This window comes from Aricia agestis, chromosome 8 (assembly GCF_905147365.1).
Source record: "Aricia agestis chromosome 8, ilAriAges1.1, whole genome shotgun sequence".
NCBI classification, from domain to species: Eukaryota; Metazoa; Arthropoda; class Insecta; order Lepidoptera; family Lycaenidae; genus Aricia; species Aricia agestis.
Window position 1 is genome coordinate 3,810,919 of NC_056413.1, and position 60,948 is coordinate 3,871,866.

A 60,948-nucleotide genomic window follows, 5' to 3' on the forward strand; every position below is an offset into this window, starting at 1 on the left:
TGTTGTTTTTAGATCAGTACAAAGACTGGTACACCATACCATTGCTGTTCATGAGTAACTTGGCCACGGTGGTATGGAACTTGCAAGATTTGCTGGTGATTTTGATCAGCATGGGCCTGTCCTCGAGGTATACCAGACTGAATGCGTGTGTGAAAAAGGTTTTAGAAATGACCAATGAGAAGAATTTGACAACAGTAAGTTTTATGTTTCTAAAACAGTTGTTTTTTTAATTCACAGATTTTTATATAATACACCAAAAAAGATGAACGAAGGTGGATTGTGTGATGGTTAGCGATTGCCGTCGCCCTTCTGGCGAAAGCAAAGCATACTTAATATACTTATACTTGAAGCTTATTTGATATTATTCTCATTTAAATAGCAATTTTAAATGAGTGATACAAAATGTAACTGTGGGCTGTAAATATGTCAATTCAATGTGTACATTCCTGTGTACTGAATAAAGATCAATGTTGAATGGTTTGTTTAAAAATGCATTGTACGCATCGCGAGTCGCGACGATACAATGCAAATGCAGCTCTGCTCCACAGAACATAAAAACCCTGAAGCTGCACACATGGCGTCTCATCAGAACATCATTCGTACAGCAGGCGACGCTGGTGAGGCGCGTCAACGGTGACCTTGGAGTGTTGCTGCTCGCCTCCACCGCATCCAACTTCTACTTCATTTGCCTGCAGCTGTTTTTGGGATTTGCGTAAGTATGCGATGGAAGAACAAGTAAAACCCACGCTGAACAAACATTCCTTCTGACGCAGATAAATAGGCTTTTTATCAGCCTTTTAAATCTCACTGCTATTTTTTTTTTTTGGGAAATCCGTTATGGATTCTTGCGCATTTAGATTATGCGCAGGGTTGTAGCTTACTAGAAGCCGCCCGCAACTCTGTAACGTCAAAATTCGTTTCTCGAACCGTACATTTACGGATAAAAGTATCCTATGTCCTTTCCTGGGACTTAAAGTATCTCCCTACCTCAGCAAAATCAGTTTAGCGATTCAGGCATGAAGATATAACAGACAGACAGATAGACAGACACACTTTCGCATTTACAATGTTAGTAGGGAACTCTCTCGGGAATAAGATGAGGATAGCTCCCAGGTTTACTATAACACTGGGCTGCCTTCACCGCATAGCAATAACAGCAGCAAACAGCTTCCTGAAGAGACGCGCCCAACTAGTTAAAATAACTTTTAATTTATTTATTTCCCCAGTGTTCGGTTCTTGCAAACAAACTCGAAAAAACGTAACTGTATGCGGGCTATTTCAGAATGTATCATTTGTGTCTGTTTCAGTCACGGTCTATCAGAGCTTCTGCTGAACCGAATATACTATATGATGTCCTTCTCCTGGCTTTGCTTCCGCGCATCATTGGCGATATTGACAGCGGCAGGCGTCAACAGACTGTCAAACGCAGTTCTGCCGGACCTCTACCAGTGTCCTCCAGAGTTTTATAATGTAGAGGTAAGTAAACCTAATAAAAAATCGGTTCATCCTTGGGAGCTATGACTTGGATACACATACAAGCATACACAGACATATCCAAAATCATCTGTTGTGATAAACTCAAGGAATAGAATTTACATACATATTTATAGATTATTATAAAGCCTCTGTTTTAATTTTCATTGAGTCCCCCTAAAAAGTTTTTAGAGAAAAAATTTGTTAGTAAATACTACCCTGCTTGGTCAGTTAATCTTCTTTTGTAGGAGACACATACTTTTACAATCCTACTAAATAATTACAATTCTTTTACCTGTGTTGGTCCAAAAAAACACTCACGGTTTTACTACAAAAGATTTAAACACCCGTTGAACAGTTGATTGGAGAAAAATTTAGTACAAGATGGTCTCAAAACAACCGTTCAATAGATGTTTTAATCTTGGTAACTGGTAAGACCGACAATATCTAGATTTAACTTACTGCATTTTAACCCAAGCTTAACGTTTTTATCGAGCTACTCAAGCTGCAAGTATTATATTCATAACTTCGTAAGTTAAGTCATAAAGTTGCCAACAAGAAATAAATGTGAACCATATTTTAACCGTCACTTCTTTGTAACTCAGTTAACTGTGATAGAGTCTTTGCAACTGCATAAATGTATAATTTTTATTCAGAATTTTTAAATGGGATTTGCCTTTCATAAAACTGAATTACATAAAGTCTTACAGGAATGCTCCCTCACCGGGAGCATTCGCTTGTAACGTAACGTTACAGAGTCGAGTATTGCAATACGCACCTTGTAATGATACAAACCGAGCATTACAATGCGCACCATCAAAATATTACAAACTGTATCATTACAAATTATGATACAGTTTGTAATATCTTGATACAACTTCATCAACTAGCTATGTGGAATGCTCTAAGTCGAATATTACATTACACGCGAATGCTCGTCAGTCAGATAGATAGTTTGTAATGTAATGCTCAAAAACGAATCTATAATGTTACATTACTAGAGTGAATGCACTTTTGTGCTCCCTCACCGCGAGCATTCGCGGCTAAAGAGTCATATAAAATATCCCATATGGCATTAAATTTCACTTCTGCTTTATGATACATTATAGTAATAATAATCATATTTAATGAAATACTAGCATTTTCAATATTCCATAATATGATATTCTATTATAAAAAAAAGGTAGATATCGCACTAGCGCGTACAGTCTGATACGGCGAAATGAAGGTAAGTCCCTTCTTTTGAATTAGTTGCATGTTGGCAGCGAGTGAGCGACGAGGTGTTAAGTTAGAATATCATTGTGTCACGTTTTTGACTTAAAATGCCAAGCTGCGTTTTTAGGAAATGGAAAAATTATAGTTATAAGTTAAAAAAGGATGAAAAAGTTACGTACCACAAGTAAGTACATGAAAACATCTAGTAATTAATTTTTATTTGGATATTTTCCAACATTATCGACAAATAATTTAATGCAAAAGATTAAACTAAAAAGGATAGAAAATACGGACGACAACTGCAGCGTAATAAGGACAGATAATCGTGTGACATTTTAATCGCGCATGCGTGCCGATGTGCAACTCAAAGTATATAGCAATCCTTTTCTATATCATTCGTAACATATTATCTGTCGCATTCATTGTTGTAATTTATAGATATACAAGAGGTAGGTATTTATATGTCGTACAGGAACAAATTCTGAGGACCGCTATGTATGATCATACGCCATCTTTAATAAAACATTGATTCCATACATATTCCATACATTTTGATCGGTGATTATATAAAGAAGCGATAAAGGAAACGTATTGGCTAGGGGTTCTGTGTCTGTACAATAGTTTAAAATAAATACCAGATACTGTGCGAGCATTTTGCAAATAGCTCCTACTTTACTAAGGTCAATGGCCGCTGGTGCTTCTCCTCCCCTCTTTTGACTGTAGCGGCTTGCTTTGGTCCAAAGATTTTTATTTTGTTTACAGATAGAGAGGCTTCAAAAGCAGTTGAGTGAGGAATGTGTTGCCTTGAATGGACTGGAACTATTTTACATCAGAAGAGGAATCCTGTTACAGGTAGAATGTCGCCTTTTGTCACTTTAGGGTTGATTCAGACCGCAACGCGACTCGTAGAATATGGATTTGACAGATTCGCAAGACGTCTCACGCAATTTAAATCTGTCAAATCCATACAAATTAATGCCGCCACGACGTGACGCGTAAATGCATTTTGAAATTTATACTGAATTGACAGATTTGAATTACGTGAGACGTCTTGCGGATCTGTCAAATCCATACAGAAATACATCTACGTGTCGCGTTGCGGTCTGAATTGACCCTTATATTTCGCAGTTATTTTAATAATAAATAATAATAATAATAGTTTATTGTCTCAGTAAATACATAATAAGGAAATGATGCAAGACAAAAGATAAATACAGAGTGTTACAATAATAAGGTGCACAACCCCTACACTAAGAGTCTTGTGCGCCAAAATTTATTTATCGAGAAGGAACCGTACATTTTCCAGGATAAAAATTATTCTATGTCCTTTCCCGGGACTCAAAGTAACTTCATCAAAATTTCAGCAAAAGTGGTTCAGCGGTTTGGGCGTGAAGAGGTAAAAGACAGACACATTTTCGTATTTATAATATTAGTATGGATAATTACCGACTTCTGACTCCACCGCTGCCGAAGTCAGTTTAATAGGGAGTAAAGCAAAAGTCGCAGAAGGAAACTTTGTATCCCTTTTGACGAAAAATGGGGAAACGTAGGTGAATGAAATTTTGCACAGTTATAGTTTATATGGTGAAGGAGTGGATCGAGCTAATATTATTTTGAAATTATTCTTTTATCATACATTTTTTAACAAATAAAACATTACACACACTACAACACACACACTAGGAAAAATGACAGGGTTTTGAGTGACAAGCCTATACATACGAATTATACTCTTTTATATTTTATGGTCTGTTGACAACATTGACAACAAGGTGACAAATTAAAATGGATTAAAGTTTTTTTTATTGAATCTTTGATACTATTAGACAATACTTACACGGCCAGTCTGAGATCAGTTGAGTCCCAGAGGCAAGAGTTGAAAAAAATATGATAAAGTCAATATTTTTTTTACAAAATATAGGTAGTAGTCCTAATGTCGCTGAAACTAAGGGCGAATTTCGACCATTGGGCGATCTCTAGTATATATTAGTATGTAGTACCAAATAGCACTTACAGTAAATAATCTGACCAAAATCCGACATGTTGCACATGTCATATCAAAATATTGACAGAAACGATTTCAAACGTCGAACTAAACTGTGTACTATCTTTGCTGGTGCAATCTAGCGTCAAAACATTGCTGTATTACATCCTTTTGTTTTTTTTTTGTTTCAGATAGCAGGAACTGTGTTCACTTACGCCTTGGTCTTGATTCAATACGACACTGAGCAGAATACTACCAACGTTCCGGAAAATGTTACTACTCTGGCATAAAACATAAATTAATATATATAAAAATCTTTATTTTACATCCAGGATCCGACTTTTTAATTTTTTTAAAACTCAGTTTTTTCTACCGAGCAAAGCTCATTCATGAAGATATTGTTCAATTGATAGACAAAACATACATATTATTATATACTTTTCAATTATAATTATTCTACAAATTAACCTTATATTAAACTAACATCCCCTTAAAATGTGCTGTTACGTCCATTCAACTAAATCAGGGCCCGCCCCACACTTTTCCACCACTGTATCTCCTGTGTCGCCACTCGCCAGGATCGACAGCGGTATTCAACTACGAAAACCCTTTTAATATGATGTCAAGAAGCCTAATGGACATGCCAAAGCTGTCTTGGGGCCCGCAAAGAAATTAGTCCTGGAATAGGTTACAAAATTAGCTTGACAGTCAATGACAAGATTTCGCATAAGTTATCGAAACGAATAATACCATCACGAAACTAAAGCGTGCAGTCTATTTTGCAGCACAATGCTTGAATTATTTTATAGGGCAATTTCTGAATATACTAAAATTATAAAATGTCGCAGTAACAATTAAGTTTGGCTATTTACAAGGTACAACATATTATGAAGTCTACGCGACATTTCGAAATTTTAGCTATCCATTACTTAGCTAATGGTAGGTGCGTTCAAAGTAATTACCGTCCAACGCGCAAGGTACAACGCTGGTTGAAAATGTTAGTAAAGTTCAGGTGCATGTTAAATTAGTAAGTATATGTTCATAAATACTGACGTAAAATACACAAACGTATTAAATTGTATACTACCAGACTTGATTACCTTCACTTGGACATGGATAATGACTACTTAATGCCGGTTATCAAATTGAGTTGCTCAAATTTACATGTACAAGCCCCTAGCCAAAACTTTTTCTGTATCGCTTCTTTATAAAATCGCCGATCAAAATGTATGGAATTGACTAATTCAGAGGCGTTCAGAGTTCCAATACGTTTGCAATCAGTTGATACGTTACACAAAAGAACGGAACTTACGTAACAACTAATATTATTTAATCAGAACTGCATATCAAGATTTATCTTAAGCTTGATCATAGTGGTAAGAGCGGTTTATTATAGGCCTAGTCAATTCAGACCGCGACGCGACGCGTAGATTCATATATTTTATAATATATTTGTATGGTTAATGGAATCAGGCGTTACTTTGCGGAAATCCATAGTTTAAATTTAGTTTGTTATTATTTTTAGCAATATTCCGCGAAAACGCGGAATATTGCTAAAAATAATAACAAACTAATTTTTTTTTTATATTTGTATGGATTTGACAGATTTGCGAGACGTCTCACGTTCACGAAATCTGTCAAATCCATACAAATTTAAAAATGTATCTACGCGTCGCGTTGCGGTCTGAATTGACCTTTACAATGCAGCACCAAACTCGTCGTTGTCGTCCATATACACTTCACTTACAAAAATACCAAAATGACATTAACCCAAAGTTTATTGCGTTAAGTTAATAGGCTTAATTAAAAACCACTTGAAATATAAATTAAAGGGTTGTGCAGGAATTTCTAAGAAGGCCTACAATGTATTTTTAATTAAATAAAATTAAGAAGATTATCTTTTATAAGAATGCTAAGCATTTAAATTTTCACATAGATAAGGTACATCATTATTGTTATAAAAGAGGCTCTAGATTTTATTACGCAATATTTTACGTAAACATAATAATATTTTTAGCAATATGTAAAAATTGTTTAAATTAAGGAGGAACGTTAACTGAAAGCTTTAGCTTATTCAAAATTCAAGTGACCTAACTCAAACATTTAATTTTTTTGGCCACATTTTTCAAAACGTTATCACTGCAATCCTCAACAAGGGTTTGGTATTCGCTTAGCGCGTATACCGTACATTTTTCCGGTACTCAAAATCTCAGACCTAATTTCAGAAAAATCGGTTCTGCGGTTTTGGCGTAAAGATTTGATAGATATCCACACTTTCGTATTTATAATATTAGTATAATTGTAATAACAACTGAACAGATATATAAAATTCTCGTGTCACAATGTTAGGACGCGTAGTCCTCCGAAACGGCTTTACTGATTTTAACCAAATTTTATATGCATATTCAGTGGGTCTGAAAATCGGCTACTGGGTACTTTTTATATTGATAAGTGCATTTGTTGAATAAATAATAGTAAATTATTACAACTCGAGACCGGCGACCATTGTTGACGACGGGATAGCGATGGACGTTGCCATGGTGACATACTTATTTAGTCACTTCAATAAAATAATACGGGCGAAATACTTTATATGGCAAAGAAACGTTTGCCGGGACAGCTAGTATGGATAATACAACCGGCAATATACATTTATTACTTTTTCAGTACCGCCTTTAAGCTGATCAGTTACCCTTTTGCGTCTCTCTGGAGAGAGCCAAATCTCTACATCTAGTTGAGCCGGTAACGATATTGGGAGATTTACTTAAAACACTCGAATGAAATCCTATGAAGAAAGAACCAGACTCGAATCATGTAATTGAAAAGTAAACTAGAAAATAAAATATGTAATTACGTTTTGAACTAGGTATGTTTTTAATTAAGAAATCTTCTAGCGCTATTTTTACAGTGGACTCTATTCAAGGGTGAAGGGACACATGCACGTCACCATGCCTGCCAGCATACGCCAACGAGATATCTCACTCTACATGTTTTCTCGATGTTTGATGGTTTGTCTCTTCATCTCTATTGACCCTAGCATGACAAACATTTTTCTCGCGTAGATCTATCATCGAACTAACACATTTTTATAGAGTTTTCTCGAGATAATGTCGAGATTTTGACATTATGAGACGAGTAGTTTTTAATTATCTCGAGAGTGAGATATCTCGTTGGCGTATGCTAGGCAGGCAAGAGTTGCTAGATTTTCTTGTGCCATGTCGGGACTTTGGAACTTTTTCAGTCAAAAGCGGGACAAAATAAAAAGGTATAAAATCAAAAGTTTTTTTGATTTTTTGTATTTTTATTGGCGTTAAAATAACATTTACGTGACAATAGATACCTAAAGTAGCCATAGAAAATCCACCCCTCTACCTCCCACACTCTTATCTTCATTACGCACCTTTCCTTCTCAGCACGCTGCACGTACGTTCGGGCTTTCCCCGAAAAGCGGGACTGAGCCTGTCCCGCGCGGGATATTTAATTTTGATGAAAAAATCGAAAATCCCGATTTTGGCGGGACGGCCGCCAAAATCGGGACGTCCCGATTTTTGCCGTCATCATTGCGCAGTTTTTTTTTTTTTTTTCATATAATGGCACTTCGGCTATAACCATGGCCAGTGTCGAGTATAATATTATGGCGGGAAAACAATATTCTTTAATATATTTTTTTATATATTATTGTCAGGTCAGTCAGGTCCAAAGTCTAGTCAAAGTCTAAGTATAAAGTCAATACAGTCAAGAAGTCAAGTCGGTCGATTCAGTAAAGTGGTAGGACGCTTTACTGAAACTTTTGATGGAGTTTTGGAGGGAACACAAAAGAGCACGTTTCTGGTTACTACATCACTTTCCCACACTTGTGCACGATAACGAATATTTAATGGTTAATATCCTACCAATATTACACATTAAAAACCCAGATAACACAATTTTAGGAAAATAATATAAAAACCATAATAAAAACACAACATCACTCTTTCACATTCTCCCAAAAACTCATTGCGCAGTTGTCTGTTATAGTAAGCACAGATGACGCCTAAAATTGACAATTAAAGACAAATTCATGATAATATAATAATAATATTATTATGATCTATTATCTACAGTCTACCCTTTCATTATCTGTATCTGTCCACCGTGGTCTGTATTTACCGACAGTATATAGTCTATGGTATTTACTATAAAAACCCTTTAAAAAGACTTGGCTTAAAGGTCTCGTTACCAGGCCATTAAATCTTATAAAAAAAAAAAAAAAAAATTTATCCATGATGGTTATTTAGTCAAAAAAGTCCATCACGATTTATGCATATTGCTTAACGATATATCATTTTCCTTATCACAAGCTACTTGAACTGAGCATTGTTAATCGCCTGTACCTTTTGTCCATCGTGGACCGTCTTCACATAACGATACTCTTCATTTTCACAAACGTGTCCCAGGAGGGGCAAAATATTTGCATACATTGTGTACCGATTGTTTCGATTTTCCTTTAAGCCCCAAACACCTCGGGGATCGCTCGCAGAGCTGCTCATTATAGGACGCTCTCCCACGCCATTTTCATGCATTTTCAATTAATTCCATGAACATGTGTTATAGCGCAGTCAACAGCTACGTGAGGCATGCCAGCGACGCATGCCCTCGGAGCGTATCCAAAAAACAAAAATGTTGGCGTTGCGTTCGTTGACGCATTCAATTATTGAATGCGCCAAAACGAAAGTTGAAGGAAAGAAGAAGACGAAAATTGAAGACGAAAGCGCATAGTGTGGACATAGCTATTTAATTTCAATTATTTATATCACTAATGTATCATTCATTTTATTTACTTTTTCTGTTTTAATTATTCATATCAATGCGAAAGTGTGTGATGTGTCTATCTCTCCGCTATCTCTTCACGCCTAAACATACTTTTAGGGCCTGTTTCACCACTTCTTGATAAGTGACGAATAGGCTATCCACCAATTAACTTGACAGATCAAGTATGGAGAATCTGTCAAAAAAGTTGTGAATGGCCTATTCGGAACCCTATCAGAAAGTGGTGAAACCGGCCCTATGTCTCGTTAAAGAGCATAGAATACGTTTTATCCCAAAAAAATGTACGGTTATCACGCAACACACGAATTTTGGCGCAACAAAGTTGCATTTTTTTTATATCCTTCATCTAATTTGCTATGTTTCTGAGGTATTTATATTCGAATACAATTTAAAAGCTCTCGAAATTAAATTTTATAAAGTTTTCACTCTCAAATAAATTGTAGCTGATAAAATAATGCAAATATAACCTTGGTTTTGAATAACAAATGATTTGATGATTAGAAGGAAAAGTTTGTAGACAAAAGTCAAACTGACTAATGTGAAAGTAAAAGCAGAACTAGAAAGTTATGAGTTTATGAGATTTCATTATCAGGTTGCTCCGAGTTAGATTCCAGATCTCGCTCCAGGAATAGGTACATGAATTAAATAGTAGCAAAGTTATGAATTACAAAGTTTTGTATGACTACCTTTATAAAGGTCTTATTACACCTAACGAGTGGAATGGCGAGACAGTAAAATGTAACTCGGCCAAGACAGTGCTGTAGCCGAGTGAGTAAATACGTATTTTATTATTGTGGTGACTGGCCAGACAGTTCAGTTTAGTGCAACGACAACGAAAGCTATCGATTAAAATTATAAACTCTACTAAGTTGCTAATTCCTCTTGAGGTAGAGGAATCAGCAAAAGAATTAGCAAAAACTTCATCAATTTTATGTAGCCAGCTAGCCACTCTATATTAAGAAGTATAGATTAGGTTAGGAAATATATTAATGGTACTCAATGGAGTCCGAGTGACTTTTTTTTAATTTCCACCCCCCTAACGTTATTAGGGCTTGTTGTTAGCTGTATTTTTTGCTCGTTTGATCTTTTTTGTATTTTTTAAATGATCTCATATATCCAATTTTGACAATTTTCTTTATTTGTTTTTTCATTATGATTTCTTGATTTCTTACAATCATTATTGTTTCGTCCTTATTTCTATTTCATGTTTGTGTGTCCCGAGTGAAATCCGAGTGACTGTTTCGGCCTGCTGCTACCTGATAGGCGTAGTCATCCGTAATATTGTTTAATGATTATTACATACCGAGAGCTCGGCACTGTCTCACCACTCTACTCGGTAGGTCTGATCAGGCCCTAAGCGTGAATTCCCGCTAGAAAATTTCTCTCTCATGAGAATTCAGCGCGAGAAGATATTTTTCATATTCACGATTTTTGGGCTCTTCAAATGTCGAATCATCAATTATTTTAAAGGCTTTCTAATCTTTATGGGTCTCTAAATACGTTATTTTTTTTTTTTATATTACTTAATTGAGATTTTACCAATTACTTCAAATATTCAAATGTATAAAACAGAAAATGGTATCTAATATTTAACTTAAAGTGATGTTTCAGCTAACATTTTTTAGAAGAATTAATGAAATTAGTATATTTTACGCTATTTGTGCAAAATTAATTAATTAGAATAATATCTCATTAGGAATCTGGGCTCATTAGGCTAAAACAACATTTCATAAAGTTTATCATTTACAGCCCTATACAATATACAGTGTACATCTCACGTCCAGCATACTAATAAACTAAAATATTATGTAAATTCAGTTTGTGGTTAAATTTTAAAACTTTCAGTAACGCAGTGAATGACTAAACAGTCTGAATTTTGATGCGTTTGAAAAATCGGCCAAGTGCGAGTGGGTTTCGCGCAAGTAGGGTTCCGTACTTGCGCGAGTCCCACTGGGGGAACGGGGAACTACCGCTGTTTTCATACAAAAACATCATTTTTGGCAGTGCTCTTTACCAGCAGCGCCCATTGACATATTCATTTAAAGCTTTGGTGCACTATATAATATTATGTTCAAATTGTAATTATCCATCTTTTTAGTTAAAGATGGCCCCGCGCGAGTTTCTTACGCCGGTTCTTCTCCCCGAGTTAGTTCCCGGCGCGGTGGTAGGCACCTTAGTATCAACGTTCAGAAATATTTTTGTAAAAAAATTACTCTGAATAAAAAATATTTTGATTTTGATTTTTGATTGTACGGCGTACCCCTATAGAGCAAAAGTAGGAAAAAATGTGTTTTCTTTATAGGATTCTTGATAGGATATTCCCTTAATTAATAATTTTATTTAAATTTTATAACTCATTATTAAAATAGAAATAAAACCGAGTATTTTGGGAACATTTCAAGTGGCTACCAGTTGTCATCATTGATACCAAGCAAAAAATGTAAAAAAAAATCACGTTTGCAGTATGAAAGCCCTCTTAAATATTAAATTATTTTGTTTTTAGTATTTGTTATTATAGCGGCAACAGAAATTTTTACCCTTTGGGTACGGAATCCTAAAAATTACATGATAATTTATCTAGCTAACCGCTTTGCCCTCATATAGGAGGCCTAGCCGATTGGACCGATCGGACTGACGCAGGCCGATCTGATGAACAATAACGAAAACGGTTCGAAATGCTATCAACAGACTGGGATCGATCGACCTCATTGTATGTAATGGGTCCGAGATAATTAACTTACCTACCATTTGCTCCAAAATCCCGTGAACCATATAATCCATACTAAGATTATAAATGCGAAAGTGTGTCTGTCTGTCTGTTACCTCTTCACGCCTATAAACGGCTGAACCGATTTCGTTGAATTTGATACTTTGAGTCCCGGGAAAGGACATAGAATACTTTTTATCCCGGAAATCATCTATCAACAGTAAACCTACCCCCCCCCCCCGTTAATTTTCTTGTAACTACCGATATTAACTATTTTTGTTAGTATAAGAAAAAAAAATGTTTAATTAGGGAGTACGCACGGGAAATGTATATCTTATTTATATTTTATTTACTCGTAAACACTTCATGCAAATAATATTTACATAGGCAGGGTTAATACCTTGTAGCAGTGTCTACCAGCCAACCTTAGGGTGATGATGAGAATGTAGAATAGGCGCATTCCAAAACAGAATTGGTTGAAATATTATGATGTCCACCTAATGTTATAAATGCGGAAGTGTGTCTGTCTGTCTGTTACCTCTTCACACTCAAACCACTCAACCGATTTTGCTGAAATTTGGTATGGAGATACATTGAGTCCTAGGGAAGGACATAGGATGCTTTTTATCCCGGAAAAATGTATGGTCCCTTAACTAATTCTGGCGCAACGGAGTTACACTGTAGGAGGTAGATAAATAAACCTTTCTGTAAAGGTCAGCTCACAGTGCAATGACGTAAAAGCTTCTTAAGCGTCTTGCACTGTTTTGGGATGTGATAAGAAATCTAAAACTCGCGTTGGGACAGGAGGACAGGAGATCTGAGGGTTCAGTCAAAATGAATTCGCTGATTTCGTCATCTATCGTTTTTGTCATCTAACTACTTCGCAGTTGATACTAGAGTGCATTTTAACTGAGCACTTTGATTAAACATTCGTAAAATGTAGGCAAAAAAGTTACAATATTTCCTATTTTTCTACCGCGAAAATATATCCTTAATATATAAAAATAAGTCGGGTTTTCCATCCTGACGCTATAACTCCAGAATGCATGAATCGATTTCCACGGTTTTGCATTCGTTGGAAAGGTTTCGGGCTCCATGAGATCTATAGAAAAAAAATATTGAAATAACTTCAAGAGAAAAGTAGAAAAACAGGGAAAATTATTTTATGGCAACAACATTTGCCGGGACAGCTAGCTAATATACATTATTCTTGCTGTTTACTTCTGTAGCACTCTCCTAGATATATCCCAGGGATACTTTTATTCCCAATGGAGTCCAAAAATACCTAACAAATCAGCCCACGCATGTGCACTGTATTATTAGAACCATTAACTAATCATATGATTCTCAATTTCAATCTAGTTCCCAAAGCTAGGGGTGTACATTCTGTACAATAAATATTAGGTGAAATTGAGTACGGAAAGATTTTGGGCATATAATATGACCTGCTTATCAGGGCGAGCGAAGCGAGCATATAATATATCCCACAACCTGAACACTTTTGTGATACACTTCACGTCTATTGATATAATCCATAACGAGCTTTTACCCGCCACTTCGCTCGTGTTAAGAAGTATTATTATATATTATGTTACGCTCAAAGACCGAAAACGCTCAGTGAGCGAAAAAATGGCTCACAACGCGTTGTGGTTATAGTGAAACGGCCACGACGCGAAATTCGCGTCATAGACCCTAGCGAAAACGGCTACGACGCGTTCTGGTAATCACAGAAATACCACAAAGCGAAATTCGTGTCGTGGCTGACGTGCTATTCGACCACAACGCGTTGTGGTAATCGAGTAAAACCATGACGCGTTCTGAGCATTTAAAAACAGCCACGACGCGAATTCGTGTTGTGGCTCTAATGAAAACGGCCACGACGCGTTCTGAAACCAGGCAGTGTTACGCAGGAATAATTTTATAGCGCCCAAGTGTGTGCGCAATACACAAGAGCACTCTGGTTTCAATGAAACCAGAAGTTACGCAGGGGTAATTTTTTATAGTGCCTAAGTGTGTGCGCAATACACAAGAACACGTTACGCAGGAGTAGTTTTATAGTGCCCAAGTGTGTGCGCAATACATAAGAGCACTCTGGTTTCAATGAAACCAGGCCATTTACGCAGGAGTAATTTTATAGTGCCCAAGTGTGTGCGCGTGTAAAAGTCGGTCCTGCACCTGATCTCTCGCCAGCGCTTCATTGGGTTATGAGAGTAAAGAATAGTGCTCTTGTGTATTGCGCACACACTTGGGCACTTTAAAATTACTCCTGCGTAACGTGCTCTTGTGTATTGCGCACATACTTGGACACTATAAAATTACTCCTGCTTAACCGGCCTGGTTTAATTAAAACCAGAGTGCTCTTGTGTATTGTGCACACATTTGGGCACTATAAAATTACTCCTGCGTAACTGGCCTGATTTCATTGGAAAAAGAGCCGTTTTCACTAGGGCCATGACGCGAATTTCGCGTCGTGGCCGTTTCACTATGACCACAACGCGTTGTGAGCCATTTTTTCGCTCACTGAGCGTTTTCGGTCTTTGAGCGTAACATATACAAATTTTTAACCCCTATTTTAACCCCTTGGGGTTGGAATGTATAAAAATCCTTTCTTAGCGGATGCCTTCGTCATAACATCTACCTGCATGCAAAATTTCAGCCCGATCCGTCCAGTGGTTTGGGCTGTGTGTTGATAGATCACCATGTCAGACCTTTGAGTTATATACGACGCGAGTCCTCACAAAGGTTAGCTTTTAGTTAGCGCTTAGTAAATTATTATACTAAATAAAATATAATATTTATTTATTTTCAAAAAGATACCTGCGGTACATGTATCAAAAAATCAATTAAAATCAAAAATATTTATTTCCAAATAGGTTAACAAAGTTAACTCTTTTAGAACGTCGTGTCTACATGAGGCCTACCACCGGTTCGGGAACTACCCCGCCGAGAAGAACCGGCGTAAGAAACTCGCACGGGGCCACCTTTTGCCAAAAATACAGTTATAAATTAAATCAATTAAATCCTGGTATATAATATTATTATACTTTTATAGGTAACATATTGTTGTGCGAAATAGAACGGTTTCAATACAGTAGAGCTTATTATATTCAAATTAAAAGATGAAAATAAATTAGTTTGTACAGGTTTAAATTCAATTACAATTTTAAAATTATGAGTTAAAATGAATTCTGTTTAGCGAATTATGAAAAGACTTTTCTCCTATATTTCGTCCGTCTTTTTCAGTTTTGCCTATTCCACATCGTTAAGTGTTGTGATTTGACGTAGAGGTCGCGTATTTTTAATGATCGGGGTCACAATACGTTATCCGAAGTATTGTACGTGCCAGGGTCAAGTTATTGCTAAATTTCGGCTCAAAATGAGATGTTTTGATAGGTGCAACCTTTTTGAAACAACCTCTATCTTTATAAAATAAAATGGTTGATTAACCCTGTAAATTGCTGTCGTCTATATTGTTATTCTAATAAAGTAAGGTTGGCTAAACATAATAAACAACTATAACATTTCTTTCTAACTTTGAAAACTTTCGTAAAACATTTATTTAATTGGTAGCCCTGATTTGGTTCAATTTGATCAGTAACAATAATTACATAGCATTAATATTCCACAGCGGAAATGATTCCAGATATAATTGAACTGTAACGCTTTTATGTCGTTACACGAAAAGGTAGTTTATACGTGGGAGAGCCATGCTTCGGCACGAATGGGCCGGCTCGACCGGATAAATACCACGTTCTCACAGAAAACCGGCGTGAAACAGCGCTTGCGCTGTGTTTCGCCGAGTGAGTGAGTTTACCGGAGGCCCAATCCCCTTACCCCTACCCTATTCCCTTCCCTACCCTCAACTATTCCCTTCCCTTCCCTTCCCTACCCTCCCCTATTACCCTATTCCCTCTTAAAAGGCCGGCAACGCACTTGCAGCTCTTCTGATGCTGCGAGTGTCCATGGGCGACGGAAGTTGCTTTCCATCAGGTGACCCGTTTGCTCGTTTGCCCCCTTATTTCATAAAAAAAAAAAAAGGTAGTGCCAATACTAGTATAAGTCGCGCACGACGTTAAGATTGGTGAATTGGGACGATTGGCGCATGGGTACAATATCTTAATTATAAAGTTAGCTTCCCATACTCCGTGATTAGCATCTCGTAAAGGCGCCACTCTCATCGCCAAAACTGAATATTTTCGTGCAAAAAAGGAGCCTGAGTGTCAATGTAGACAGCAACGCGACGCGTAGATGCATTTCTAAATTTGTATCGATTTGACAGATTTGCAAGACGTCTCACGCACTTGAAATCTGTCAATTCAGTACAAATTTAGAAATGCAATCTACGCGTCACATTGCGGTCTGAATTGACCCGAAGTCCTTTCTCTAGTCGGTTCATTACATGATATAAAGAGTTCCTTGTTGACTACGGAGACCTAAAAATCAGTCCAGTACTTCGTAGGAATAGTCCATTCAATCAAACAAGCATAGTCTTCAGCTTTATAATATTAGTATACATCATTTAATATAGCTTTCAAAACCTATGCAGAAACAGTCGTTTCGAAGATCATCGTATTGTTTTGTAGTAAAGGATCCACCGTGGTGTCGTCGGTTTGGTTCGGTGGACTGAACTGCAGCATCACCAGCTCATACGTCACTATAGTGCCAGCTACCTGGAATATAATATAAAGACAACACTAATGTCCTCTGTAAAATTGAGCCAAAGCATGAAGCCAGTGCATTGGGCTAGCGTGTAGAGGCCTACTTGGCGATAAGTTGTGAGCGACGTTCCGTACTTTACCCGATCCCCCAATGCGCTGGCTCAAAGCGGTGGCCCAATGAGTACAGCGGGCTTAAAGATTTCGGAGATTTTTGCCGGATTCATTAAAACCAGGCCAGCTGCGCCTTTTTATCGTGCCCAAGTGTGTAGGCAGCGCACACAAACTCACGAGCAAATGAGCAACTTCGCCCGCGTGATCGTCATCCTTTTCTCCCTTGCAACCTCTTTTCCGCATTAGAAAGTAGCCTATGTCCTTCAGGTTAAATCAATCTTGAAAACCAAATCAAAATCCGTTGTGTAGTTTTAACGATTTAGGTGTTAAATGTAATATAATGTAATATTACAAATTAACGTTATAACGTAACGTAACGTAATTGTACTTACTGTGAGCAACAATCCCCGCGTAACGCTGAAGAACTGTAAGCCGGTCAGCGCCACTTTCATACCGTTCACTTGATCCAGAAACCGCTGCACCTGGAATATGATATAGCTTGCACTTCTATATGCTGATAAGCTTCCAAGGAGTCCTTGTAGCTGCATTATGAGGACTCAAAGAAACCTTTATTACCTATTTTACGATTTCGCAAGAAAAAATAATTGGCCACTTTTATGACATAATTATCTAGATTTCAGTTTTTTTTTTAATTTGATGTATTTTTCTGGAAAATAAATTCAATTATGGTTGGCGCTAGTTTTGGGTAGTATGCGTCTTTAAGATTATTTATCAGTCAACCCTCAGAACTGTAATAAAAATATTCTAATATGAGATTTTGCCCAAAACTAACAGCGTTCGCGTGTTCCTAAATCAACATTTTCTGACGGTTGTGGTTAGGTAATATATTGTAATGAACTCGCTGAAAATTTGTAGGCATTTCGTTTTGCCCTGAATTATTACAAAGTAAAAGCAGCTGTTGCAATAGAGTGCTGATTCTGTCACTTTGATTTTAATGAAAAAAAGGTAGTTGATTCCTATAATATTAAACCAAAAACCCTTTTTTCATAGCGCTTCTTTATGTCTTCGCGAGGCTAATCGGTCGTGTTTCTTTGCGTTGTAGGTCTGATTTTTGTGTTATAATATGTACAATCGACAGTATTTAAAGTCTATTTTCGCCCACAGGCTCGTTTCTTCTCTTGTTCACATTAATTTGACGTTTGGATAGCTGGTAGATGTAAATCATAAAGTTAATATACCTAGCGGAATAGAGCAACAATCTCGAGCTGTCAAACGAAACCGAAATCGGTTTCATCTGTGTGTAAAAATATGTGTACGTATACACTTACACAAGCATGATTGAACATAATTTCTATGAGATTAAATTGCCGTGTGCACGTCACAAGTGCCGACTGGACGTCAAAAAAAAAAGTGCTGCTGTCATGTATCACACATCTCTTTTTACCACGCAGTGTTACTGATAGTGACATCTCTCTTGCTCAGGCCTTTGTTTCTCTATTCCGCTCGGTATATTAACTTTATGATGTAGATATATGACCCGCTCAGTGCATTTCTCGTCTCTGGTTGTAACCTTACATACCTCAATACAATACACCGGTGAAGGCACGTCGTACAACACCGCCGCTGGTACCGTCGACGCCTTGTTGACTTGCGACAGGATCAGAGACATGGAGACAGCACGCGCCATCAGGTACACCAGCGAGAAACCGAAGTATGCTGTAGCCTCGTACCCGCCGAGGAATGATGTGCTAAAAGAATTCAATGACATAGCAATGGCTATAATACAATAGCGACAATATTATGGGTGCCATAATGGCTTCATAATGGTTCAATGGTCATCGTGACTATGAAAAAACCCGTGAAAGTGACAGAACAGGCTAGCAATTATCAACGTTAGAAGAGAATGTACCTACTCACCCTTGTGCTCTTCCATTACAATGGACATGTCCCGATATGCCTTCCCTAAAAAATATTGAATTATTAATTACTAATCATAACCATAAGTATATAATAAGTAAATGTTATTTCCTCCACGTCACCCAAACCACATGATTCGGCAAAAATTAAAAAAATATGGGACAATAGAAAGATTACTACAAAATCAGAGCTTGGAGGACTAGAGAGAGCTGTTCTCTCCCGAGTTGTGTGTGAGCAGCTCCGCGTAATCCAAACCACATCACACACGATAAAAGCAGAGATGGGTCACTTTCATTAGGGAGATCGATACCAATCCCGAAAAAGTAGGAAGAGAGAAAGAGAGACAATTACTTCAAGGTGTTGAGCAGCTGGAGACAAACGAAAAAGAGGTTGTTGGCGAATGAGATGAAGATGATGCCGCTGATAACGCCGTCCACGTCGCGGACAAGCTGCGCCGCGCGCGCGTAGTTCTCCCGACAGGTGCGCCAGAACGACTCCGGGAAGTACTGGTAACAAATTAGCCGCATTAGTAAAGAGAAAAAGAAATTACTTTTGGAATCAAGATTATAAAGAAAAATTGTTAAGAAAGAAAGTAGGATTTATCAAGTGGTATTAGACTCAGAAAAGTATAAAAAATAAAAGTGCACGTCACGATGTAGCAACATTTCAGTACGTCACCATGCCTTGTAAAACTGCGGGGCTAAAATGGTCGCTTTGAAGAATCATAATATGAATCATAATATATATAAAATTGTGTTGTGGGTGTCGGAAGAATTCGTAGCAGCTAACCTTTTTTGTCAGTGACAGTGTGGCAACACTGATTAACCATAAATTAATTAATTACTTACTTTTCCTTGCGCATTCAGTAATGCTTTATTCACATTCTCCAGCCTCGAAGTGAGATAATAGCTCATGCAGATCACGAACAGATCAGAGAAGTTCCAAATAAACGTTGATTGGAAGTGGAAAAACTGTAACACTATGTTTAGTTAAGAATGTTATAATAAAAAAAAATATTAATAAAAACGTAATTATAAGAAATTAAAGCTCCTTTTTTGAAGTCGGCTAAAGAATAGGAATCTGCGCTAACACAATAAAGTTGAAAATCAAATGGTGGCAGTTATGGCTCTTGTATAAACAATTAAATAAAGGTCAATAGTAATCATCAGTTATACAAAATGTAAAAAATTAATAAACTTACCTGTGTCATCATTCCCAGTAATGTCGAGTAGGGTAAGACATTGAAGACCCAGGGATAGAAGTGTTTCACAAAGCCTTCATACCATTTGTCTTCAGGTCGACACAGGAACGCCCCGGCCAGAGCCGATTGTAGTGATAAAAAGTGTTCCACTGTATTATAAAATAAATAAGAAAGCTTAAGTAAAATCATTGATCATAATTAATTAAGGTATGAAATAAAAATACCGTCATGTCATCATAATAAAAATATCTATAGTCAAATACATGAGGCGTTATGAGAAACTTTTTAGAATATTTCTTAATCAATACAAATTTTGGGTTTCTATTAACGGTTTGGACTCCCAATTTTTTACATCAAATGACACCATTCTTGGTAATATTCATATTCTGTTTCTGTACAAAGATTTTCAAAGTTAACGTAATATCGTGAAATAGACTAATAATACTTTTGCTTGGTAATTTCCACATTAAAGTCTGTTCTGTTAAGTCTAGCTTGGTTATACTCACTCAACGCTAAAGCCAGTACAACAGCGCAAGTTATATTGCACTTGTATAATAAACGCATGTCGTAGTTGGGATCTAGCTCCTCAGTTCTTGCGATGTGCCTCACCAAGGTCGGCCACTGAATAGCCACCCTCAGGAACAACATCATAGAGACACACGTTGTTCCATAGAATATTATTGGGGCTGGAAGGAAAAATAAAACTTATATTATACTTCGGGCAGAATAGATTTTTTTTGAATATATAACTGATAAAAACAATCCACAGCCGGACATAATATGTATAACCTTTTTCGGAGGCAGTTAGAAAGATGATTGTGATTAATGTCATCAATTCCAGTATGACGATCACAAACTTTCACATTCACAAATTTTCAAGCCCAAATACCAATGATATTCTATGTTACTAACGTAACTAGATTGGAAGTTTACGGTAGCAACGCGTTGCCACTTCGAAGATGCCTGCAGGCATATCTCACATACATAATGACATAACGAATATATGACTTGACATTGTCTTTTGAACAAAAAAGTGGTTACGCATTTCTGAGAATCTTTTGTAAGACATTGCTACTCTAGTATTTTAGAAACTCATTGCCAAATACAGTCAGCGCTTGGCCTCTAAAGCGTGGCAAAGAAATAAGCACAAACACTTGATAAACATAATTCTCCTCTTGGCGCAGTCACAAAATATTACGGTTATTACTTAGAGTGAAATTACTTACTTGTATGATCCAAAGAGGTTTTAGAACTAAAGACTCGTATGATACACATAATTGTAATAAACATTTGACCGAGCAAAGAGGCGAGTGAATAAAAACATTTTGAGGACACCCATTTGAATCTGAAAGAAAAGGTTTAAATGAGAATGTAATGAAATGATTAACGTCAAAAATCGGACCGGGAAAACAAAAGTGGTTCAATGAAATGAAACTTAAATTAATGATGCAGTGAATGAAGTTGGAGAGAAAGATTAAAATGGAGTAACTATGGGAAATGGAGTAATAATTGAGAGCGTTTATCATTTTGATATGATTTTGGATATAATTTGTGAGTTGCGTTCAATCGTTTATTTTAAAAAATATCTTCGAGAAAAACGGAACGCCATGAATGTCAAAATGATCCCAAACAGTCACTGGTGTAACGGCCGTTCCCAATATCCAATGTATCTCTAGTTTGACATACAACCGATCGCAGCTAACATTGTATTGACATAAAATATATGTCTCTAATGTCTAATGTGAGCTATTCCTATCTCTAGTAGGGCAAAATCAGAGATAGTGGGAACAGATTATACGTGAGAGAGCCATGCTTCGGCACGAATGGGCCGGCTCGACCGGAGAAATACCACGTTCTCACAGAAAACCGGCGTGAAACAGTGCTTGCTGTGTTTCGCCGAGTGAGTGAGTTTACCGGAGGCCCAATTCCCTTCCCTATCCTCCCCTATTCCCTTCCCTTCCCTCCCTACCCTTCCCTATTACCCTTTTCCCTCTTAAAAGGCCGGCAACGCACCTGTAGCTCTTCTGATGCTGCGAGTGTCCATGGGCGACGGAAGTTGCTTTCCATCAGGTGACCCGTTTGCTCGTTTGCCTCCTTCTTTCATAAAAAAAAGAAAAAAAAAAGATAGATCAAATATTGGGAACGGCCGTAAGCCTTTTTGGCTCTTATTTTGATGCCGACCAGTGTTAATTTGTGGTGTACCTCCAAATATTTTTATTTTCCTAGATGTACCTTGAACACAAAAATTTTGCGGAACACTGATCTAGTAGACAATAATGCTTACTGCATATCCTTCGGGTTCTTGCTGAGTATCCCGTTGACTGGCATCAACGAGAATATCTGGCCGATGACGAGCGTCGCTCGCATGCATTGCTGGAACGTCGCCGGGTATTTCAGTGGCTTTTCCGGTACACCGATTTTGTTCTCTGAAACATTTGGGATCATATTATTGCCACGTGACGCGTCATTGCATTTATAAATTAGCTATTTAAAAATGGAACTGATGTTTTGCAATAATTGGTTGCTTATACTTTGGTCTGAGCCCATAGACAGCCCAAATCTATTTCCATCACAAAAGGAATGTTGTACCATGCCAAACTAGCTATTTGACCGAGCTTTGCTCGGTATTCGATAAAACACGAATAAAATGACATTTTCTAAAAATAATTTCGAGCTAGATCGATTTATCGCCCCCGAAACCCCCTATATACTAAATTTCATGAAAATCCTTGGAGCCGATTCCGGGATTCCAATTATATATTTATATAAGATAAAGCTTACCTGAACCGCATCTTTAAAAAAAGGAACCCTGAGATCGGCGTGGCATGAACAACGTCATTATGACAATTTCAGAAACGATAACAGTCTGGGCAAGCAAATTCCCACTACGAACTTTTTGAAAAAAAAAAAGATTGCCCCGAGTTTCTGACGCCGGTTTTTCTCGCCGGGATAGTTCCCGAACCGGTGGTAGGCACCATAGTTCTGACGTTCAGAAAAAAATTGTAAAAAATTATGAATAAAAATTATTTGATTAGATTTTTATAATAATATGGCAAAACGGCATTTGCCGAATCAGCTGGTAAGATAAAATAGCTTACTTTTATGTGGTATCCATAGGAAAGTGTTTCCAGGATGAATCAAAGTCATCTTTAGGCTCTTCAGTAGCTTTGATTTTAAAAAGTCCACACTATAGACAGTAATTAGCGGCATCTAAATGATAACCTTTTAAAATTAGGGTTCCCTATCCATTGATGAAAACTGCAAATATACAATATTCATATAATATACAGCATGACTGGTGAGACATGATCAATACTCGTCGAGGACGTGATATTTGGCTATTATATTAGTTGAAAAAAAAAATTAAAAAAAAAATATTAATCATTGATCACTGATCAGCTATATCTTTAGTGACTGAAACCAAACTTGAAAATAATATTATTCAAACGAATCGAACTCACGGCATCTATATCAGGAACGATCCAAGCCACTGGACCATGGAGGCTATACTTGTATGACCTATAAAGGGTGTATTTTAGTAGAATCACACTTCACTGTGATTTTCTTAGAACGTAATTGACTAAAATATTTTTACTACTGGGACGGAATTCGTAGCTAAAAATTTAATTAAGAACTTAATTGAGTTTTATAAGTAAGCGGTGCCTGGGATATCTTATGGCGACGTCGATTTATAATTTAGTATAATAATTAAAAGGAATTATAATATAAGAAATGTATTTTTAATAACATTTAGTGACTTGGACATATTTAACTTAGTGCATTTTTTTAATTTCAAGTTTTTTAAAGAATATTTTCGCTTAGATTGGTATATTTTAAATCAGTAAAAAGTACTATTTTATTTATGTGTCTTACAATTTCAAAAATCAATTTATTAATATATCAAACAAAACAGCATGAGTAGGTAAACATAATATTTTGTTTCACAATTGGACCCTGATTACGTGCGACCTAATTTAACATTTTTCTGCTCATTTCCAAAAAAATTCACATCACTACAAATTGTTTTCATTTAATTTAAAAAGTAATTATTTTATTATAATATATACGGAATCTAGAGGTATCTAATAATACTATTTTAATTTTAATTGCAGTTCAGCGGTTAATCTAGGGTTAACTACAAACTAATTTTTATGTACTATTTGCGTGCGAGCTAAACTCGACAGAGATCGCTATCTGAAATCCATAATTAACGGTTGTTTATTAAACTTTTTTTTATAAAATTACGGGACAAACGATCAAAGGAGTCACCTGATAGAAATTAGAAAGCAACTATCGTCGTCCATGTATATTCGCAACATCAGAAGAGTTGCAAGTGCGTTGCCGCCCTTTTAAAAATTAATAGTACAGTCGGGAACATAGCTGTTTTACCACAGAAATGGATATAGTTAGAACTGCCATGTGTATGTACTTCGCGTGCCATCGCGTTCCCAAACGTTGTACAATGTCAAAATTTCGAAAGTCTGTTCTTTAGTCTGCGCTCCACCGTTATCGGAATCGGACGTCAATCGGAATTCTAAAAATGTCTAACTGTGCCGTATTGGGCTGTGGAAATTCGACTAGAAACGTTTGTCTAAATAGTGGATACGTTTCTTTTCATCGGTAAGTAATTTTATTATTAAATCACTAGCTGGTGCCCGCGACTTCGTCCGCGTCAGCATAGTAGATCACGTTCCAAGTATTATTTTTCAAAAATATTCAATGTACAGAATTGAGTTAAAAAAGGTGAAATAAAATACAATACAAACGCCACGACACCATTTCGTTATAAGTAACAGATCCATGGTGTGGGGGGTGGGGTTTGGGGGAAGCAGCCCCCCCAAATCAAATGACACTCGAAAACCGTATGTTTAGTGTAGTTTTATAACTTTGTTCTTAAAAAAGGAGAAATATAACTCTGTGACAACGTTTTGTTTAGAGGAAAATTTTCAGGAGGGGGGGGGAGATTGGGGGGGCAGCCCCCCCCCAAGAAACGATCGGTGCCGAAGCTCGCTGCATATAAATCAAACGACACTCGAAATCTGTATAGATAAGAGAGATAAAAGCTCATAGCAAGGCAAGGAGTGGAGATAGATACAAAGTGTAAAGGAGAAATTTGTAGGAAATTTTATGAGCTTTCAATTTGTACTGAACTTTTTTTTCTCTACAACGCACCGTTTCAGCGATATGAGCAAAAAACTTAAAAAAAAGAAACTTGAGCCCCTCCCCACCACCCTAGGCGATATCGTAAATAAAACCTCAACCTTTAAGTGAATGAGTGAGTGTACGCCTAGGCATGCGTACAGCACTTCCCTCTTCTCCCACACTGCCTATGATGGACTCTACGAACAGCGTCCATGAAGTCAGTGCTTGACGGACGTTGTTCGTAGAGTCCACATCCTGAGGATGCTCTGGTGTTGGGGCGAAACGCGCGTCGAGGTTTTCAACCTGTATGGTGGTGAGGGGCCTTGCACGGATTTGCCAACATTATTGCTTGTGTGGTGGGATACGTAATCATTTTTTTACATTATAAGTGCAATCACGAAACTTACAGTGTGGTTGTAAGCGATTTTTAATTATTATTAGTGTCTAAACACACCATGCTGAAGTTCCGCAGCGGAAATTCCGCATGTTTACATCAGTAATGTCAAAGGCATATAATATAACGCGACGTAATTTCGTCATGGTGTGTCATCGGTAATTTAAAATACACTGCCGACTTCTCATGCCGAACTTCTGCCGTGGAACTTCGGCATGGTGTGTTTTGACACTTAATTCAATATAGTTTTTGCGAAAGTAAAAGCTTATAGTACAAGACATATAATGTCAAAACAAATTATTGTTGTACTTGCTCGAAAAAATATCTACCTTTATATGGGAGACCTTGCGTTGAGCAGAACGACACCCTACATTAGAGTAAATTGTTACTTTTATTTTAATGAACACGTAATATCTAGTCAATTTTCTACATCTTATTTGTTGAGAAAAACACTCTCCAATATGGCGCTTACGCCACGAGTGACGAAGACGAGTGTTTTCTTAAAAACACTCGTCTTTTCGACAAAAATACTGAGAACGCCGGATTCGAATGTTTTCATATAAGACGTGTGTCGCTCAGATTTCTTTGCTTAGTAGTGATAATATTTACTTAACTAGCACGTTCGAAGTTAACGTAAAATGACACATTTTATTAGTTTGATGTTGGGTCATGCTGCAATGCAGGATAAATAAATTGTTTTTTTGCAGCAAATTTATTTTTATTATGTTAATAAAAGTAAAAACTAAAATTCTTTTGCAGCGAAAAGGAAATGAGCCAAAATTATATTCGTAAGAACGTCGATTAGATATTACAAGTCAACATTTTAGAGGTATAAAATAATTAATATTATGACCAATGCTTAGAGGATACACCAGGGGCTAGGGAAATGAAAAAAAAGTACGTCTATAGCTGTCTCCCTTACCTCAAGCTTATACGAACGCGATAGAGAGAACTGCAGAAAATCCGGAAAATCAACGATTCGTTGTCCCCTGATTCCTTCTCCAAAACTTAACCGATTTAAGTACTTTTTTCATTAAAGATTAAAAAAAGGCTTGAGCTGTGTTCCTATGTTTTGTTTTTTTTTTGTATAATCTAGCCGAATCTGTTTTCTGGACGTTTAAACACAGCGGCTGGCCAAAAAAAGTTCTTGAACGTTCATAAAACATAGGAACATTGTATTAGTAGCCGTAGATATTCAGGAAAAAAATTATAACTCTACTAGTATTATCCAGGGAGGAAACAGGGGACAACGTTTGTATGGAAAAAAGGGCGGTGTGGACTCCTCTTAAAGGGACCTAAACTACCTACATGATGTCTTATAAAATATTATGCCAAATAAGTTTAAAATCTTAGAATCTTCGTTTAATAAAAATGAAAATAAAGGGTCCAAATATTATGACATGATAAAATTCCATCATTTGATTGCTGACAGCTTTCATAAGGAGACCCAATTCTCGCATAGCCGCAGGGCAAGTATGGGAGTTATTAGTAATTGGATTCTCGAGTATTTTTTACTAAATATCATGTCATTATGAAGGATTTTTAATTAGAGGTGTTTTTATGTTTTAGGTAAGCATAGTGCTTTTTTAATTTTTAATCTATATACAGGACGTAATAAAACTAATTAATAATACTTAAGGATGTGTACGTGTTCCTCGAAGAGAGTTCACTGTAAAAGTAGCAGAATTGACAGCTCCTGGTTTTTCTAGGAAGTTCAGAATTCCGTTCTTTCTAGTTTTAAAGCGAAATTTGTAATAAAAACATATATAGCACAATTACCATTCTTTATTACATATATACCGTTTACACTATTGAGGCAACATTACATAAATGGATTCTAAATAATAATTTATTTACATACGGTAAAAGTATAATGCTTTCTTTTTTTTACGAAATTCTTATACTCTACGGGACACGGGTATGGTTATAAGTAATAACTAATAACAATCAATCAATTTCTATTCTGCAGAATATGTTTTAATCGTCAATTTGTAGTAAGACTAGCTCGTAAGTCACAATGGTGGCAGCCACCTGTAAAAACCAAGCCCATTATTTTTTTATTAAGGCCTTCGTTCACGGGGAGGCTGATCTGATCCGGCTGGACTAACTTAGACCGCCTTGTGCACTTATCGGATAGGTCTAAGAGTAAGCCAACATCTGTATTTTATAAGTAACGTATAAATCAAAACTAGATGATGCTTGCAACTTTGTTGCGCTAAAATCGTTTCTAGCGCGGGAACTGTACACTTTTCCGAGATAAAAATGATAAAAATATCTTCATGCCAAATTTCAGCAAAATTGGTTCAGCGGTTTAAGCGTGAAGAGGTAACAGACAGACAGACACACTTTCGCATTTATAATTATACTAGATGATGCCCACAATCCCGTTGCGCCAAAATTAGTTAATCGCGCAGGAACCGTACCTTTTTTCGGGATAAAAAGCATCTCCATACCACAGGAAAATCGGTTCAGTGGTTTGAACGTCAAGAGGTAACAGACAGACAGACACACTTTCGCATTTATAATTATACTAGACTATATGACGCCCGCAACTCCGTTGCGCCAAAATTAGTTTATCGCGCGGGACCCGTACATTTTACCGGTATAAAAAGTATCCTTTGTCCTTTCCCGGGACTCAAAGCATCTCCATACCAAATTTCAGCAAAATTGATTTAGCGGTTTGGGCGTGAAGAGGTAACAGTCAGATAGACAGACACACTTTCGCATTTATAATATTAGTATGGAGGATTAGTATGGTAGTATGGAATGTAGCTAGTATTGTAAAAACTTACAGAAAGTATGTGTTCCTTAGTAACATAGAAGTAATTGAGTCCGCTCAGAGCTGTAAAACTGCCTTGTATCTGCTGAATAAACCTTTGGACCTGAAGAAGAGAGAGAAGGGAAGGCACCTATATAATGTTACACATTATAAAGTAAGTTATTAATGTTGATCATTATTATAGTCATGTTTTTTTTATGAAATAAGGGGGCAAACGAGCAAACGGGTCACCTGATGGAAAGCAACTTCCGTCGCCCAGAAGTCGTCCATCAGAAGATATGCAGGTGCGTTGCTGGCCTTTTAAGAGGGAATAGGGTAATAGGGGAGGGTAGGGATGGGAAGGGAAGGGAATAGGGTAGGGGATTGGGCCTCCAGTAAACTCACTCATTCGGCGAAACACAGCGCAAGCGCTGTTTCACGCCGGTTTTCTGTGACAACGTGGTATTTCTCCAGTCGAGCCGACCCATTCGTGCCGAAGCATGACTCTCCCACGTAATTGAAAATGATTTAGTGACTTCTTTAACAATGAGCCAGCTCCTTTTTATTCTATTGCCTGATAGATATATAGTAAAAATTATAAAAACCATCACCAAAACATGTAATTCTCCTCGTGTATAAGCTTTACCAGTGTTGCTAGTGTTCACCGGCGCTTTTAGTTCTGCTCACATAATAATAAATGGTCCATATTTTCCGCTTATAATTTTATAGAAAGATAGGAAAAACATTGAACCCACATATTAATGGTCCCTGTTATTTGTTAAGCATTAGTGTCCTAACCCATATTTTTTTTGTTGTTAAATATAGAATGCAGTCTTATTTTAAAATATAATCTAAAGAACATAACTGCATTCATAACTCAATACGTAATTTTTTGTGGGTTAGTACACGAATGCATAACAGCGTCCTTATACAGAATGTTACAAAACAAAATAATAATACTTTAGGGTGTGTATGTGTTTGTTTTAAATAGTGTACTGTGAAAGAAACAGCGTTGAAAGAGAACAAATTTTGATCTTTCTGCACTGCTCTTTCGCAGTGAACTCTATAAAGAGAATCTATACATACATTATACACCTAATTTATTATCACTTAGATTTATTACACCCTGTATTTAACTACAACAAAACCATGAAAAGAATCTCATAGCATACCATCGATATAAAACTCTATGAAGTTCCATGCCATGGTCATATCCATACCTCGATGCAATAGCTCGCAGCCGGCAAGCTGTACAGGTAAGGGGCTGCGATGAGGGAGGCGGTGTGTACTTCGGAGGCGATCAGCGCTACCGCCAGAAACCGGCCGATGATGAACACCAGCGAATACAGGTAGTATGTCACCAGCTCCGCGCCGCCGAAAGGCCTGAGATTAGTAAATTAAGGGCCTGTTTCACCACTTCCTGATAAGTGCCGAATAGGCTATCCACCACTTAACTTGACAGAATATAAAGTATAGAGAATCTGTCAAAAAAATTGTGAATAACCTATTCGGGACTTTATCAGAAAGTGTTGAAACAGGCCCTGAATAAAGAAAAAATGATTCCCATCATTTTCCGAATAGCAGGTTACAAATAACTCCTTCTAAAAGTTTACGATGCATTCCACCATTTTCGGAACTCGCCCGGCGAGTTGAACCGTGCCGGTATGAGAAATCTTGAAATACCTTATCGATTGTCAAGTTTTGAACCTTGAGTAATTCAGATAACGCCAGACAAAATACGAAACACAAATTATAAATCTTTGACAGCAATTATTTTATAGTATATTATGCACCCAGTGCACGAAATTAAGAAATGTCTCAGATTACATGTAATTATTCAATTATTCAATCAACAGACATGCAATCTAAGGCTTTCTTATTTACTGCCCATGGTGCGTATACTATTTTTCTCATCGACGGAGTCGGAAAACGGCAACATCGGTAAGCGCAGCGGGAAGAAAGTCGACGTTTTCCGCCCGGAGGTGAGAAAATTTCGTTTCCAAGTGAATTTTTGTATGACGTTGCACTATTGTAATCAGAATGTATAATTTTTGTTCAAAGAAATTCCGTTAATCCATTACCCACTATCAAACTTAAAAAACAGATTTAAAAATAAAGGTGAAAAAAAAAAACATACCCACTAGGATAATGTGGACACTCCATTACATTTTTATAACTGGTCTTGACGTTTCTGAAAAAGTTATTATTTATTATAAACCCATTAAATTAAACACATTAATTCATAATAATTATACTAATCCACTAAGTCATAAAAGTATACAGGGTGTAAAAAGTGATAATACTTTTTAAGGTGTATACGTGTTCCTCGTAGAGAGTTTACTGTGAAAATAGCAGCGATGAAAGACTAATTTTTTTTCACTTTTGTATGGGGAAACTCGTGACGCTCGGGCGCTTGCCCATGCAAAAGTGAAAAAAAAATTGGTCTTTCAGAGCTGCTACTTTCACGGTGAACTCTCTACCAGGAACACATACACACCCTAAAGTATTATCACTTAGTTTTTTACACCCTGTATAGGCAGTGAATAACGTTTACAAATTCTCTTGTCATTTTCAATTTATTTTATTACGTGACATGATAGATAGACCTTTATTGTTAAAATACTTTTTGAAATAAGTATAGACTCAGAAGCAAATAAGACGTAGCGCTGCTACGAAATTCGTAGTACTGCTACGGAAGTCTGCTACGAAATTCGTAGTACTGCTACGACGTAGCGCTGCTACGAAATTCGTAGTACTGCTACGAAATTCGTAGTACTGCTACGACATAGCGCTGCTACGAAATTCGTAGTACTGCTACGACGTAGCGCTGCTACGAAAGTCGTAGTACTGCTACGAAAGTACTACTACGCTGTAGCGCTGCTAAAATGTAGTAATACTACAAATGCTGCGACGTAAGACATAGCCGTAGCAGTCATATTTTTACAACATAAATAATTCTCTCAAATACAACATCACAAACTCAAAAACTTCACCTCTTTATAATAATATATTACGTTTAGATGGGAGGAAAATATACTTACTTTAGAGTATTGAAGAGCTGCAGACAGACGAAGAACAGGTTACTGGCGAAGGAGAAGAAGATGACGCTGCCGATGACGTCATCGAACGAGCGCACGAGCAGCGTCGCGCGGTTGTAGTCCTCGCGCAGCTGGCGCCAGTACGCGGGAGAGAAGTACTGGAATATGTTAAAGTTTAAGACCAATACAAGTTGTTCCAGACACCATATAGGTACATTGGGGGGGATGATAGAATTATGTACGAACGACGAAAGTCTATCTGACCTCATTTGCACGATTTTGGACAGGTCAGTCTGTCCGTATGTTTACAGTACTTTAGTTCCAGGATTAAAATAACAAAACGTGTATATGTTCTGTTATTTTAATCCTGGTACTAAAGTACTGTAAACATACGGACAGACTAACCTATCTAAAATCGTGCACATATTCAAATTAATAAAATGTAATTAATAAAATGTATATTTTATTAAAGTTAGGTACATTTAAGTTTCCAAAACAAGGCTAAGTCGATCCAAAGCTTTATCATAATGAACTTACTTGGCCTTCGCACTCCTTAATTTTTTTATTAATTTGTTCCAAGACAGAGGTCAGAAACAAACTGATACAAATGATGAATATGTACGAGTAGCTCCAATTCATTGTTGTGATAAAATTTACCGTCTGAAAAAAAAACACGTTGATAAATCTAATATCACAATATACTGTATTCACGGATTGCTGTGTTTTTGTGGTCGAGAGAAGCCTTATTCAGTTATCTTTTTGCCATGGTGGCAGAAACATAACTACATAACGTAGTGGAACTGTCATGGGAACAGCCTTTCTGCCACCATAAGAAACGATGGTTAGGTAACAAGTATGCAATAAGAAGCCAATAGAATGTCTTATACGCCCCAAAAGTGTTTTTTGGAACATTACAGGGACCCTTACCCCTAGTCAGGGCATGCAAGGTGTAATAGGATTTAAGGAGTATAGTAAATATTGTTTAGTATTTTTTATATTGCATTGAAATAAGAAGATTTTATGTTTCTATTCTTACCAACAGAACAATTCCCATGGGAAACTGGTAAGTGACTTCCGCGGTGAATATCCAGTGTATCATCTTCTCTATGACCTTCGGGTAGACGCCACGATCCGTCTCCATGCAGTCTGTCACCACCGACACCCTTGCGACTAACACCAAAATGTGTTCAACTAAAAACAAACAACGGCCTATCTTGCAATAGACAATGTCAACTCAATGTCGTCATTTGTCAGCTAGGCTTAACACAACGCTTTAGGGTCAATTTAGACCGCAACGCGACGCTTAGATGCATTTCTAATATTATATTTGAAAGACTTTAATTGCGTGAGACGTCTTGCAAATCTGTCAAATCCATACAAACTTATAATAATAATATCTATGGACTTAGAAAATTGACTACGCGTCGCGTTTGAATTAACCCTTATGGACCGAAAAACATAACCGCGTTGCGTCACCACAACGCCAAAATTGGTGCATTTCTTTAGTATTTTTGAATTTTGAAAGATTTTTAAATCTTTTTGCCGCCGATTTTGGCGGTGCGGTGCCGTAACGCGGTTATGTGTTTTGGCCCTAAGTGCTCGCAACAGAATTAATTTCAATACTGACGCAGAGCCGCTCCAAACAGAGTGATGGTCGCGCAGTAGCACTTGAATTTGATTGACGAGTCTATGTACTGGTCCAACCGCGCCGCCGCCACTTGCTCCAGCAGCTGGTGCCACTTGCGCGCCACTTGCATGAAGATCACGCTCGTGATGCAAGTTGTCAAGTAGAATGCTAAGTTACCTGAAGCAGCATAAGCGTTTAAGGAGGCGATAGTTAAAGCGATGATTTGAGGTGATAGCGGTCATTGATCCCTTATCAAAAATGTACGTATTTCATCGTTTTCTGTACCCACCGCGCCTGAAAATGAAGTCGGTGACGTTTTTAGTCTAAGAGCGAAATCGTACTTTGCATATATACGGTCAAAATCGAGTACGCAGTAAATTGCTTTAGAGTTATATAATTTAGAAAGGATTGTTCCTTTAAGAATATAAAAAAATAACCGAATGCCATGCGAAAATGTTGAACATCACTCCTCCATCCAATCAAGGTCAATGGCAGCTAGTGCCACGTATTACAACTTTAACTATATAACTTAATTAATAATTTACAACTTACCAAGTTTTCTTACAGTGACTGCGCCATCGAGCACCTTGTACATGCACCATAGTGTGGCGGTGAATTGTATCGCGCACAACGTGCAGTTGTACAAAAACCGATACGATAGTATCTCGAATCTGTATCGACATCATAAAACGAATTACTACAGAACTAGCAAAGACATGTCGTATAACTGCTACGTCACGTCGCGTCATAGCGCAGCTACAACGTAGACATGCATTCGTAGCACTGCAGTTACGCTAGCGGTGCTACGACGTAGAGCTACTACGCCGTAGCGCTGCATTCGTAGCATTCAATTACGCTAGCGGTGCTACGACGTAGAGTTACTACGCCGTAGCGCTGCATTCGTAGCACTCAGTAACGCTAGCGGTGCTACGACGTAGAGGTACTACGCCGTAGCGCTGCATTCGTAGCATTCAATTACGCTAGCGGTGCTACGACGTAGAGGTACTACGCCGTAGTGCTGCATTCGTAGCACTCAGTTACGCTAGCGGTGCTACGACGTAGAGGTACTACGCCGTAGCGCTGCATTCGTAGCACTCAGTTACGCTAGCGGTGCTACGACGTAGAGGTACTACGCCGTAGCGCTACATTCGTAGCACTCAGTTACGCTAGTGGTGCTACGACGTAGAGGTACTACGCCGTAGCGCTACATTCGTAGCACTCAGTTACGCTACTGGTGCTACGACGTAGAGGTACTACGCCGTAGCGCTGCATTCGTAGCACTCAGTTACGCTAGCGGTGCTACGACGTAGCGCAACTCCTGCAACATAGCCATATTATCAGTAAATATTATGCTACAATATTATTTGCTCTAATATTCGACACACCTATACTCGTAAAATTGGTTATAATATTATAGTAGTTGGATTCTCGCTTTGGAATAACGAAAATATTTTTGGACAAATGAGCAAACGGTTCACATGATGAAAAGCAACTTCCGTCGTCGCAACATCAGAAGTGCTGCAAGTGCGTTGCCGGCCTTTTAAGAGGTAATAGGGGAGGGTAGGGATGGGAAGGGAAGGGAATAGGGGAGGGAAGGGAATAGGGTAGGGGATTGAATTTGGGCCTCCGGTAAACTCACTCACTCAAACTCAAACACAGCGCAAGCGCTGTTTCACGCCGGTTTTCTGTGAGAACGTGGTATTTTTCCGGTCGAGCCGGCCCATTCGTGTCGAAGCATGGCTCTCCCACATTAAAAACGGTTATAAAACGAGGTAAAAATTTATTACTATGAACTTTTGTCGTATTGTTTAATTATCAGTTGACATTACAACGTGGCGAAGCGATGTGATTCTTAACTTTATCTGTTACATGAGAAAATAGCTTTGTCCACACTGTGCCATTTTCTGTTCGTCAAGGGCATGCGTTATAGCGCAGTCAACAGCGAACGTGAGGCATGCCCGCGACGCATGCCCTCTGACCGTATCCAAACCTTAAAAAATGACAATATTGGCGTTGCATTCCTTGACGCATTCAATTATTGAATGCGCCAATATGTAAGTTGATGACGAAAATTGAAGATGAAAGTGTACAGTGTGGACATAGCTGGGCAATTTCAGAAAAACGTGTACAGGGTATAAAATTTCATTTTAATTTTTAAGTAAATTTTTTCTTTTTTTCTATATTTTTTTTCTATAATGTAATAGGAAATATAGTTTATTATACAAAAAACAAAAAAGAACGCGGAATTTAAGGCATTTTCCTGATAATATCAGAAATGACCGTAGAAAAAGTCACCCAACGGAGGTCACATAATGCTACCTGCTTGTTATTTTAAATTGTTTAAAAATTAACCATCTTATTTAGCACTCATACATTTTTGGTATCAAATACAAGTTTTGCAATGTGTAAACAATAACAATAAATAAAGAAAAGTGATTAATAACAGTAAAACTTGGTCACATACCTGAACAAAGAAATTGAAACACCTGCACTTCAACAACATTTCCGCGCTTTTCACTGGTTAGTTTGCCAGTAAAAACAAAAAGACGTACCTATCGATGAAGAACATACGTTGTTTTGCCAGATCGTGCCGAATAATTTCTAGTATTAGAAGAATTTTTGCAAAAACACAAAGCGGAAACTTCCGGAAGACTAAACTTTTCGTTTTAAATTCAAATTAATTTTTAAAAGAAATTAGATATAAAAATATATATTTGATACTTTCAGCTGATACATTTAACTTTTGAGATTTTAAATTATGTATAGAAATCACTTCCAATACTGGATATTTTTAAAAATTAATCATTATCTGGTCTTAGTTGGGAAGGGGACAGGTATATTTGATGGTTTTCAATACTTTAAAACCTTCGTAAGTTTTTATTTAATAAAGTAACAACAAGACGACAATTTATATATGTATTTAAACATTTAAATTAATATATTCTGTTAAAAGTTATTTATCTCAACAAAATAAATTAAAAAAGTCGAGGGGCAAGGCAAAATCAGGGGGTACACATTTTTTTGAAAATGCCCAGCTGATAAACATTGAATTCACAATTGGATTTTCCATTTATTTTGAATGGCTCTTTAAATTGCTGTGTCATGTAACAGTAAGCTAATCCCTGGCTTAACTTACCTTACATTAGTAACATCTGTCTCCGTTACACCATTAACAGGTATCAGACCACACCACTGGCCTATGAGTAAAGGCAGCTTCATAGACTCCTGAAACGCCCTGCACTGGGTCTTGAAGTATTCATTTTTACCCCCAATAATATCCACAACTCTGTTTACTGTAAATATAATCTTATCTATACATATTATAAAACAAAGTCGCTTTTTTCCCTTAAGTCCCTTTGTTCCATTTAATATTTAAAACTACGCAACGTATTTTGATGATCCTTTCAGTTTTAGATAGCCCATTTATCGAGGAAGGCTATAGGCTATATTTTATCACGCTAAAGGCCTGTTTCACCACTTTCCGATAAAGTGCTTAATATTCACAACTTTTTTGACAGATTCTCCATACTTGATCTGTCAAGTTAATTGGTGGATAGCCTTATCAGGAAGTAGTGAAATAGGCCCTAAGACTATTAAAAGCAAAGAAATAGAGGAAAATGTGCAAAAAGAGGGAAAATTATTTGAAAGGGCTAATTTTAACGCGCTAATCTCAAGAATTACTGGTCCCATTTGAAAAATTCTTTCAGTGTTAGATAGCCCATTTATTGAGGAAGGCTATAGGCTATATTTTAGCACGCTAAGACTAATAGGAGAGTGTGGAGAAAAAACGGGGGAAATTATTTTTATGTTATTTGGCACAGATAAGAAGTGACCACGTGAAGGATCATAGGCTATCGATTTTAATCATATTTTTTTCTGTTGCTATATATTTTATACCCGTGCGACGCCGGGGCAGGTCGCTAGTTACATAATATATATTGTAATGTACTATTTTAGGCACGACGTGGTCATAAGCAAAAAACTCTGAAAAAAAGTCATAAAAATAGACAAAAGTCAAAAGTAAGAAAATAGCAAATTAATAAAAGTGCAAAACATCGAATACATAGTATGTAGGTATATAATTATTATATTATACGCATAATATAAATTTTTAACAAGTTCACAGGATTACTCACATCTGATATACCGATAAACGATTTCCCTAAACTTTAATTTCTTCTTAACTTTTTTTGTGCTGCAATAAAATACGTATTTTGTTAAACGTAAATTGTTTCATCGAAGAAATTGATTCATATGCAGATGACGGCCTTACGTCATATTTTGGTTGGAATATGGCCATAAAGTTAATATACCTAGCGGAATAGAGCAACAATCTCGAGCTGTCAAACGAAACCGAAATTGGTTTTCATCTGTGTGAAAAATATGTGTACGTATGTGTATACGTAGTTAGTTTGACAATTTAATCTCATAGAAATCATGTTCAATCATGCTTGTGTAAGTGTTTACACAAGCATGATTGAACATGATTTCTATGAGATTAAATTGTCAACGTGCGGCACGTGCTGACTGGACGTCAAAAAAAGAGTGCTGCTGTCATGTATCACACGTCACTTTTTACCACGCAGTGTTACTGATAGTGACATCTCTCTTGCTCAGGCCTTTGTTTCTCTATTCCGCTAGGTATATTAACTTTATGGGTAATGGAGATTTTTTTACGTCAATTTAGTGTTATGTGAAGCTCTCTTCTTCTTCTCTCCAACAAAATGACGTAGATCCGTCAACTGCTTACAAATCAATTTCTTCGACGGTACAACATAACGACTCTCAAGTAGCGTAAGGCTGCGTTTCCACCAGAAATGTGTTGCGAGGAATGTGTTTTTAAGATCCAATAGCATCGCGCAGACAACTAATAGAATTGTTTCATTGACGTGAGCTTGCCATGACATCGCTCAGCGCGCTGAGAACGCGCGCGCTGAAAACACTATGCGCTTTCGTCTTCAATTTTCGTCATCTTCTTTCATTCAACTTTCGTTTTGGCGCATTCAATAATTGAATGCGTCAACGAACGCAACGCCAACATTGTTATTTTTGTTTTTTTGGATACGGTCAGAGGGCATGCGTCGCGGGCATGCCTGAGGTTCGCTGTTGACTGCGCTATAACGCATGCCCTTGACAAACAGAAAAAGGCACAGTGTGGACAAAGCTAATCATCGCAATACATTTCTGGTGGAAACGGAGCCTAACACCTCCATCGTGGGTATCGCAGACACAATGGATTTTCAATAGGTAGTTATCCGGCAGCCGGCTGCCGCTTGGGGATTGATAGGTTAACTTACCTAGTTTGAGCTACAAACTTTTGTGGATACAGTTCTTCCACGTATATTGAACCTTCTGAAGCAAAAAGAGACAAATAATATTCGACTTTTATTGAATAAAGATAACATTATTATAACATATTTTATTGTGGCTAATAACAGTAAAAAGGATAAAAGTAATATTTTTTTAAATTTCAATTATAATAATAATAATATTATGGCAAATGCTGATAATAAAAATGAAAATTAAGATCAACGAACATTGCAATATGAAGCGTGGACGTAATGCGAATAATTTTTAATAGAAAATTGAACTTTATTTCCTACACAAGAAGACACGTTGGCAAACTTTCCACCCGCAATATTACTCATCTATCTATCTTCTATCTATATAATAATGGATGCTGTTAAACGTTCGTGTGTCATCCCACATCGGACTAGTTTTGAGTAATCGGCGTTTTAAGTTTTTTTTGGAATAATTTTTATTTTCTGCTTATTTTAAGCAAAAAAAAATGTATTGTGCCGTATTTTTTTTTTATTGAAATGCGTAGATTATGATTATGAAAATACATTTTAATTTTACATTCAGTTTTAAGAGAAAACGTATAAAAATGGTTAATGCAATATTACTATAGGGCTTATTACATAGCGTTAATGTCCTTTGTGCTATTTCACATAAATGCAAAATTCTGATTTGTTCTTTCAATACAAATTTAAGTGCTTTAATTTTAACAAAATGTTATAAAATTACCTTGTCACGCCCAAACCACTAAACCGATTCTTCTGAAATTTGGTATGGAGATACTTTGAGTCCTGGGAAAGGACATAGGGTCCTTTTTTATTCAAAAAAATGTACGGTTCCCAGGCATTAAATAAAAATCATTTCAGCTTATACCGCTACCGGCTACGTGGATTTCGATGATATTTGGTATACAGATACGTTATGTCTCCGGAAAGGACATAGGATAATTTACATCCGGGAAAAAGGTACGGTACCCGTATGATAAACAAAAATGATTTGAGCCTAAACCACTGAACCGATTTTGATGAAAATTGGTGTGCACATACTTTAACTCTTGTGAAAGGACATAAGATAAGTATTGTCTTGAAAAATGTACGGTTACTGCGTTATAAAATTTCCTATTTTGCGCCTAAACCGCTGAACAGATTTTGATGAAACTTGGTATGGAGATACTTTGAGTCCCGGAAAAGGCCATAGGATCCTTTTTATCTCGGAAAAATGTACGGTTCCCAGGCATTAAATAAAATGATTTCTGCTTATACCGCTACATGGATTTTGATGATATTTGGTATGCAGATACGTTATGTATCGGAAAAGGGCAGAGAGTTCCCGCTTCTTCTTCCCTTCTCGCGTACACATTTGAGCACTATAAAATTACTCCTGCGTAACTGGCCTGGTTTAATTGAAACCAAAGTGCTCTTGTGTATTGCGCATACACTTGGGCACTATAAAAATTACTCCTGCGTAACTGGCCTGGTATCATTGAAACCAGAGTGCTCTTGTGTATTGTGCACATACTTGGGCACTGAAAAATTATTCCTGCGTAACTGGCCTGGTTTCATTGAACCCAGAGTGCTCTTGTGTATTGCGCACACACTTGGGCACTATGATATTACTCCTGCGTAACTGGCCTGGTTTTATTGATACCGGCCACCGCCACCGAAACCGGTGTGGGAGTTTATTTTATTTATTATAATTACCAGCATTGGACATTGGGCATAATTATTGAAATACTTGTTAGTCTAATTAAATTATTAATCTAATTGCAAACTAAAATTAGAATAAATTTTATATATATTATTATTAATCAACTTACGGGTAATTTCAGATGCACAATTACTTCATCAATCTGAATGGTTTGTAAACTGATTAAAATTACTAATTACTTTTTGCCCAACTCAGAACGTGATAAACTAATTATTTCTACATTAACTAAATTTAATCAAAATCGGTTCAGCAGCTTAAACGCAAATCAATAAAGTTTATTGCGTGAAAACCGAACATTTTCCATGATAAAAAATATTATCCTATGTCCTTCTCCAAAACTTTACGTAATATCTACATGTACTCAATATCGATATCATAAGTCATTTTTGTTGACTGCGCGGGAACCGTACATTTTCCGGGACAAAAAGTATCTAATGTCATTTTAATTGATTCAAAGTATCTGCATACAAAATTTTATCAAAATCGGTTCAGCGGTTTAGGCGCAAATCATTTTAGAAACATAGTACATAAATGCTGTATACAAAACCTCACTAAGAGGAATAAGCTTTAACCATTTTTGTACTCTAGAATATGCTACAGTGGGTTTTCAAAAAAATGGATTTCACTGTCGTAAACCTTATGTTATAAATAACAAAACTGCATTATTAACTAAAAATCCGATTTTATGTGGAATGAAACACTAATGCTTAACAGCAGCCATAATATATAAAACTCAAAGGTGACTGACATGGTGATCTATCAACGCACAGCCCAAACCACTGGACAGATTGGGCTGAAATTTGGCATGCACGTAGATAATAATATAACGTAGGCATCCACTAAGAAAGGATTTTGATCAATTCTACCTCCAAGAGGTTAAAATAGGGGATGAAAGTTTGTATATAATAATACTTCTTAACGCGAGCGAAGCCGCGGGCAAAAGTTCGTTTAAAAATAAATCGCAACTCCTCAAGACGTTGCATCACTTGCAATGCAACCTGAACTTAAGTTCATATTCATTATCAGTATTTGCTATGTTATAGTAATAGAAGTTAAAAGAATAATTATTCTAATCAGCATACTTACTCTTAATACTGCCCCCCATATTGACTGTCGTCGTTCCAAAACTCAAACTAATACATCACAGGAAATGATAAATGTTGTTTTTGTTACTGTTTTATTATGATAAATAACATACGAGGTGTCAACTTGTCGTCTCATTGACAATTTGACGATCATAATTATTCAGGGGTACATTGAGTGATGATGCGTGGGTGATTATTTTGTTTTTATTACAATGTAAGCAGTATCATCAGCGTACAGTTATTTATGATACTAATATAATTCAAAACAGAGGAAAAAATCAGCAGGAGCTGAGAAGTCTTTGCTGATTTGTTTACGACATTTAAATAATATGTTTAAATAAGAAGAATAATCAACTAGCTAGCGCATGAGGTCTTAATTTTTAAACGCTTTACTTATAATGAATATTATAATGTACATCAGAGAAGTTGATAATTAGGCAGATGGTTGATAGTTTGGTCGCGTTATGTCAAACCCAGCCAACAGATCACAATTAACATTGAATTGACATGATCCGACCAAATGACGTTGGTCTGTCAATCGCCTATAGGAATCAATTTCCTCGATGGTACATAATATGAGATAGTTCATAATAGATGATGGATATGGAATGGTTAAAGTTGTAATAATAAACTTTGAGGTTTAATTTATGATTAATACACTACTTTATAGCTAAAAGCCAAGCTCTGTGAGGGCTCGAGTCGTCACACCTTGACTGACTGATGATAACACATCTACAAATAAAAAACCTTGACTAATTGATAATAGCACATCTACATATAAATAAGGAGGATTTTTACCGGAGGCCCAATCCCCTACCCTATTCCCTTCCCTACCCTCCCTTATTCCGTTCCCTTTCCATCCCTACCTTTCCCTATTACCCTATTCCCTCTTAAAAGGCCGGCAACGCACCTGCAGCTCTTCTGATGCTGCGAGTGCGACTGCGAGCGCTATACAACTAAGAGCATTAGTTGTATAGCGGACCTGCCGAGAGAACCTTTGAACCTGAAATATACCACTTATCTATTATTATGATTTCCGTGGGAGAGCCATGCTTCGGCACGAATAGGCCGGCTCGGCCGAAGAAATACCACGGGCTCACAGAAAACCGACGTGAAACAGCGCTTGCGCTGTGTTTCGCCGAGTGAGTGAGTTTACCGGAGGCCCAATCCCCTACCCTTTTCCCTTCCCTACCCTCCCATATTTCCTTCCCTACCCTCCCACATTGCCTTCCGGCCGGTAACGCACCTGCCGCTCTTCTGATGCTGCGAGTGTCCATGGGCGACGGTAGTTGCTTTACATTAGGTGACCCGTTTGCTCGTTTGCCCCTTTATTTTATATTAACGTTGTGCATTATTTTTTTTAACCCATTTTATATAAAAATCGATTTTAAAAAAAAACATTTTTTTTAATTAATCGAAACCCTTACTTCACTCGATTAAATTTTTAACCTATTTTTTATAAAAATCGATTTAAAAAAAAAACGATTTTTTTAATTAATCGAACCCCTTACCATTTTTTTAACCCATTTTTTTATGAAAATCGATTTTAAAAAAAATCGATTTTTTTAATAAATTGAAACCCTTACAATCGATTAAAAATATCGACAATCGAAAAAAAAACAATCGATTGTTCGATTAATCGATTTCGATGTTACAACACTACTCTCCAACCGTCATACGGTTTTTCGATCAGCACGAGAATCTGACGCGAGTTTCACAGTTTTTACCCATCCCACAAAAGTGCTCAACGGCGCTAAAGAAGTTTTCACTTCAAAAAAAATGTTAACACTACAGTCATTACAATATATAAGTAAATGACGTCATAATAGTTAGAAACTAATGATATCTTTGTTTAAATTAGCTACTAAACATTTCTTTGAAACTATTTAGATTGTAGCGAATCTCAAAAAAATAATGTACTGGAACCATACATATAATTATAATTTTTTTTTATATGATGAAACAATAATACCAAACTTACTTCAATGCTATATTCCGAGGCTGGCACATACAGTAGTGTGAGAATAGGCTTCATAGCCTCGTAGTTCACGTTGGAAGCCATCAGAAACATCACAGAAGCCTTCACAGGAACACAGTCGAAAACGAGTAGTACACACAATGCTCCGTACTGTTGTAGGTTCTGCAAGACAATGATTATAAGATTTTGGAAATAAGGATAAGACTGTTTTGCTTTTATACAAATAATGCATGCCCGATCGTATCCAACGAAGGGCCGCTCGAATTGTTGACTGCCATAGTGTTTCAAACAACTTGGACCCCTTGGGACTACGACGAGATGTAGCTTTACTCTGCATCCTCTATCGGTTGTATCACGGGGAGTGCTTTGAGGAATTGTTCGGAATCATACCACCTGCAACTTTTCGCCATCGTCCCACGCGAAAAATATACCATCCTTATCACCTTGATGAGTGGCAGTCTTCCACCGTGCGTTTCTCGCGTAACTTTCTGCCGCGCACTGTAAAACTCTGGAGCAAACTGTCACCGGCAGTATTTCCGGACCTATACGACCTGCAAACCTTCAAGAATAGAGCGTATTCCCTCTTAAAAGGCCGGCAACGCACATGCAGATCTTCTGATGTTTCAAGTGTCCATGGGCGACGGTAGTTGCTTTCCATCAGGCGACCTGTTTGCTCGTTTGCCCCCTTATTTCTTAAAAAAAAAACCAACAAATCTGTAACACCTTTGTACCACAGTTTAAAGCACAAAATATTTCTTTGTCTTTGTCTTTTGTCGTTGCTAAACGCCCTTTTAACACGCTTTTTTATATTATCTTGAGCTGTATGTATGTAACGGAATCTCTGAGCACGATTTTTAACTATCTCCACTAGTCTAATTTATTCAAAACTTTGCATACGCATTAAAAGCAAATGACAATGCAATAATTTGTTAAAATAAAAAAGCAAGGTAATAAAAAGCTTGTTTTTTAGTTTTTTTAGCTATTACTTATTTAAAAAAACTTAAACTGGCCGTTGGGGTAGTGTGAGAACAATTCTTATCGTCATCGCCTATATTAATTCTAAAATTCGAATTATTAATGATACGATATATTTCTGTCTTTTAACTCTACAGAATTAACTTTTCCTTCGTTCTTGCGTTGAGTCTTCAACGTTTCATATTTAGAAAAAATAATGTACATCGGAAAAGAAATAAATATTAACCCTGTATGATCTTAATAATGAATACTTACATGACAATTTTTTCGCGAGGACAATCTCCTAAGCCCGGATAAACTCGACTGAAATAAAAAATACATTTTATATTTTCGGATGGTGAATAGTATGTCTACTTAACTGTCAGTCTGTCTGTCTTGTACCTCTTTACGCCCAAACCGCTGAAGCGATATTACTAAAATTTGGTATGGAGATACTTTGATACGGTCCGAGCGACGGTCGGTGCGACGTTGCCAGACTTCGGCACGGTGCAGTGTTTGTTTGAATGTAGACGTATGCGAATTATAATTGCACAATTTGATAAAAAAAGCTATGCAATAACTTTCCCACAGCAGTCTCCGAGTGCCATACGTATTTTTTTTATTTAAAAATGAATCACCTCGTCACGTTTACATTTTAACTGACCCTCCAAGAACCAAGGCGGAAACTCTGTACCTGTTGTAATACTCAACGTGATTATAGTACAAGTCCAACATACTTGACAAGATAGAATATCTGCAGACATATGAAGCAGAGGTTGGTGAAGACAGAGAGCAGGATCAGCAGACATAGCTTGTGGTCTGTCGCCGTGACCAACTCAATCAGGTGCGAGTAACGCTGTCGTAGAACCTCCCAGCTAGTGTTCTGGAAATGAAATCGATATGGATGGAAAAGTATCTTGGTCGAATAAGTTATTCTACGAAATGCACACCATGATTTATTGGCGTACTTTTAGTTGGTTGTAAGCATATTATACAGGGTGTAATAAAACTATTTTCTATCAATATTAAATCATCATCATTGCTTTGCTACCATTTAAGTTCTAATTGCTTTATACATCGTAAGGGTTGATTCAACCGCAACGCGACGCGTGGATGCATTTCCAAATTCATATGGATTTTACAGATTCGCAAGACGTCTCACGCAATTGAAATCTGTCAAATCCATACTCACGCAATTGGAATCTGTCAAATCCATACAAATTTATGCCACACCGCGCCTCGCCTCACCTCGTCGCGTTGCGGTCTGAATTGACCCTAAGCCGGTGCTGGCGGAGAGCCGCTCTAAGTGTCTGCCATCAAATATGTTGACGCGTATAAAGTAATAAAACTAAGTGATATTACTTTTGGGTGTGTACGTGTTCCTTATAAAGAGTTCACGGTTAAACTAGCAGCGCCGAAATACCATATTTTGTGATTTGAATGGACAAGACAAGACTATAATAAAGCAAAAAAAAATTTGGTCTTTCAGCGCTGCATTTTCACAGTGAATTCTCTACAAGGAACACGTACACACCCTGAAGTATTTAATTACTTTTTTTTTTAATGATATAAGGGGGCAAACGAGCAAACGGGTCACCTGATGGAAAGCAACTTCCGTCGCCCATGGACACTCGCAGCATTAGAAGAGCTGCAGGTGCGTTGCCGGCCTTTTAAGAGGCAATAGGGTAATAGGGGAGGGTAGGAAAGGGAATAGGGTAGGGGATTGGGCCTCCGGTAAACTCACTCAATCGACGAAACACAGCGCAAGCGCTGTTTCACGCCGGTTTTCTGTGAGAACGTGGTATTTCTCCGGTCGAGCCGGCCCATTCGTGCCGAAGCATGGCTATCCCACGTTTTACGCATTCTCACTTAGTTTTGCTACACTCTGTATAAAAGATCATGTGATAAACCTAAGTGTCCCTTATATCAAGTTCATGCGCGTTGTGTTTTGTTGTATAGGTACTGGTTTTCTGATACTACAATAAGAAATCTTCTAATAATATTCTTATAAAGCCGCGGCACGAAGCTTCATGCTATGAGACGATACATTGGATGATACACGCAGATCGTCCAATGGTATGGTCTTTAGCACGACGCTTCGTGACGCTAAATGCAGGTGCGGCCCGAGCGTAAGAATGGCACTTCATTGCAATAACGTTCATAGTCAAAGGTGAAAACTTAGTAACCTGTCAATTCGCTCACGTCGTAATTTGTCGTATCACAGTTTTGTAACACCCTGCACAATAAGGCAGAACATAATATAAATTAAGTTTCTGTCAAAAAGAAATGTTCAGTAGGATTTTTACTATACCTTCTCATTTCGTTCTGCGATCATCTTGTTGAGATCTCGGAAGTATGACACCAGGTACATGCTGATGCAGATGGTGATCACGTCGATAATACTCCACAGAAACGTCGCTTGGATTTGAGCAACCTGTATACCACATGTTAATTCTCACCACATCTTAGGCCTCAGCCTCGAAATCAGCGGTCAGCAGGGCGGGAGCAGTGGCGGCAGCGCAGCCAGCCGTCTAGTACGCGCGCGGTCAGTTCCATATTATAAATCTATACATTGGAACGCGCCGCCGTCGCCACCGCCCCGCTGCCTGCTGATTTTAAAGCTGAGGTCTTAGCGGCAAATATGTAGCTTATTCAATATTCATACGGATTTATAAGCCATATTTGCCACAGTGATTATGTTAATAATTTTTGGGATAATATGCTTATTAATTATTATTAGTACAACGAATCTCATACCAAAAATGGATGGACGGGCGTACCGTCAATGATGCTCAAACACGTACCTCATAAAGAAACGCCTTCCAATGTGTATACGGTGTGTACAGAAACAAAAACTCCACGCTCTTCTCAAAATACAACTTGGTGAAGTCAAGATCTATGACGTAGTGATCCATGCAGTTCATCAGAAGCTTGATTTTGAAGAGAACAGAAAATATGTGTTCGACTGAAACAATCAGAGACTAAATTTCAAACTTTTTACCATTTTACACATACACACCTATCATAATTCGAGAAATATGTTTTACGCATTCTCGCGTGTTAGCACAATTTCGTTCAGCACGGTCCAATTTTCCTAGGATGGATAAAATTATTGAACCTACGTCAGGACTCAGGACACGTGACCTGGTTGAAAATTCGTAAGACGGAGGGAGAGTACGCCGGCCGGCGTAGGATAGATTAGTAATTTCTCCCTCTCTACCTAATGTTCAACTTTACACTACTTTCTGGCCTGGAAAACCATTATTTTGTTAGTTTTAAAGATAAATAATTTAATAGGCATATAAAGAGCTCACCTAAAGCCAGCACCATGATTACCGTTGTGGCCAATCTGCTGTACCTGTCCCAATGTTTGGTGCAGCGTATGCTGGCCACGTGGGCTTCTATAGCGGAGGCTCTTTGTACCAGTCTTGGCCACTTCTTTGCTAGTTTTATTAGGAATATCATCGATAAGAGTGCATTGGAGTAGAAGAGAAGGCTTGCTGAAAATAATTAATATTATAATAATTATGATATTAATATTATTGACGATTTGAGGCCGTATATGGGATTTTCACTCATATCCTTTTTTTGTTATTACCATCTTTTAGGTTTTGTTGTTAGTTCGAACTAAGGGTATGTTGTTTCAAATTTTAAAACATTCTAATAATTGTAGTCCATCACGCCTTGTACTTTTTTATTTTATAATTATTGTTAGATATCCTTTTCTCGGCCCTAAAGTCTATTTTTTTAACTTGTGATGACAAGATATTATACTTTTGTACTATACTATATTATAGTAATTTTTGCTATTATAAAGTTATAAATAGTATTCCCACTGAATTATTATAAATTGCTGGGCTTTCAAAGTATTGGCAACATTATTGTGTCTGGGGAATGAAACAAAACTTTGACTTCGCAAATGATGTTAATCAATTTAGATTTGTTAGGCCAGACAACATCTTGAAAGTCCAACGAGTATTGTATATCTTAGTTTGTATACCTAACCAGTTATTAAAAAGCAATAACTTCATTAAATACAGGATGTAACTAAACGAAGTGTTAATATTTTAGGATTATCTGTCCCATATAACTTTTTTTTCACTGTGAAAGTGGCAGCGCTGAAAGAGTAGTTTCTTCTTTAATTTGTATGGGCAATCTCCACTGCGTCAGAAATAATTCCATACGTTAAAAAAGTTGCAAAAAAGTTAAAAAAAAAGTTTTCAAAGTGAACTCCACTGTGAAAGTACAACCCCCACTCATACACACCCTAAAGTATTATCACTTAGTTTTGTTACCCCCTGTATACTCAGTGTCATCACGATTAAATCCCGGCTTCTGAGGGTTTATTACTAAGTAGCCTATTGAATAGCGTTGTTGATTGTTGAAGTTTACGCAAATCAAAACGCTTTTGAATTTAAGATATTAATAATAATAATAATAATAATCTTTATTGTACACCACGAATATATACAGTTATAACATACACATCAGTTACATATAAGTACAATTTTGGCGGCCTTATCGCTAAAAGCGATGTCTTCCAGGCAACTATATATATATGATATTCTATTGTTTACGTAAAAAATTTGAACATCTCCAGTTTAAATAAGAACAAAAACTATCCTATGTCCTTTCCCGTCTCTGGAAGTATCTCTGTACCTTTCAATTTAAGGACCATGGGAAGAAATGTCCCCACTAACAGATTAGAAACACGTGTCATTTGAAAAAAAATAATTGGCGAAGAGTTTTTTTTTTAAATAAACCCAATTGATTTTGAAACTAACACAAGTAAAGTGTTCACTGGGACCCAGAAAATCGAGACGCATCCCATGACTGTTGAAGGGTGGGGACAGGGTTCATAAAAAATCCCCCATGGTCCTTTGGTATAGAGAGAGATGAAATTTTAAGCGAAAATACTGTAATAGACACAATATATCATTTACAGTATTAGTAAGGATTGAACTTCACTCACTTACAGTCCACAAGCTAACTTTGGTGTTGAAGAACTCATGGGTGATACCCACAAACAATAGCAGTTGCAGTACCAATGTTGTTATGTGATACACTAAGTACGGTGATTTCGTATTGTACCTAAAAGAAGAAGATAATCAACCTGAGAAATATAGGCTATCAATTCTCTCTTAGCAATAGGGAAGATTTTACAACATGTAAAAATTTCAACCACTGAAAACTTTATGCCAATGAAGAAAAGCCTTTTAGAGCTAAGTACCTACTTCAAAAGTAATCTGAAATAAGTTTGCAGTAAAACCGACGTAGTACAATATTATTATGATAGCGTTTCAAATTTTAAATTAATAGATATTATATTATGTCATACCCAACACAATGACATTAATAGATCTAATTAATATCATACGATACGCCTGCTAATCCACCGACGCGACGCTGCGAACTGCTAAACAGCGGCGAACCGATTAGGGTCAATTCAGCGCAACGCGACGAGGCGAGGCGAGGCTCGGCGCGGCATAAATTTGTACGGACCCTGAGGCCCTTTTCACATGCATACGGTTGCGGCACAGTCGCCGTGCCGTACAAAGTAGAAATGTATGAGCTACGTAAACAGCTTTCACATGGCACGGCGACCGTGCCGTGATCCGTGTTATACATTTCTACTTTGTACGGCACAGCGACCGTGCCGCAACTGTGTGCATGTGAAAAGGGCCTGAGGGTTGATTCAGACCGCAACGCGACGCTTAGATGCATTTTTAAAAGTATTATATGGATTTGACAAATTTGCAAGACGTCTCACGCAATTGAAATCTGTCAAATCCATATAAAATGCCGCGCCGCGCTCGCCTCGCTTCATCGCGTTGCGGTCTGAATTGACCCTTACTGTCTCATCCGCCACACGACACTGCGTTATATATATTGCATCTCGCTCTTTTACAGTTTTGTGTTTCGCAGCGTCGGTGTACTACAGGCGTTAATAATATTCTTCTATGTTAGCCTGCGTTCATTGTTCAATCTGTCCGGATTCAATTGCCCCCCATGTAACGCAATAAAATCAAACATGGAAGAAGTACCTCAACACACAAGCCCTGTCATTTGCATGCAACCCCTCTATAGGGAAGACTCCAGCCCAGCGACACAACAACAGCGGCAGGCGAAGGAAGCTGTGCATCTCGCATTCCCCGCCCTTAGAGGTGAATTTGATCATGGTTGGAATTAGAACGCTGAAAAATGTAAAGCGAAAGTCAAGACAGGGTAGATGCTAAGTATAAGCAAATAAGACACAATACGTTATATTTACAACGTGTTCATTGAAAATTTTATTAAAAAAGACCGTTTTAACTTTTAATTAAATAGCAACATTAGTAATTGTAAAAACTTTTGAAGATTACGTTATGATTATTTTTATTATATTATAAGGCACAAAAAAGTCATTATATTTTTATTGTTTTATGTCTTATACCTGTCTAATGTCTATAGATACTTATAAAAGAACGAACGGTTTCCTTACCTTGTAATAAACAAATTACATAACCTGGACGCGTACCTTGTTGTGTTTACTAAAATCAACGATCAAAATCATAGAACGTAGTGCTAGCAGGGTTGTTACCAGTTGGTTTTGGTAAGTTCTTCTCTAATTTCAAGTGAATACCGCCAAAATACTCACTTAAAATCTAACAACCCTGCTAGCACTAAGTACAATACAATATATTTTAATAAAAAAACGACGATATAATTCTACAGAATTATATCGTCGTTTTTTTATTAAAATATATTGTATTATACTTTGTAGGTAATAAATAGACGATATAGAGTAGTAAATAGATTAGACGACCTCTGTGGCTCAGTTGGTGGGCTGTTGGCAGCTCAAGCCGGGGGTCGCGGGTTCGAATCCCACCGACGGAACAAAAAGTTTTCAAAGTTCCTGGGTCATGGATGTGTATTAAATATGTGTATTATATAATAAATATCTTAAATATAATATGTAAAGTATAAAAGTATTAAATATATTTCCGTTGTCTGGTACCTACCCCTAACACAAGTCCGTCAGGTACTTAGCGCGGGGCCAGACTGACGTGGTGTGAAGCGTCCATAGATATTATTATTATAAAAAAAAATTAAACAAATTCAAGAATATTTTAATTCATCTTTAATGCCTTGAAATAAAATTAATGTTCATAAAACTGGTTTAGAAAAAATATAAAGTAAATGAAATTTAAAGATATAAAATAAAAAAATGTATGCAGTTGAAAATTATGGCAACGTACGTCCGTCCGTACGTATCATTTAATTTTATCTATAATGCTATTATTATATAATATTATAATCTAAATTGAAATGTTTTTACTTTTTCTATTGCGAAAACAATGTAATTGTGTATCTTCTTGCTATGTGGGAGTTGCTTTCTTACGTGGGAGAGCCATGCTTCGGCATGAATGGGCCGGCTCGACCGGAGAAACCACGGAGAGACCACGTTCTCACAGAAAACCGGCGTGAAACAGCGCTTGCGCTGTGTTTCGCCGAGTGAGTGAGTTTACCGGAGGCCCAATCCCCTACCCTATTCCCTTCCCTATCCTCCCCTATTACCCTATTCCCTCTTAAAAGGCCGGCAACGCACCTGCAGCTCTTCTGATGCTGCGAGTGTCCATGGGCGACGGAAGTTGCTTTCCATTAGGTGACCCATTTGCTCGTTTGCCCCCTTATTTTCATAAAAAAAAGTATTTATTCATATTGTTACTTTATTAGCGTTTTGTTTTGCGGTGAAATAAAATAAAAAAATTCCGATGAAGTGACAACCCTATCAAATAGTTAAGTAATGTAAATAATGGTATTTACCTTCGATCAAGTCAATAGATAAAGACATCAAATGTAACAGCCCGGCCCCGTGTTTGTCCACATGGCATCGAAATACCGTACTAGCTGTTACCATTATTAAAAGTAGTAAATAAATCACGTTTGTTGTATGGGCCCTTAAATATTTAATTTATTTTGTTTTTAGTATTTGTTGGTATAGCGGCAACAGATATACACAATCTGTGAAAATTTCAGAAGTCTAGCTACGGCGGCTCTTGAGATACAGTCTGGAGACAGACAGACGGACTCACGGACAGAAATCGAAGTTTAGTAATTGGGTCACGTTTTTACCCTTTGGGTACGGAACCCTAAAAAATATCATGTGCCAAGGAGTACTCTTAGTTATGTAGATTTTTAAATAATATTTTTGCGGCATCGAAATATCGATGCCGCAAAAATATTATTTAAAAATTTGAAAAACTAACTAACTTTACAATCTGGTAAATAATAAGAATATTTTTTTTCTCTTTATTTAAAGTTTTAAGTTAGTATTTTTTCTATTTCGTTTTTTTTCCTTCTTCTATTTGCGCCCTGAATCGTCGTACTGGATCAGCACAAGAACATAGGTGAAAACAGCTGCAGCCATCTGAAAAAAAATTTTTTTTCTAATAAAATCTACGACCAGTCTGCCTAGCATACGCCAACGAGGTATCTCACTCTCGAGATAATTAAAAACTACTCGTCTCATAATGTCAAAATCTCGACATTATCTCGACAAAACTCTATAAAAATCTGTTATTTCGATGATAGATCTACGCGAGAAAAAATGTTTGTCATGGTAGGATCAATAGAGATGAAGAGACGTCAAACATCGAGAAAACGTGTAGAGTGAGATATCTTTGGCGTATGCTAGGCAGGCAGCTCACCGAACTCGTAGGGCTATTAACCTATGCTACTCGTCTCTCTATTCGAACACAAGCTATATCATTTCCACATTTTTTATAATGGGCCGCATAGTAATAATAATTGAAGACGTGAGTGGAAGAATCGAACAAGTAACATTTCGTAACATACGGACAATAACTCATTTTTTCTCTAATTATTTTAATAAAACTTGTGACTTGTCTACTTCATAACCAAGCTAATATATCTGGCTTCACATACATAATCCATACTTTTACTATTTCAAATATTTTTTCCGGCCCTAAAGCCTCCATTAAAACAAAAAAACGGGAAGTTTTTTCATGTTACTTACCCTATTCATCCACTCACGTCTTGAATTAATTTTAACAAAAATTTACACAAACCTGTAACACGAGTGTTCTACTCAATGAGTAGAATCCCACTCCACTCAACGCAACATAATCTTGAGTCAACTGCTTCTGTAGTCTTTGAATCTGAAATCAGTAATAGGTATTAGGCATTATTACGCATCATACGGAATAAGTCGTTTAACATCGGAATTGACTTTTTTTCTGAGTGGTACAAGTTGGAACCGAGCGACACATGACAACTGCAGAGAAATACATAGAAACCAGTAGTGACGCGACAACACGTCGTCTGCAGTTGTCGCATGTTGCTCGGTTCCAACTTGTACCCTAAAAATATCTTTAGCGACGTTGTTGTTGTAAAGAAAAATAATCTTCTCTCTCTTCCTACCGTGCGGCAAAAATATATCGCTTTAGCTGATTTGTTGTCACTTCTGCCGGCACTCGTAGAGTGCAATTACCGGTATCAATACTAATATTATAAAATATGTGAAAGTGTGTCTTTTTGTCTGTTACCTCTTCAAGTCCAAACCGCTGATTAATTTTGCTGTTTGGTATGGAGATACTTTGAGTCCCGGCAAAGGACATTGAATACTTTTTATTCCGGAAAGATGTATGGTTCCCGCACGATAAACGAATTTTGGTGCAACGGGATTGCGGGCATCATTTAGTTATTTTAATAAATCTAAAAGCCCAACTTCATACCTCGACATTATAAAACTGTGGTGTACATTGGTATAGGTGAGACAGGGCCAGGGTCGATGACCTGTTGACATTAGCAGCCGCCAGCACCGAGCAACCCGTGCGGAAACAGAACCAGAAGAACGATATAAAGTAGTAAGCTTGCTGAAAGAACGACTCCGATAAGCCACGCCTGAAATGAGAAATACAGATGAACTATTTCATAAAAATGTAGCGTAAAAATGTTTAGTTAGTGGCATGACAAAACGTCAGAAGATGAATGAAGAGCTGTCAATCGGCGCGGTGAAAATGCACGCCTGCTTGCTATTTCGTTTAAACTGCTACCAGCACTCAAAGTACAACCAATTGTTTTTATATAAATTTAGACCACATTTTAGATGTCAAATGCTTAGCGTCGAAACGACAGTCATGTACTTTAAGCAGTGGACGCGATAGGCTGATACTGACATGTAGAATGGCCAATAGCACATTATAGGCATAATATACTGTGGCCTAGAATTTGTATAAAAATATACCATCATAGGCAAGCTCCAGCTTACGTGAATCCCAAGAAAAGCTGTAGGCAGATGAAGTACAGATTGAAGAAGTTGGAGGCGAGGATGAGCGGTCCGAGCTCAGTGTCCACCCGCCGCACCAGCTTCGCCTGGTTCACGAATTCCTCTCTGATCCTCCTCCATGTCAGCACTTTGATGTTCTCGATGTTCTTATAAAAATTGTAAACTTGGTTAGAGCAATATATTTTCCATTTAATCTTCTTCGACCTTAGGGACTTAGGGCCGCAGACTCGATCACACAAAATGTGTGCCGTATGCGATCTCCCTTATCCACATCCAATTCCAATATATAGGGGGTTTCGGGGGCGATAAATCGATCTAGCTAGGAATTATTTTCTTTTTATTCGTATTTTATCGATATAAAAATATGACTCTTCCTGACATCTATTGGCGAATAATAATACTATTTTGTTGGCAACTAATTGTTTTAACGACCAGTAGATGGCGTTTTTAAGTAACACGAAGTCAATGAGTGTTTGCTATACCGAGCAAAGCTCGGTCATCCAGGTACTAAAACTAATATAAACGTTTTCTTAATAAAATAACGATCTCATTTTGTTCTCCTTATCAAGCACAATAATTCCAAGCATTACCTTACACCAATACTCATCCATATAGACCATCCCTGACACGATGGCGACGCACTGGTTCAGTCTCTTATACCTGGACGACAGGCCCATGCTCATCAACACTATTATCAGATCCTGGACATTCCAGATCAGAGTTGCCAAATTACTCATGAAGAATAACGGTAAAGCCATCCAATCTCTGTATTCATCTAAAACAAATGGAAGAATATTTACACAGAAGAACATCTCGTCTCGTACATTACAAAATGGCCCGGGGGCCAGGTAAATTTTTTGGTCAATGACTTCCTCCCTGGCGAAACTTTGTACAATGCATAAGAGACTTATATTATTGTTGAGGACAGCGGCCTCGCACCCGATAAACACATAGTGAGTGAATACAAACTCGATAATCGTGAAATATGAAAATAAACTCAGTGCAAAATAAGTTTTTTTTTAAATAGACTTTAGAAGTGAACTGTGATAAATCTGTGGCTCCCTAAGAGGTATGTTATTTTAATAAAATAGAACGTTAACTAATAAGTTTCAGAAAATTAGTGTCTGAAAAATAAATAGTTCGGAAAATATTAGGAAAAATGTGTTAAAAACTATGTAAATTGTATTAACTTTTATCTTTGCCTAGCTATAATTACGTTAAGTGTGGGTCTTAATATTTAGAATAAGTTGATTATTGTGGAACGATAAATAAAGAATTTCCCGAAATGCGTTTCAATTACCTTGGCTCATGGCAAAATAGGGAAAATAGGGAAAATAGCCGCTTCCGATAGTGAAAATAAGACTGAAGAGGCTCTCTCTACGGCATTGCCGCGGGCGGGTACCCCGGAGGGGGCTTCTATACGGCATTGCCGCGGTCGGGTACCTCAGAGGGGCTTTCTATATGGCATTGCCTTGAGCCAGGTAACCGAGATGCGTTTCGGGGCCAATGTTCTCCTCGACTACTCGTGTATTATTTACGCCCCCGCTCAGCAAGATATACCGGTGTAGCCTTGGAATCTTCGTGTCCGATCCGAGCCAGCGGCGAAACCTATGGGCGAATACAGTCCCAAACAATTATGAATACTAGCGACCGTCAGCTGCGACTCCGTGGGTGGGGTGGGCAGTGGCAGCCTCCCACCCATGGAGAAAAAAAAATTCAGTCATTTCCTCTCATTTGAAAACTTATCAGAGTATAGTTTATGTAGTATTTTAAAAGAAAAATATAGTCAGCTGACCATAACACAATGGATTATACGTCAGCTGGCTCCTTGAACATGAAAAAAATATTATATTTTCAATGATTTCCTCTCAGCTAAAAATTTACCTGGTGATCGTTTATATGCTACTATGAATGAAAATTAATGTCAGCTTGCTGTATCTCAGTGGAAAGTTTGTCAGCTGGTACCTTGAAAGGTGTAAGGCAACAGCATCTATACCTACTAAAACTTATCAGCTGACGACTTTTCCACTGACTTACAGCCAGCAGATTTTTTTAATTGTTTACTAAAGTATTTTAACAATACTCTGACAAATTTTCAAATGAGAGGAAATGACTGAAAAAACCTTTCTTTCTTCATCTTTGGGAGGCTGCCACTGCCCACCCCACCAACGGAGTCGCAGCTGACGGTCGCTAGTATTCATAGTATTAAGTCCCTTATTCATTTTACGAAATTTCGGTTGGGAGGAACTTGGTCATGAAAATCTGTCACTGGTACCAGATCTAAAAGAATTGAAAAAAATGAAAATTTTGCTACATGACTAGCAATAGCATGTGGTTGATGTATTTGTTTTAAAAGGTGGTAAATTTCTTAGAAATTTGTAGACTAAATTTAAGAAAGAAAGCCTAAATAAACTAATATTCACTTAAGGCCATCCCCCGAGCAAATGACTTTGACCATACATTTACTGCGTTGCACCGAGATTGCACCAAAATCCTATTTTTTTTTACCTAATAAAAAACTAACGGGGAATATTATGTAGTTACAGAAATTGTCGATTTACTGACATGTGTTTCAAATAAAAGTAATTTGTAAATACTAGGAAGATACTGTAAGTATGCTTGAATTTTAATAAATTGGTATTAATTTGGAAGCTGATATTATGAGTTAAACAAAAATAGGAAATTAATAACGGGAAAAGAATGTTCATATACTGAAGATTATTGCTGTTTTTTGTTATTATAATTTTGTAGCTTTCAAATTCACCTTTTTCTAGAGCCTTATAGGCTCTTAAAAACGGTAAATTACGGTATCTCCGTAGAAGGAGCATCTTAAGAGGGCGACTAACCAAAAAAATCAAACATCGTCCTTCTTCTTCTTCTTCACACTCACGTCCGTCTTTCAAATGCCAGATGAAAAAGGACGACGCGGATTCATCGCCAAATTAGTTTTTTCTCAATAACTTGATAAATATACAACATTTTAAAAATCCGCTAGGTCGATCTCTCAAAGATAGAATTTTATACAACGTGTTAAAATATTAACTTAGTTCAATGCACGGTTATAGCAATAAATAAAAAATTCGTGAAAATTATATGCATCTTTGTGATTTTTTCCTATAGAGAAAATTTTAAGATATCGTGTTTTTGCTCAGATTGAATTCTCGGAAATATAATGTAGTATCTAATTTTAGGAAATGAAACAATTCGTCGGGTCTTATTTTCAAGTATAAAAATGAATTATAAAATCTACACTTTAGGGTTAGTCGCCCCCTTAACGAAAAAGATTTTTGACAATTCAAAATTGGAATTGTACAATAACATTCATATATGAAATTGATTTTTAAATGTATTACAAAAAAGTTATCTTACGTTCCAAGAGCAAAAATCCATGAGAACGAAGAACATACGTCCTCAGACACTTCTCCAACGGACAATCTAATTCCGATGATGCGATGATGCTCAAAATATGCTCAACTGTAATATTAAATAAAAGACAAAAATTAGTAACGTTTTCAATAGACATACCAACTAACTGTCGCACTCACCGCCGTACTCAGAGACATATTTTAATTATGATTAACCTTCAATTTAATGAAGAGTTTGACAGATAATGTATGGGGCTTATGTCAAAGTTTTGAATTAATTACATTTAGGTAATTATTGTTCTACTCTGAGTGCGGCAGTTAGAGACGAATATAAACTTTTTAATAACTTAATTACTTAATTAAATGAAGAATTTGAGAGATAATGTAAGAGGCTTATGTCAAAACATTCATTTAATTACTAATCGAAATTCGTCTCTGACTGCGGCAGTAACAATCTACTACACTTATGATTAAAATTAATCTAACATGTCACACAAAACTTTGACAACTACTGTTTTTCTTGCCATCCACCCTCATAAATAAACTGCAGCATACTGTGGAAAGGTCAGTGTTTTGACGTTAGTCAATCACTAGCGCGAATAAAATGGATAAACTTTAGAAACCAGACATTGAGTGGCAAGAAAATTTCTAAAGATTTAAGGTTTTTTTTTTTTAATGAAATAAGGGGGCAAACGAGCAAACGGGTCACCTGATGGAAAGCAACTTCCGTCGCCCATGGACACTCGCAGCATCATAAGAGCTGCAGGTGCGTTGCCGGCCTTTTGAGATGGAATAGGGTAATAGGGGAGGGTAGGGAAGGGAAGGGAATAAGGGAGGGTAGGGAAGGGATTAGGGTAGGGGATTGGGCCTCCGGTAAACTCACTCACTCGGCGAAACACAGCGCAAGCGCTGTTTCACGCCGGTTTTCTGTGAGAACGTAGTATTTATCCGGCCGAGCTGGCCCATTCGTGCCGAAGCATGGCTCTCCCACGTATAAGGTAGGTTTTAAGTCAATTTATGAGAGGGAATCTATGTAAATAAAAATGAATGTTCGTGGAATTTTATATTAAGAAGGAAGTGATACATAGTTCACCAGGTTGGCTAGTAATTAATATAAATGCTTAATAATAATAATAATACAATTATTAATTTTCCATTACAAACACTAAGTTATATATTATTTACTTACATATCGAACAGATCAAAAACGTTCCAGTAACAATATACATTTTTTTAGACATACTGTAGTCCGTCGGTAAACATTTGACGTTCAATCCTCCTTCTATGGAATACCAATATTTGGCCAGATCTTTCCACGATGAAGCTAGCCTCCAGCAGAGCAGCAGACCTATCATGCTGCCGGTGTAAAACATTGTCCCTGCCAACCGAGCTGTAATGCTACCTATGGATCAAACATACTTTATTTCGCAATGGTATACACTGTTATTTTGTACTAAACATTATAATAAAATAACTGGGACATAATAAACATCCTTCGGGTTCATATTTTGAATGTGAGATTTAAAATTAGAAAAGGCAGTCCTACACTGGTCTGGCTGCAAGTCTGTCACCACAATGTGAATCTTCTTTTGTAATAAGTTCAGTGTTTAATGGCTCATTTAAAAATGCAAATGCAAAAATGCATCGCATTACATAAGCTCGTCACATCACAATGTTAAGTAACCCTAAACTCTAAAGGATATATTACACAGTGCGAGCTAAAGAGACACTAGGCAGCTACTGTGCCTGTGTAGTACTCGCAGAAGAGTAGCTCTGCTCGCTTCCCTGGGTCACACTATGCACGCTGCTGACGTCGCAGTAGACAGGTACTGTGCACTGGCCTAGTCGAGTTATATGTTCACACCACGTCAGTCTGGCCCCGTGCTGAGTACCTGAAGGACTTGTGTTACAGGTACCAGACAACGGAAATATATTTAATACTTTTATACTATACATTTTTAAGATTTTTATTATAAGATATCGTAAATTCATATTCTTACAGATCGATCTTTGAAATTCATAATCTGAAAAAATCAGAATGTGTGTGGATCGTACTGATATTGTATGGTATTCCGGTCTTTCTGAATTAATAATAGTGTCACGGACATATAGTGCCATCTAGCGTCAAACCAGCGAAACTTATCGAGGGAACACCGACAACATAAATCCCCTACTCAATACTAGATGGCATGAGGTGCGCAAGTACATACTTGAACCTTCTAGAAAAGTCCAACATTTTGTTTACGTGTTTACCGGTTTTGTTGTTTACGTGTTTTGTTGTTTACTTTTATTGTGGTACATGCTCGAGCCGTCTAGAAAGTTCCCACAGTTGTTTACTTGTTTACGTGTATCGGGAACTTTCTGGAATTCGTCTCGCCATATAAAAAGCCACAGGTAGATGGCCCGTTCAGTCAGTTCGATCTGAGCGATCATCAAGGCGATTTCACAGTGACAACAAGTGATCAATAGTTAGTGAGCCAGTGAAACCTGCGACTTGACTACGACCTAGGACAGTGATAGTGCTTAGTGATTGGACCTAGTGGTTAGCGTTTGGACTTAGTGCTAAGTGTTGCGACCTAGTGTTTAGTGCAGTGTTAATAAAGTCTTCAAGAGAGTCATCAGGTCTTTCTCTCCAAATCCTCGAACCCTAGCACGTAACAATATGAATTACCGATTATGAAATTCCGGCTGTGTGAGGCCGGCCTAACATATTTAATACACATCTAGACCCAGGAACATTGAAAACTTTTTTGTTCCGTCGGCGGGATTCGAACCCGCGACCCCCGGCTTGAGCTGCCACACACTCAACCAATTGAGACACAGGGGTCGTCAAAAATTAACAAAATTTTTTTTAAAGAAATACTTAAGAATTCTTACGCGTTCCTGCCAGGGTGATTGCCCAACCAGCAAGCGCTTTGATAACTTTCCATACCGCTTCAATCTCTATTACCAAATACATAAGAACCAAAATACCACCCCACATCTTCCAGATGATCTTCTCTCCGCCCGCAATACCAAGCCATCGAAGGTAATGATAGATATTTGTCATTGTAGTAAGGAATTCCTGAAATAATACTATTTAGACTTGTTCCTACATCAATTCTGCCTTTTTATTGTCCCCCATTGTTACTATACTATTAGACAAAGGAGCATAATCTTATATCTTTAAACGAGCAATTCTTGTATATATCGACGTATCCTACGAATAAGGGCGCTGTTGCAAAAACCCTACTTTACAGGAGAAGGTTTTTTGTGTTTATTTCAAAATATTGTTA

General features: G+C 37.2%; 3 protein-coding genes across 3 annotated transcripts in view; 1 reads left to right on the top strand and 2 right to left on the bottom strand.

The window, feature by feature from the left end:
• Positions 1–4,962, top strand: part of LOC121729494 (gustatory receptor for sugar taste 64a-like) — a 9,117-nt gene extending 4,155 nt beyond the window's left edge. Inside the window, exons 4-8 of the mRNA XM_042118017.1 lie at positions 13–194; positions 549–712; positions 1,308–1,476; positions 3,451–3,540; positions 4,864–4,962. Of these exons, the coding sequence (XP_041973951.1) occupies positions 13–194; positions 549–712; positions 1,308–1,476; positions 3,451–3,540; positions 4,864–4,962 (704 nt within the window). The remainder of the gene's footprint in view (positions 1–12; positions 195–548; positions 713–1,307; positions 1,477–3,450; positions 3,541–4,863) is intronic.
• An 11,764-nt stretch (positions 4,963–16,726) lies between these two features.
• Positions 16,727–50,195, bottom strand: LOC121729495. The gene is made up of 25 exons (XM_042118018.1): positions 50,062–50,195; positions 48,990–49,108; positions 47,332–47,517; positions 46,822–46,982; positions 46,329–46,451; positions 44,755–44,900; positions 37,132–37,190; positions 36,132–36,288; positions 33,548–33,666; positions 32,996–33,172; positions 32,405–32,559; positions 31,906–32,028; positions 31,372–31,526; positions 29,551–29,713; positions 22,967–23,018; positions 22,321–22,462; positions 21,263–21,381; positions 20,543–20,722; positions 20,037–20,185; positions 19,684–19,806; positions 19,187–19,341; positions 18,836–18,880; positions 18,498–18,666; positions 17,350–17,439; positions 16,727–16,858 (listed from the first exon to the last, which is right to left on the bottom strand). The coding sequence occupies exons 1-25, from the start codon at positions 50,193–50,195 to the stop codon at positions 16,727–16,729; spliced, it is 3,333 nt and encodes a 1,110-aa protein (XP_041973952.1).
• A 2,153-nt stretch (positions 50,196–52,348) lies between these two features.
• Positions 52,349–60,722, bottom strand: LOC121729230 (gustatory receptor for sugar taste 64f-like). Its single transcript, XM_042117677.1, has 8 exons — positions 60,551–60,722; positions 58,863–59,075; positions 57,678–57,782; positions 54,899–55,083; positions 54,291–54,454; positions 53,755–53,923; positions 53,089–53,178; positions 52,349–52,427 (listed from the first exon to the last, which is right to left on the bottom strand). Exons 1-8 carry the CDS (start codon positions 60,720–60,722, stop codon positions 52,362–52,364), a joined length of 1,164 nt encoding a protein of 387 aa, XP_041973611.1. The 3' UTR covers positions 52,349–52,361.
• Positions 60,723–60,948: the final 226 nt, after the last annotated feature.

Bases quoted from the DNA above. Each gene is read 5' to 3' on its own strand.
- LOC121729495 (XM_042118018.1), bottom strand. From the start codon at position 50,195: ATGATCAAATTCACCTCTAAGGGCGGGGAATGCGAGATGCACAGCTTC. The intron at 46,452-46,821 runs GTACGTGTTTGA...TGTGGTATACAG, and splicing joins GGAAGGCGTTTCTTTATGAG to GTTGCTCAAATCCAAGCGAC. The intron at 33,667-36,131 runs GTAAGTTAAGCC...ATGTCGATACAG, and splicing joins ACAGATGTTACTAATGTAAG to ATTCGAGATACTATCGTATC.
- LOC121729230 (XM_042117677.1), bottom strand. From the start codon at position 60,722: ATGACAAATATCTATCATTACCTTCGATGGCTTGGTATTGCGGGCGGA. The intron at 59,076-60,550 runs GTAAGAATTCTT...TTTGATCCATAG, and splicing joins AATCACCCTGGCAGGAACGC to GTAGCATTACAGCTCGGTTG. The intron at 52,428-53,088 runs GTTTGTGTAAAT...ATTTTTTTTCAG, and splicing joins GTAGAACACTCGTGTTACAG to ATGGCTGCAGCTGTTTTCAC.